Source organism: Camellia sinensis, chromosome 3 (genome assembly GCF_055761805.1).
Source record: "Camellia sinensis isolate YWXY chromosome 3, ASM5576180v1, whole genome shotgun sequence".
In the NCBI taxonomy this organism is placed as follows: domain Eukaryota; kingdom Viridiplantae; phylum Streptophyta; class Magnoliopsida; order Ericales; family Theaceae; genus Camellia; species Camellia sinensis.
Window position 1 is genome coordinate 77,789,848 of NC_138963.1, and position 72,089 is coordinate 77,861,936.

The window sequence follows — 72,089 nt, forward strand, 5'->3', positions numbered from 1 at the left end:
TGAAGAATATTTCAGCCTTCCACACCCACATAGAAAAAAAAGGAAAGTGCGTGAACATAACTTAGCAAACTCATTTATTATACAATCAAAACGACAAAATCATCTTTTATAACACAACAAGAAATGAAAATTATATACAACATTTATTTTATTTCAATAATAAATGCCAATGCTTTTTTTTTTTTTTTTTTTTTTGAACAGTAATAAATGCCAATGCTCAATGCTAGTTTATTAAGCACTCTCTAAGATTGTGCTTATTATTATAGTCTATTATGAAAAAAATGTAAACCGTAATATAATTTGCTTATTTGATGCATCTTATCTAAGTTGTTTACAATTTTTTGAAATTTGAAAACTTATTCTAAAATATTTGATATAAGTTTTATTTACAATGGATGAAATAAAAATCACTTAAAATAAAATGAAAAACTAATTATTAGAAGCGCTAAAGGAATACTTTTATCACTATTTTTTTATTATCAAATTTTAATTTAAATAAAAAAGTACTCTTATAATTTAGCTAGAATCATATACATATATACACATTTGCATTTGGTTTATGTACTCCGATTTCTGCTTCACAGCATTTTAAAGATCAATGTTTTAGCTTTCTAGGGTTTGAGATTTGATAATTTTTGCATAAGTAGGCTGTACAAATGTTGTATTTAACTCAGCTTTCTCTCCCTTCCTTTCATGTATGATCTTTTAATACATTATCTGATTCCTACTCTTAGGTAGTGCTTAGTTCATTTTAATGGAGTGGAATGGAATGGAATGATCATCAAAATATTCATTCTCATGTTTAGTTAATTAAAAAAAAAAAAAATGCATTACAAATGGATTTATCATTCATCATTGTAAGGAATGATCAGTTTGGGCACATTGATAAATGGAAAAAATCATATAATAGTTTTCGAATGAGGAAAATGCTCAATAGTTTTGAACAGTTTGATAAATGAGAAAAAAATCAGTTATTGAATATGGTAGTTACAAATGGAGGGTATTTTTGGAGGGGAAAAAAAGCGTGATAGTGTTCCCCCTAAATGACGTGTACACTTTATATAATCGAATACATAACAATCACATTAACCATGTTTGTGTACAGTGGCGGAGTCGGAAATTGAGCTAGAGGGGCATTATTAATTATAACTTTTTATTTAAAAAAAAAAATCATGATGAACATTAAGATAATAATAATTTTATGAGCTAAATTTAAGCATAAAAAATTACATATTAATTATTAATAGGAACAAATTAAAATTCTATAATAGTGTAGAATAGCTCAGTGCGGAATGGTGATTTAAGTTTGTAATTTTAGCACAAAAAATTATGGATCAAAATTCTTAATTTTAGAAAATAAAAACACATCGTTTATAGCACAAATTATTATAAAATCTATTTAATTTATTTTTTATAGAAAAATATTAAAGAGATGACATTGCTTATAAACGATGTGTTTTGAATGAAAATTATTAAACAGTCTTAGAATACCATATAGCATTGCCTATGTGATGCTCAAAGCATGAGAAATCATAAATCACACTAAGTAGTCTGTCAACTGTTTGAAAATAATGAGTTCATTATATCCAATCTATAAGATTTTTTGCTATACTATTAGTTTAAACTATTATATAATATCACATAGTACTCTTAAAGTATCAAATAATTACTTATTATGAACAATACAATAAATTCCTAACCAAAAAACATGTTAAGAAAAAAAAAATACATTTTATATATAACAAAAGACAAAAAAAAAAAAAAAAAAAATCTTAAAACTGAGGGGGGCACGTGACCCCCTCGTCCTCCCTTGCCTCCGCCAATGTTTGTGTACCTTAATAATATGCATGTGCTGACAAGTATTGTTGAAAGTACGTTTATACGTTAAATAGACCCTTATTTGCTCTTCTAATTTTCTAGGGTCATCCTTCTACCAAGAGAATTAATTACGAATCAAATTTCGTTTTTTTACTTGTATAATCACTTGGCTTATCAACCCAATTGATGCATAATTCCAAACTTGTTTGTTACCTTACCACTTCCTATTTACAATTTTCAATTTTTACATATTGTTGGACACTAGTGGATTATTTCTAGCCACAAATGTTGTAAAGTTGCTTAAATTAGATGGTATAAATATTTTTTAGCTTTATTTTCATCTTCTTCAACTAAGTTGTTTATTGATTTCTATTATTGCTCTTGTGGAGCCGAAGATTTCGACTTTCTATTGTATTTGAATCATGAATTTGAATAAAAATTTAGAAATAGAGAGAGAAAAGGTGGTTGAAATGTCACTATATTTCATTCACAGTTCACTTATTTTTTTTCTTTTCCTTTTTTAATTTTTTTTTTCCAAATTCATGATTTAACCATAATCTTAGGGAGTGAATGAACTCAACGCAAAGACTAATTCTAGCCTATATATTTTTTCTTTGGTTTTTTTCTTTAGTATTCCTCTCTTATCTAATTATCATCCTAGAGTTGGTGGTTCTTAGGTTAGCATCTCCTTCGTGATTCAACAAATAGAGTTGCACAAACTGTTAGGTTAAAAACTTATTTTGAATTCTTAACTAATCCTGCTATTCTTTAGTATCAACAAGAGAATGCAAGATAAGATGCTAATAGACTTGCCAAAACCCTCCATGGTTCTAAAATGAACTAATATCCAAGATTAAAGAAGACTAAATCAGAGTCCAGATGATTTACAATGTTTTGAAAAATATCCTTGAAAATTAGAAACTGTATGGGAACAGTTTAAAAAGGTCACATTTTGTGTGTTTGGTTTGAGTTTTTTGGATTAAGTTTTTTGAAAATTGAGTTTTTTATTTTTCATGTTTTTTTGTTTTTAGTGAATATTTTTAAAATTTTAAGCATTTTTTAAACTTTTTTAGATGCACATTCCTTAGATGTATCTAAAAAATAAAAAAATTGTGAAAAAATATTTTAAAAAATTTATAAATACATAAAAATATGAAAAATATACTGAATTCTCATTTTTTTTAATATATTTTTGATTTTTAGTAAATTTTTAAAAGATTTTTTTCATAAAAATTATACTTTTATGTGTATTTATGTTAGGTGTGTCTAAAAATTTTAAAAAAAAAATTGCTTAAAATATTAAAAAAATTCAGTAAAACCAAAAAAACGGAAAATAAGAAAGTAGAATTTTCTGAAAAGTTTTTTTGGAAAACCAAAAACAAGTTTTTTTCCAGAATTTCTTTGTTCCTAGTGATTTTTTTTTTTTTAAAGATTTGTGTCAATTTTTTACTTTTCAAGTCTATCTAGTCTAAAAAGATCTAAAATGTAACTTTTTTGACTTTTTTTGTTTTTGTTTTTTGTCTTTAGTGGATCTTTTTCAAGTTTTTAAATTCTTTTAGAACTTTTCAGGTTCGTCTACTCAATGGAACCTGAAAGCGTAGAATTTTTCAAAAAATAAAAAATAAATAAAAAAGTTTACTAAAAGACAAAAAAGAAAACCCAACAAAAAAAACAGCTGAAAATCAGTTGCCAAACCTCATCTGACGGAGGCTTGTAGCTAGAGTGGGCAGAAAAAGTTGCCTCAGGCCCAGTAACTAGGAGGTTAAATCTAGTTTCATATTAGAAGTAAACACAAAAATTTTATTCAGATTTATATCCAGCATGTGTTTGCTTTTCATGTCAATTGAGACTTTCAATTATGATCTATGCCTATGCTGTCTCAAGTTTTGCACTTTTTTCTTCCTTCTTTTTTTTTTTTTTTAATAATTTAGAACATTACCTTTTCTTACCAAGGGTTTGGTATCCATGTTTGGTTAGATTGTGGCATATTTTGTGGGACAGAACAGAACTCACTTTTATTCTATTTATTAGATTGTAGATTCAGTTTCAGGCGCACAACCAAACCTTGATCTCCAGGCTTTACTGTGATATTCAATGTTGAATCTGCTTTCTTTTAGTAAATTCTAACTGTTGTGTTTCATGTTGTCTCTGTTTGAACTTGCATCTTGCTTACTTTCAACATTTGATGTTTCATGCATAAAATGGTTCCATTATTTCTATCTGAACAAACCTGGAGTCATGCTGGTGATGATGAATCTATTGCCTCCTTTGGAGCCATTGCTTGGCAAAATTGCAAATGCTCAGGTTGTCGAACAAAAGAATGGCAACCCTTTTTTAAGAGCTGGTTTTGATTTGGAACTACTTACTATTATTTAAGGGACTTGTGTACCAAGAGAAAGCAAATACATGAAGTAAGCACTGTGCATCAGGGAAGAACGTATAAAAGAGTACTAGCTGCGTGATATGCTTGAATTTTATGACTTCTTCTTTTGGATCAAAAAGTCTTTTTTGGTGTCCATGTTTATTAAATTTTTTTTCATTTATATATCAGAAACTTGGTGAATCACTTCATTCAAGTGGGTTTATACTACAAAACTGCACATTGGCTTTTGTAGAATTTGTATGTTTTCTGAATTAGCTAATACAAATAAAAGCTCTTATTAATTTGTGTGTCAAATGAGATTAATAATGAAATGGAACTTTGTTTACTTTGTAGGTGGACATTTTGAATTCACATGAAATTTATGATGTTTTGTAGGTGGTGGATTTACCAGAACACCTATCAAAGCATTGCTTTTCCACATGGATGAAGTTGATTTTTGCAAAGTGGGGAGGCGAGGCTTAATTCTTTTGTGGCATGGATTAATTTATTCAAATTCCTTCGGTCAGGACTCTGATTTTTTTCATTTTTGTTATTCTAATTCAAATCTTACAGGAAATCAAATACTTGCATTCATATTTATTCAAATTCCCTCTTCTTTAAAAAATGGTTATAGATGAACCAAATTGGATGATGAAAAGGAAATGTATATTTTATCTTGTTTATTTTTGTGTTTCCACACGATCTGCATTAATTCCATTCATATATCCTTATTAAAAGGGAAATTGGTGTATTATGTCAAAATTATAGAGCTTGTTATATTTTTTTCCAAACCTAGGAGAGTACAATGTAATTTAAACAATTATTTCTTTTATTATACTTGATGAGTTAAAGACACCTTGAGCAGTTAAAAGTTATTTTCATTATATTGATTGTAATCTGCAGGTTGATGCTGCTATGGTTTTAACCTCATCATTTGCATCTGGACTTTACCAGGTGCCATGCAGATCTTAGCTTCTTCAGATGCTGCTGCTGCTTCTGGTTTTTGATCGATCAATATTCTTTTGACAATACTTCATTGACTGTTTTCCAATCAAGGCAAAGCCAGCTGGAAACAGAAGCTGTTTTCTATATATATGAGGAAGAAGAATAATAAGAAGGAGAGTTGAAGACAGCAACTTCGTGCGCCTGCTGATTTATGTAGTTTATAGTACTTTATCTTTTGAATACAAGGGGCCTGCAAAGTGTACATTTATATAGTGAACGAACCAGAAACTGGAACGCTCTTGTTGGAATTTGCACCTTGTGTGGTGAAGCTGATGGAATCATCAAGGAAATATTACATCTTTCCTTCATGCACTTTGAAGATTGGATTTGAGATTTTTGTTGATGGCTCCATGCTTATGCTAATATCAGACCTGAATTCTAGTACTTTGGGTGCATGTTTGGGCCAAATAAGATTAAATGAGAGGGGTAGGTTCCAACAAGATAGGTGATGCTAATCCATGCTTCTGTGTTTTCTTTGGCTGATGGCTTACAGGAATTTTTTTCTGATGAAATGTCTGAGAACGCAGCCCTTTCAATGGTTTTGCATTTCAGTCAGACTAATAGTAGACTTGTTCAGTGCAACTTTTCATTAGCTAAAAGTTAATAATCAAATAACGGAAGTTAAAAGCATGTCTTCCATAACTTTATGATGATAAGTGTTTTTTTTTTTTCAACTTATTTTAACTCTATTTGTCGCATAAGACGTTATATTGTGCATATTTTCAAAATAAAAATAAAATGCAATCCTAAGTATCTTCACCGAACAGGTAATTTAACTCTAGTAACCCTTTTCCTCTTTAGTTGAATTGAATTCTTGACAGTCACTCAGAAACCATAACCAAGCAGACCTGGTGCAAGTTGTGTATGCTTTCAACATTCACATAGGGTCCATGATTTCCTTGCCCACCCAGTGCTCCTGTGTTTGTCCTGGATTGCCTAATGCACATCCATCAAATAATGGAACTGAATGATCAATTAGCATTTTCATCTTCATAACAAACCAAAATAAAGCTTGAGATACTAAAGCACAAATGATTTTTTTGATCCACACTAAAAAGACAGCTTTTTTCATTATTTCCTAATAAAATCATAAGTTACACATTGTTACAACAGAGCATTTGTCGATCTTGTTATTTCGCCTCATAGGGTCTCAACTGTTCATAGAATGGCGCACACTCTGCTAGGATTTTAAAGAGCTTCATTTTGAGGCAACGATAAGAATGCATCCTCACCATTTTCAAGCCCTGCAAGTGAGGAGAGATAAACAATAAGGAAATTGAACTTGTATCAGATATGGGCCTTCAAGAGAATGTTTTGATGATATGATTCACCAGCCTCATAATCAAACTTTCTAGTAAAACACAAATTGTAAACAATTTATTCATTATTTATGCTACTACTGTATTTGTATCATATTTTAGCATAATACTGAAATCATTTCCCATATTTATATATTGGAAAAGAAGTGCGAATGCAAAGTATTAAAATTTATTTTTAAAGATCTATCCCAAAACTATTTGAGGGGAACTATTTTCTTTTTTTTTTTTTGAACAATTTTTTGGCGGTTTAGGGACCAAAGTGGGAAAATTTCCTTTGACCTAAGTGGGAACCCATACTTTTTGGGGGGTAAAAGTGCAAGTTACTCTCAAGTATGGGTCAACCCGAGCCATGTGGCATTTTCCATTACAAATGTATAATGTTCGTTGGAAATTGGACCAAAGTGGGAAGAACAAGATAGTTCAGGGACCAAAATAAGAAATTTTTCCTAGGATTGGAGTGAGAAAGGGTCATAATTTAGGGGGTAAAAGTGTAATTTACCTAATTTTAAATAATAACAATTTGGTACCCATTATATGCGTTCATGTCCCTTTGATCAGGTAATCATTCGGATAAGAAAGAAACTTACCTAATGATACGAATGTAGGCAAGCTGACATATTTTGGGCAAGAGCTCTTAGAAGAAAGCATGTCAGATCCAATTACACAATCCCGAGGCTGAAATAACATAAACTTTCAAAAGGCATTAGAGTTCCGACATGGAATGGAAAACTCAGAAAGAAATGTATATTCCGATAAAGATCCTCTAAAAACAAATAAATAAATAAAACTACTCAATTCAAGGGTTTTCATTTGGTATGGCCCCTATTAATTTATCCTGTTACACGTGCTGTTTTCCTTTTTTATCTACTTTCCTGTTTTCTAGAGTTTTTCAGAACATATTTTCATTGGCAAATGTCTAAGATAGATTTTTGGCCAGGACCCCTAATGGGTGTCCTTTGGGCAAGAAATGCAGACGGTATCAGAGCATGTATTTTCATACACATACTCACCATGTGCACATGCATACACATTGCAGGTTTAGTTTCCAATATGGAACTAACAACAAGATTTTAAGCAGCAGAGAAGTCATACCTTAAAATCCTTATAGAAGCATAATCGGAGTTCCTCCACTGCACCATTAGAGCAAACAAGTAAAGGTGTTGCATGGAAGGCATTTTGGATTGCCGTAATAATGCCTCCAAGAGGATACTTTTCAGCGTTCGAAGGAATGTATCCAGCTTCATTAAGAACCTTCTGTTGTCATAAATTCAATATATAGTTAATGGTCAAATGAATAAACCAAAGAAAACCCAATATAAGATGAATGATTTGCCAATGTCAAGCACCTTAACAACAAAATGTCGTCGGTTTAATAAGAGAAATTACAGCATCAGATATCTCAAATTAAAGCAAAGAAAAGGGCATCGTGGCTGGAACATATATGAATTAGAATATCAACTACTGTAGTCAAAGCATAAATGCAATTCCAACGTGATCAAACCTCCCTATATTGAGGTGAAACCCCAGGCCTAGCTTAGACCACCACAAAGATTAATCAGGAACTTTGTTGCACATATTGCCTATACAATTTTGGATTTATTGGGGGAAAAAAAACGAAGGAAAACTCGAGGGACATAATGAAGAACTAAATGAATATTATTTAATGGTCTCCATTTCTTTTATGCCACAAGAAAAACTTGACAAAATCTAGTTTGAGTTGAAAATAGGGTGATACCATCTCATCCTTAAAAAGCCCCTAATCTACTCTCTTTTTCCTCCTCTTCTTTTCGAACCTTTAGGGTTGCAAAGTGTTACTAGAAAACACTAATACCCTAGTGAATTACATTTTGGAATGCACACTCCGAAACATGGTACACTTTCGTTCTAAAATGGTAAATTTAGCAATCCAAAGCAATCCTAAGAGTTTTTTCCAACACATTTACTAAATGTTTCCTTAGGAATTAAAAAAATAAATATAATAAATTAAAATCTAAGGTGAGTGAAAGTTTTGACATGATAAAACGTCAAAATGGGTCATAGTGCTCATAGAAACGTGTCGCTACATGATTAATTTGGTTTTAGGAAAAAAAAAAAAAAAACTCTAGAAGTCTACCCCTCTCGTACCAAAATTTAAATCTTGTGGCTTAACATGTTCCCTTCCCATTTCACATACCAAAATTATCCATGTTCCAAGTAACATTAACAAACCGAACTGTTCATGAAGTTATGAATAGGTTGAGCTCAGCTTGAATGAGCTCGAGCCTAATCCTTTGGCTCGTTTAAGAAACAAAAATGACCAAGCTTAGGTCATTAGGCTCGTGAACATGTGGCAGGGGCACATATGTATTTTCTTAAAAATTTCAGTAGCATTTTGTTAGCTTTCAACATCCCTATGGCGTTACATACTATAAATATATACATACATATATATATATATATAATAAATCAACTGTGTTAACCAAGCTAACGTTTGGCCAATGCCTGTGGTGTAATGTCATAGTACTTCTTTTATTGTAAGACTTGTCAGCATCTTACTTTTTATTGTATTGTATTAAATTTTAAACGTTTGGCTGATGATATTCTGACTAGTGTTGAACTAAAGAAGTCTTTTGCACTATTTACCACCCAAGACAATCAAGACTTTGACGAGTGTCCATATTAGTTGGATTTGGAACCCATTCTCTTGTCAACCAAGCTGGTTCACAAGCACAGCATGCTGCCACCAAGCCGAGCTCGGTCTATGGTCTCTAAGCTTGACTCAAGCTCAAGCAGCACTCATTTCAACTGAGCCAAGGTCGAGCAAGCTGATATTCGGCTTGGCTCAGTTCATTTGCAGCCCTTGACACAGTTTTGGAAGCTGCAAGTTTCACTTGCTTAAAGTTTGTGGCAGTACAACTCACCTTGGCAATAACAGAACATTGATGTCTGCAGCCAGCATGGGATGCAAAATTGACAAAAACATCAATTTTGATGCATACAAGGAACAAAAGGAAAAATGCATGTAACAGAAAGACAACATGATCATTTGCTATCTATATAATTTTGTAGTCGATTTAGTGAACAACCTAGTCTAAACATATTGAAAGAATAAGATAAATAACCCAAATCTTACCGTGACATTATATTTGAAATAGACATTAAGAGTTGTCAAGAAGTAGTCGTATTCATCTCGAATAACTGGAAATGAGCATGTCCCATGCTTTTCTGTGATTCAAAAGCAAAAAGTGAAGCACGAGATTAATATGGGGAAAAAAAAACGTACCTTATGATCTTAACATCACTTACTTTCCTAGGAAAAAATGTTATACACACAACTCACAACTGCCGTTTGGACTCATCATTTTGATGGGCCACATAACAAAACAACTCGAATATCAATGTTCAGCAAGACTGTTGATAGATATATTCAAATCACTAAAGACGGTGCAACAGGCGAATGCACTCAAACTGAGTGATCTCTAGGCAGCAAATCATCCTAAGCTCATTATCACAATTTCTAATTATTTGTCTAAAAAGAAAAGAGAATCTATAACAATTAATGTATTCCTTCTAGAATTGGGAAGCTAGAATTCAGATGACTCTGGGATCTGTTTCCCTATAAGTGCTGTTGCGGGTGTATTGTACGTATAGCTTCAACAACTTTTTCATGCATCGAAGTAGCTTCTAATTTGAGAACAATATAATTCTACATAATAAACATTCTATTCGTCATACAATGTAATGTAGTACAGGATGAAGATGATTACCCCACTGGCCATGGATGTCGCCCAATTCAGCCATGATAGAAACACAAGATTGTTAGTTCCATATTATAAGATCAGAAAATTTAGTAAGAAAGCCCACAATTAATAAAGACCTCATGAGCCCAAAATAATCCTTTCCCACCATGACAGGTCGACGCTAAACTACAACTTAAAGATGGCCAATAAGTCTCTAGGGCACTGAGCAATGTTGAGATCTACAAAAGAAATGAAGCAAACATGGTTAATATTCAACTCAGAAAGCCAAACCACTTTTAGAATGTATGTTAGACATAAATATCAAGCTTCATAAAACTAAAAAAAAGTTGAAAAGAAAAAGAAAAAGAAAGTAAAAGCCACTTGTATATGAGCTTAAAATCTTTGCTTAACCATATCATAGATTTTTTGAACCAGTACTTTTCTAGAATGGATATATGTCGGCTGCCATTGCTTTCTACGTTCCTATTTGAACCCATATACCCAAGTTTCTCAAGATTTTCAAGTACTTCTTCCATAATTTATATTACAACTACACATGCACTTTATCTTGTATAAACACATCTTTACCAAAGCAGAATAGTTAATTTTATGTTTAATGTGTCTTGAAGTTGCAGTTATTTCCACATACTCTAGCAAAATAATGGAATTTTTTGGCCAAGTTCTCTTCTCCATAATTTATATTACCATTTTTAGGATGCGATTTTGCAAGTTTGGATGCAATCATTTAAATATATTGAATCTCCAATAAAACTTCTACAAAATATGAAGACAAAATACAAATCTTGGAGATATAATTCAATAGCACAACTTTAGAATATATTACAAATGAAATAATCAATTTCCATCTACTAGTTACCAAATTTTCTCTCAATTAAAGATGAAACAAATCTACAGTTAACTACCAAGCAGTAAAACAGAGTTCTTACTCTTCTAAAGAAGACATCCATGCATCTATAACAAAGTGCCCACATCCTACATATGGTTTCTATATTAAATGGTGCAACAATGCACCATAACCCATAAGCACATACCGAAAAAATTAGTTTCAAGATGTTCCCTATGCATCTAGAGCACCATCTCATGTTCCCCCAAACAGCATTATTAACTAGACAGGCATGGGAGGTAAGGGAAATGAAAATCAAACAACAGCAGCACATAAGTACCTCCTTTATATCAAAATTAGAACCGGTGCAACATGAGGGCCAGGTGCCATCATTGTAGTCAGGCCACAATCCATCTGCGATGCAAAAGACATTAAATAAGAGAAACCAGATAAATATAATGGCAAATTATAAGTTCTTTAGGCATGCTTTATTATGCTAAAAGACTTGAGTATATGGCTGATTTAGTTCTACCACCATAAACAACAATCAAGAAGCCAATAAATTTGATTCCACTAGTCTAGATTCTCAATTTAAAAGAACAATCCCAAATTTATACTTACGGATAGTAAACTCGATTGGAGCATTTGTGCTGGGTAAAAATCATAAGCAAAGTGTGGTAAGTCCCAATATGTAGAGTTTAATGCATATTTAAAAGATTCAACATAACTATATTCGTGAAGGAAAACAAATCTGACAACACAAAAAAGGCAACATCAGTAAAAGAAGAGACAAAATTCAACATGATGGTAACTGAAGCACATAAAATAAGTTAATTTTCATTATCAATGCTTTGCATTCATTTGTTTATACATTTATCTATCTTACATGTAATTCCAATTTAAATTCCACATTTATCTATCGGTTAACACAGGCTTTTGGCCATGTACATATAAGCCTCTTGGGCACCTTCCCTGTGCAAGTCAGTTTTCAAGGGTGAGTTCTACCCAAGGAGTTCGTATTATTTCATATCAAAGCCAGCCATCACATTGAGTATGGAATCGGACACACCTATGCGAATATGGGATTGAATGGATGCTGCTTTGCGATTCGAGCTATGGAGGGCCACCTATAGAATGCTAGATCAAGACACCTAAAAATGGATGTTGCTTTGCAGTTCGAGCTGCGAAGGGGGCCACCTATAGACTACTAGATTAAGACACCTAAAAAAAGGTGTCAACTACTAATAGTTTAGTGAAGTCACCAGAAGGGAAAGGGCTACCACCATTACAGTGTCGATAGAGTGGGCCGTCGTGGACATCAGCTATGAAGCATAGTGATATGTTACAATCTCATATCGGTTAATAGGCCTTGGCCATGTACATATAAGCCTCTCGAGCACCCTCCCCTTATAAGCCAATTTTCAAGGGTAAGTTCTACCCAAGGGGTTCACATCATTCTAATTAAGTTAAAATGGTAGGAAAAGAAAAACCTTACTTGCAAGGTCCAACCCTTTGTTTGGCACTTGTTGGGTTAGTAGGGCCCACTAAGAGCCCAAACAATCACATTTGAGTCCATTTTGAGGATTATAATGTAAGTGTATACATTTTTAAGTTAGTTTTGCTATTGATTCAATTATACATCTGTATTACAGTATTACTTTGTTTTCAGAGTGGAGGTTATTTTAATTAAGATTCGGGGGACATGCTGTATAGATATCACCCATAGGTAGCAACTTTGATCAAGTTATCTCATTTGCTAAACATTTATAATTTTTAGTTGTTTAGATAGACTTAGATGTCATAATTAAACTTTCAAATTTTAGAGTCCTATTCAAAAAAGCACAAACACGAACACGGACACGGACACAGACACGGACACGTGACGCGACATGGACACACTAACACGCAAATTTTCAAAAAATGCAAAACACGACATATGGGAGACACACAACACGACATATGGGAGACACACATGAAATATATAATTTTATATATTTACTATATGTTATATATATGAGTATATCATTCAAAGATAATAAAAAATGCAATATGACACTAATTTCTACAAATTTATATGTTTTTTATTTTATTATTATATCTTAAGTTATTTTGCTCAAAGTTATAATTAGTTTCACATGTGTCTAATCAACAGACACGTGTGTTTAAGAGATACACACTTGTGTCTTCTAAGTGTTCAAAGAGTGTCTGGGTCTTTAAAAAATAAGACACGTTTTAAAGAGTGTCGGACACATGTCAGGGAAGTGTCCAAAGAGTGTTGGTATTCGACACGGACACGACATGGATACGTTACCTTCTTAGAAGTGTCCGTACTTCTTAAGTCCTATTTAAAAAAGAAGGCATAGGGTGCCTGGGCTAGGTCGAGCCAAGTTTGAATTTCCCAACCTCTTCCCTAGCAATATTGTGAAAAAACGCCTTTTCACCTTTAGATTAGAACCTGACTTGCTAGGATTGAGTATTAGTCAGGTCTTCATATTCATGATTTATAGTAGTTCCAAGCCGGTGAGATAAAATGTGGAAATTGCGTAATGCAATTCTAACCCTATTTGTAATAACTAAAGAATCTTCGGAATGATTTCTAGGCTCTTACACTTCTTTCTTCTTCTTCTTCCTTTTAACTTTTAGCACATCTAATTTAAGCCTTTAAAAGCTCACAACCAAATGTGCTTCAGCTCTTTTCTAAGATCAAATCCTATTTGGCAATTCCTAACATTCCATTTGCTGGACAAATTTAAATTTTCTTCCAACAATTACTCAAATGCTTCCCTATTCATTTGAATATATATATATATGGCATGTAATTCCCACTTTATATTGCTTATGCTTAGTATTGATTTTAACAAAGGTAAATTGGTAAATAAGGAGGACATATACAGACAAGGGACATGGATATGACACAAAACGAACACGCCAACTTGATAATTTATTGGAAAATTTATTAGAAAATCCTTTTTCAAGTGTTTGTATCCTAATTAGTCCATAAGATATTCTTATATTCTAATAAGTCCTATTATTTAGACATTTGATCTACCAAATCCCAATTCTCATATTTAAGGTATTTTATAGACATTTCTCCCCCTTACAAATATTTTTTGAACGGTTAGCAATTTGGTGATGTGAACATTCACAATGTAAATATGAATATTATCAGGGGTATTTTGGTAACTATGCCACTCATAGTACTTATTGGAACATAAGAAAATAATGTGGACTAAATGGAATATAAGTAGGTGAAAAGGGATTTATGAAAAAGTGCCCCTAACTTATTAGTCTCCCATCCCTTTTTTTTTTTTTTTTTGTCCACCTTTCCATTTTGGTCCGTCCCAAAATATTTGTCTACTTTCTATTTTGGATGTTGAATTTTTTTAGATTTCCAAAATTACCCATTATACACAAGTAGAAACATATTTTAAAATTCAAAATCAAAGAGTATTATGGTAAAAGTATTTTAAATTTTGAATTGAAGTGTAATAATTGCTTGTCTCCTTAATGAGTTGGATTCCCCAAAATAGACAAATAAATTGGGACGGAGGGAGTAAAAAATAAATTAAGTAATCACATGATAGGACGCGATAAAAAATAAATACATATAATAATTTGTATACATGCAAATAAAAAATATTTCTCGATTTTTGACATTACAAATGTGGTTGTATTTTATTAATTCAAAATAGTTATAAATCATTTTTCACATTCTACAAACTAAACAGGAAGTGTGTATAAAAAAATGCTAATATCTATTTTAGAAAGCTCTAATAAAATGGAAGTTTTGGATTTTAGAATTCCTAAAACTAAATGAGGAGAGATTAATATGTATAAATCCATATTGTTTTTAATTTATCAATAGATTTTAAGTTACTTTCTTCAAACTTGCAATGTGTTCATGTGCTTCCCAAAGTGTCTGGTTATAAAATATTGAAAAAGATGATAAAACATATTTGGACATGTATCTGACACTTGTCGATTTGAGTGTTCGATTTGGTTACAACACCTTCTTAGAAGGGTTTGTCCTTAAACTGATTATAAAGAAAGGAGGAAAAAAAAAAAAAAACAGTATTAGCAATTTATCAATGGAACATAAAAGATGCCTCCAAGGCCCAAGCCTTGATTTGGCACGTGTGGTGATGCAAGGCCCACTAGGGAACTCAAACAATCATGTTTAAGTCCATTTGAAGCTTATTATTTATATATATATATATATATACTTACACACACACACATATATAATAAGTACAGTATATATATTTTTTAGAGGTTTTTTGTTTTTTTGCAACTGATTCAATTATACATATATTTTTCACTATGTTTTACAAGTCAAGGCTATCTTGGTAATTTGAATATTTGTGGGACATGACCTATAGTTGTTTCCATGAGTTTCCATGAGTTTTAACTTGGGTCAAGTTAAGTTATTGAATTTTCATTATAGTTTATAGCTGGTTCAGATGTGTGTAGAAGTCATAATTTAAGCATCTAATTTTGGAGTAAATGTACAAGTTAAAAACGGAAATGTTCAAATTCTACAAAAGAAAAAGCTTAAAAAACATCCAACTATTATACACTTCTAAGAATTGTGTGATGCAATACTAAACCTAGATGTCATGCCAAAGGAACTCCATGAGTGATTTCTAGATTCTTTTTCTTCCTTCTTCTTCTTCTTCTCTTTTGACTTTTATCATATTTAAACCTTTAAAAGCCCACAACCAAGTAGGCTTCACCTCTTTTCCTAGATCAAAATCCTACTGTCTTCTACCAAACAACTCTAGCACACAACAGGAAACACAAGATAGCTCTTGAGTTCTGTTCACCAGCACCATTTACAGCAGATCCCAAACTTAAAGTCTCTCCTTGTTTTGTTAAAACTCCAAATCTTTAGCCCTTTGCTACCCCCATTCCAAATCCTAAAACCCTATTTCACCACTGATATATCTACTTATTATATATTCAGCACACCTATTTGGTGTGAATGTAAATTTGAAGCTGGTTCACAAATGATTTAAGTCTGCCTTCGATAATTCTCAGGCCAAAAAGGCAAAAACCAACCCTACATCACCACTCTGTGCCCAATATATTTAGATATCTACCCCTAAAAGTCCTCACCGTTCAGTTTCCTTCACCACCGCGATTAGGCAGTTCGATGAAAATGCATCACACCCATGCTCCGTCTATTTTCTTTGTTTCTTCGGCAACAATCTCCGCCTCTCATTGTCTATGTTTCTTTCTCCTCTAATTTCCCTGAATTTAGTGGTGTTCTATCCCAAAAAGGTAGTGAAAATATGAATTGAGTTCATATGGAATTAAGGAGTACCCACAAAAAAATTTACTATATCATCTTACCTACAAAAATTTTCTGAATTAAATCTCAGATCAGCCATCTCAAACTGAATGGACCACGAGTTTTACCTCATGAAAGTGGGACATTAGGTCCCATTTTGTTTGTGGTGGCCAATTATAAATAAATAGAACCAAAAATAACATAGTGGTTTGGGACTTTCTCCCTGTCATTAGGCTAAATATCAACATATAATATCAGGATCTCATTGATGCATCAATTGGATTAGTATAAGGTGTTCTTTGAGCACCGCACATGGGTCTTGCTCCAAGAGCACTGAATAAAGCCCTTTGCAAAAAACTCCTATATTGAGGAGACAATAACCATCTCCAACCCCTTCATCACCAAATTTTTCATCTAATTTGATTCCAAATTTGAGTAAGAAATTTGATTTGATATGAACTACTATAATCATTTCATCAAATTTTCATCGAAATCTTTCTAAAAATTACCCTTTTATCCCAAATTTTCCTTTTCATCAAATTTGAAGAAAAAAAAAAAAAATCATCTTCAACACTTTATCTTTTAAAAATTTTATCAAATTCAAATTTGATGAGTTCTCAATTTGATTAAAAAAAATGACTCTCCCTTGATTTGATAAACATTTGATGAAAGAATTTGAGATGCTCAAGTTAGCAAAGATTGGCACTAAAATAGTGACCAAATTAGAAGCAACAACTAGGCCCTTACACAAATTTACCTCAATCATGCTAGCTCATATTTTGTTTCCCTTTTTCCCCTTTTGCTGATAAACAACATCATGCTAGGAAATTGACTCTTCTTAATTAGGACCAGTGAGACATAAAATAACATTAAGAAAAGATAAAACAAATAAAAAAAATCACGCATACACAGAAACACAAGAATTTATGTGGTTCACACCATAATACGGTTACACGTCCATGGCTACTGCGATTTTCAAAATAACAATTAAGAAAAGATCAAACAAATCAAAAAAAATCACACACAAATTTACATGGTTCACCCCATAATAGGATTACGTCTATCTACAGCTACTGTGGTTTTCATAATGATTAGAAAACAATCCAACTCTCCCTACGGACGAAGAGGCAACTCCCTCATTTCATTTATATTTATAAGTATAGAATTAGGCAACTTCCACTTGAAAACAACAAGAAATTATCAAAGTACCAAAGCCCCATTGGGCGTGGGGCCCAGTGAACAGTAACACCCAAAGTATCAATTAGGTATGAATTCACCAACTTAAGTAAAAACAGAATTAAGCATCAATTAGGGTCCCAATCTAAAGTCCTCAAAACATTCATAAAAATCGAAGCTTCCACAAGAACACACCCCCATTATAAAAATTAATTGCAAATATACACAAACAAATATATATATATATATATAAAAACCCAGCTCAGGTATAAATCAATTGAATACGAAATAAAAGAAAATAAGTGGAAAGATTGGCAATACGAAGTACCCTCTGCAACAAGCGTTGGAGGAACAACAATGGCTAGTATATCTCTGACAAACAGTGCCAGGCCATTGAAGAGCCAAAGCGAAGTAATCGAACTCTCTCTGTTTTTTGGCTTCTACAAACCCACCACTGATATATGCGATTAACAACACCAAGATTTGTAGAGAGAGAATGGTTTGGGTGGGGAGAGAAGCCATTGCTCTCTCTTTCTCTTTCTCTCTCTCTCTCTGATCGAGTTATTGATTGATTGCTCCTTTACGCTGTATTTGGCTTGGTCCAGTAATTTACGCTAGCATCCCCACCCTTTTACCAAAATTTTACCTAAAAATATTATTAAAAAATTTATTTTTTATTTTAAAAATTACTTTTTCATTTATTTTCTATTCATTCTCTATTCTATTAACAAATTTTCTAATTTTTTTATTTTATTAAAATATAATTTTTACTTATAAATTTTAATAAAAATAAAAATCATAAATATGTATTGCAGTTCTTAAATAAAATAAAATAAAATATAGGAAAAATCGGTCTAGGGTCCCTCTTCCACTTTTCGTAATGGAAGAGATCCACAAAATTATTTTTTGATGTCTAAGGTCCCTAAACATATATCAGATGAAAATTTCACTGGCTCATCTCTTTCCACTCACTGAAAGACCTCTCGATCGTCTTCAACACTGGACAATTCGATTTACACAAACTCAATTTGACCGATTCAATGATCGGAAACTCCGAAACCAAACTTCAATTAGAAACCCTAGGTTTGTCCGGGATTCAACACTGCGATTACGGCCTCAGTTGGCTCTGGAGGAGTTGTAAACAGCTCAAGAAACTCCAATTGCGAAGCTGCTATGCAATCGGCGATGAATCATCACTCTCATCGTTCGTCGAATGCTTAATTGGTCTCCAAGAAGTGGAATTGTGGACATGTAGGGCGATAATCAACGAGGTTCCTCTTCCTCCTCCTCTTTCATACACTTTCTCATTCTAGGGTTTCAAGTTCTTGAACCCCTTCAATTTCATTTTAATTCGTCATCCCCTGTTTTCCCTACTATTCCGTCAAGCTTTTACAGTCTATTTCATACACTTTCCCTACTCTTCTGTCCCTAATGCTTTAGATTTGCACCTTACAATGAACAAGTGTGATGATCAATCTGGGAAGCAAGATGCAAAAGAACAAGAAATGGAAGAGGAATTTCTCTGTGATGTCCAGAGAAAATTCGACCAGAGAAATTCTCTGTGAAATGTGAAGTTCAGAGAAAATTGGACCAGAGAAATTCTCTGTGAAATGTGAAGTTCAGAGAAAATTGGACCAGAGAAAATCTCTGTAAACTAGAATTTCTCTGTGAAGTCCAGAGAAAATTCGTCTAGAGTCTCTAGATCGAATTTTCTCTGACTAGTTGAGTCTAACTGATTCAATTTCCCCTTCTACAGCTTGTATTATATCTGTCAACTACACAAATGATGTGTTCTTGTATATGTATGCTTTTGGTATTGTTGTTGTTTCTTGGTAATAAAGTTTGTGCAGCATTTGTGCTGTTTAGTTACTGATATAGAGGTTGATGAAGATGTCGAACAAGAAGATAAACCTGGAGTTCAAAACCTCAGCATCTCTGTGTTCTACAAGAGGCAAAGTAGTCAAGTAAAAGTCCTTTTCATCTCATTATTGCTCCGAGCCTTCACTTCCAACTCGGCCGAATCCAGTGACCGTGACGATAATTCGGGCTTAAGCATTAGCGATTGTATGGAAAAGTGCTGGAACAATTGCAGTTGTGTTGGGTTCACCACAAGCAATAGCAATGCTAGTCCAGAGAAATTCTCTGGGTTTCAAATTAAGCATTCCAGGTTCCAAATTGTGAATTGAATTTTTTTTTTTTCATTTGAAGTTGAAACCAGAGAAATTCTCTGGTTTTTGAATTGAATTTTCTCTAGGTTGAAACCAGAGAAATTCTTTGATTTTTGAACTAAATTTTATTAGGGTTGGTCCAGAGAAATTCTTCCCAGAATTTCTCTGGACCAATTTTCTCTGTGACGTGAGATGATGACAATGGTCATGATTCGGCGCTGAAGAAGTTGCAGAACTCTCCCATTAATGGAAGATTGAAGCGGAAATATAAAGGCCACGAATTGTATACGAAACACAATGGTAGAAAGAATTTTGAATTTACAGCCAATACATTGTTTTTTCGTAGGAATTGGGAAGAACTTGCATCAAGTGATAAAAGGGAAGGGGAAACAAAAAAAAATCATTCGTAAACTTCTTCAAGATAAAAAAGACATTTCTTGATTATCAGTGCACAAACATTCACCAAAAATATGCATGGTGTATGTGTGGCTCCCTCTGCATAAAATTCTGAGAATAATTAGATTTTCCAGAGAAATTTGGACTGAAATTTCTCTGGACCAATTTTCTCTGGACTGAAATTTCTCTGGATCAAGGTTGAGGGACCTTAGACATTATGAAAATATTGTTGATGGACCTTAGACATCATAAAAATATTTGATGTCCTTTATGCTATAAAATCATAAGATCAAGGACCTTAAAAAAAAAACCCCTAAAATATATATATATATATATAAGGAAGTTACAGTGACTCCTTAAAAATAAAGAGACACCGTAACAAAAAGTAATTTAGAGAATTATTTAGAGCATCTCCAACGGTGTACCAAATGTTTCACCAAATCTGAGTAAAAAAGGAGTCATTTCCTTAATTTGATACTTCGCGCTCCAACGGTTCAACATCAAATTTGCGCTGGGCAACCGGTTGGTTGACCGGCCGGTCAACCGGTAACGGCAAAATTTTTTTTTTTTTTTTTACCGGTTTGAACCTTTTTTTTTTGAACTTTTTGAACTTTTGGTGGTCGACCGGGTGGTCAACCGGCCGGTCGACCGGGTGGTCGACCACCTAGGCAAAATTTTTTTTTTTTTTTTTTTTTTGACTGGTTTCAACCTTTTTGTGAACTGTCTGAACTTTCTCCGGGGCGACCGGTTGGTTAACCGGTTGGTCAACCGGATGGTCGACCCGTTCGTCTCATCCCAACGGTTAGGAACAGTGATTTGGTGAAATGCTTCGTCTGTACTCAGTTTGGTACCATTTTTGCTGAATTCTGGATTTGATATCGATTTGGTGAAAACGTTGGAGCTTAAAAAAGTGGCTTTTTCACCAAATTTTAAATTTGATGCCAGGTTTGGTTCACCGTTGGAGATGGTCTTAGAAGAGTTGATAGAGTGTATATGGAGCCACTTACCTCTTAAAATAGGTAAGGAGGAGCTTTAGGGGATTTGGTGGGAATGCTCTTAGGCATAAATTCTTTAACTAAACTAGTTACAAAATAAAGGGTGTGTTTTGTTTGCTTTTGGAGATAAATTTTTTAAAAAAATCTTGAGAAAAGAGTTTAGAATTTTTTTTGATTTATTTAGTTATATATTTTGAAAATAGTTTTGGAATGTGGAAGTTTGGAATGAGTTGATATTTTGTTGTATGTATGTGAGAGAAAAAGTGATTGAGAATGAGAGAGGAGAGATAAAAGTGATTGATTGATGTGTAGGAGATACAAAGTAATTTTGAAATTTTTTTTTTCAAAATCACTAAACCAAACAAAATTTTAGAAATTTTTTTCCAAAATTTGTTTCTCAAAAGCAAACCAAATAAGGCCAAAATAAATTAAAAACTTAATTAGATAAAATATAATATTTAAATTTAAATTATTTTATTTTTTTTATAAAATTTTAAAAAGTTAAAAAATTCATTCATTTATTTTTAAATTTAAAATTAAAATAATTATAAAAAAATTTAAAAGTTAAAAAATCTAATTCTCGTCTCAAACAAAAGCTTAAAAAGAAATTTGAAAGGGATAAAAAAAATTATGAAATTATGTAAAATACAAATCACTTTGCTTGGTTCGATTTTTCTATAAACATGAGAGGGTGATTTGTGATCTGGAGTTGGGCCGAGGTCACGGCCGAGCAAGTTGAGGGCCCAACGATGCGTGGGTCCGAGATGATCGACTTTCTGCCCAGAGTTGGGCTGCCAGAACTTGGGCCGGGCAGAGTTCGGGCTGAGTGTGTGCCACCCCGGACCGGACAGAAGCTGCTCGGTAAGGCAGTGCTCGGTCGGACCAGGATGCACGGTCCGAGGATGGCCAAAGCCAGATAGGCCGAGTGACCGGCGCCCGGGAAGGCGTGGACAGCCGAGGAAGTTGACTGACCGGCAGAAAGGCCGACCCTAGGAGGTGCCTTGGGCTAGGCTTAGCCGAGATGCCTCCTAGCCCGGTTTTCCTTGGTCTTGGCCAGTGAAGTGCTAGGGTATGGAGCGCGGCACTTCAACGGATATGGAAGCTCGGCTGCCGAGCTCCAGCTGTGATGACAGGCAGTTGAGATTAGGTGATGATTGGCATGGTTTATGCTGACAGATGGGATAGCGGAGCCACGCGTCAGGAGTTGACTGGGAGTGGATATGGGGCGCAGAGGGTATATAAGCAGGTCTGCGCCCCCCATACGACGGACGAACATCTCTGTAAGGAATTCTTACACTTAAACACTCTTTCCCTTCTCTCTATCCATCCTAAGGTGTGTGCTAACTTGATCGTCGGAGGGTTTTTCTGGCCACACACCGCCGGGTAGCTCACCGTTACTTGCTCGCAGGTGATCGGACATCGACGGAGCTCGGAAGAAAGGAGTACGGGCTTGCCGGAATATTTGCTCCCCGTACAATTGGCGCCGTCTGTGGAAAGGATTTTCAGACAAAACCTTGTCTTCCAGGTTCGTCTGATCGCCGTCCATGGCGAACAACGACGAGTTTCCGTTGTCCGCTATCGACGGAGCCACCCCGGAGTATACCCGAAGGAGAGAGGGACCTCCTGTCGTCCATCCAATGGCTGACTTGGGGACGCCCACTGGAGGACAGTCAGGAGACGCGCGGGATAAGCGCGGAAGGAGTCATGGTCATTCACGGAGTCCAGACGGTTACCGGCGGAGGAGAGACTCGTACGCCAGGCGACTGGAAAACAAGTTGAGGGACCAAGACGCTGTCATCAGGCGGATGGCGGCGGAGATGGAGGATCTTAAGCGGCATGTCAAAGGGAAAGGTGTAGCTGGAGTGGGAGACCACAGTGAGCGCACCCCATCCCGCCGGTCAGGCGATCAGAGTCAGCGACGTACTCAGTCCATTTCCATCACCAGAAGCTACCAGGTTGGTGATTCCGACGTGCATGCAGAAAAGTCTAGCGCGCAAGACAGCACCTACAAACCCTCACGTCCGGCGACGACGTCGAGGTACTCATACTCCGCTCAGTCAGAGGATTTACGGGCGGTCTTAAAGGAGCGGGCCCGCCGGCGCGAAACACAGAGAATACCGGCGCTCCAGCGGTTATCTTATGGGGTACACGCCAGTGAGGAGGTCGGAATGCCTCCACCCCGCCAAGCAGTGCCGCTCTTTGAAGATACGGACTTGGCCAGGCTGAGCGCCACCCCATTTTCCCTGGATATAGAAACAACACCGCTTCTGGCAGGCTTCCACCAACCTAAGTTCACACTCTATGACGGAAAAACCGACCCTTACATGCATGTGAGTCACTTCCGACAGGTTATGGCCGGACATAGGCAGAATGACGGACTTATGTGCCTAATCTTCCCGTCAAGTTTGGGCGAGCTGGGCTTAAAGTGGTTCGAGAGGTTGCCGGAAGGGAGCATACACAGGTGGCATCAGTTGGCCGAGGCGTTTGTTACGCGCTTCAAAACCAACACAAAAACACCAAAAGAAGTCGATCACTTGCTGAGTGTCAAGATGGAACCGTGCGACACACTGAAGACGTACAATTCAAGGTATTGGGAAACCTTCAACGAAATCTTAGACTGCCCGGTCAACCTTGCAATCACGCAGTATAAGCGCGTTCTCCCGGTCGGACATAGATTGCGGGACTCGTTTACCATGCACCAGCCGACCTCCATGGGCCAGCTCATGCAGCGCATCAATGAGCACATCCGTGTAGAGGATGACGCGTCGGCTTCTACCGTGAAAGCCAGTCCGATCGTAACAGACAAGAAGACAGCAAGCAAAGTGCACGCAGTTGGGCAAGAGTCCAGCCGCTCAAGTGACCGAGCAGAGGAACCAGACCGGGGTTCAAATCGTAAAAACCGGGGTAGAGGACGTCGGAATGACCGGGATGACTACCCCCGAGATGACGTTGAGGACGCAAACAGAAGAATAAAGGCGAGGACTGGCATAACCACGGTCTTCAAGATCCCAATCTATCGCATACTTAGTGAAATCCGAGACGAGGAGTATGTCCGGTTTCCTGCTAAGTTGGGCGATGGACAAAAGGGCTACAATCCGCGGTATCGTTGTACGTTCCACTGGGAGAGAGGCCACCGGACTGAGGATTGTTTGCCTTTGCGACAACACTTGGAAGAACTGGTTGCAGTCGGGCATCTGGACCTTTACATTGATGGCGGCGTGAAACCGAATCAGGCTCCGGTCGATCCCAGGGGACAGGATGACCGAGATGCACCACCACAAGGAGTTATTAATGTCATCCACGGCATCGTGGAACCGGAGCGTGTTTGCGAACTCCGGGGCATGATCAAGAAGGCAGAGCATATGAGGGAAGTCTTGTCGGTACAGCCTGCCATCAAAAGGGGGAAGACAGAAGAGAAAGACGTGATTAGTTTCACCTCAAGGGATTTAGAGCGTATCCAGACGCCGCATAACGATGCTCTTGTAGTAACACTACGCATCAAAGAATTTGATGTTAGACGGATCTTGATCGATCAGGGAAGCTCGGTCGAGATCATGTACTATGATGCGTTCAAACAGCTCAAACTCCGTGAGACAGACTTGGCTCCGGCTACATCGCCATTGGTTGGATTCAACTCGCAACCGGAGTGACCTTTGGGAAAGATAATCCTGCCGGTCAAAGCGGGATCCGTGGTCAAGCAAGTTGAGTTTTGGGTGCTGCAAGTGCCTTCGACGTACAACCTTATCCTCGGAAGGGGATGGCTACACGCCATGCAAGCCGTGGCATCAACTTTTCACCAAGTAATGAGATTCCCCTCGGCTATGGGGGCAATCGAGGAGATTTGGGGCGATCAAGTCATGTCCAAACAGTGCTTCGTGGCGGTCAACGGCAGCTGGGCTGCCAAAGGATTCGTTCAAATGATTGAGGGACCGGAGGACCAGGGTGTCTTGGATGATGTGGGCACCAAGGCCGAAGATAAGGCTGTTGAGGAATTGGTTGAAGTGCGGATTCATACCGAGCAGCCGGACAAGTTCTTCTTGCTGGGCTCAAGTCTCACGGCCATAGAGAGGACCGAGATGATTGAGTTTTTGATAGCAAATATCGAAGTCTTTGCATGGTCGCCTTACGACATGCCTGGCCTCGACCCGAATTTTATCTGCCATCACCTCAATGTCTACCCTGGAGCGAAGCCAGTCATCCAGCGAACAAGGAGATCGGCGTTGCATCACACCGAGGTAGTTGCTGAGGAGGTAAAGAACCTACTTGAAGCACGAGCAATTCAGGAAGTGCACTATCCTCGGTGGATTTCCAACACAGTAGTGGTGCCTAAGAAGAATGGGAAGTGGCGAGTTTGTGTCGACTACAAGACAGTCAACCGAGCTTGTCCCAAAGACAGCTTCCCTTTGCCGCGCATTGACCAGCTAGTGGACTTGACGGTTGGACACAATAGGCTCAGTTTCTTGGATGCGTACCGCGGCTATCACCAGATCACCATGCATGGGCCTGACCGAGAGATCACCTCTTTCACGACTCCGAGGGGACTCTTCTGCTACCGAGTCATGCCTTTTGGTTTGAAGAACGCTGGGGCAACCTTTCAGAGGATGGTGACAAAAATGTTTGCTCCTTTGCTTGGCCGGACAATGGAGGCTTACATCGATGATATGGTGGTAAAGAGCCGACATGAAGCGGACCATTTGTCCGACTTAGCCGAGATGTTTACCATTCTGAAGAAGCACAAGCTGCGCTTGAACGCCTCAAAGTGTGCCTTTGGCATGGGATCCGGAAAATTTTTGGGATTCTTAGTCACGAACCGAGGCATCGAAGCAGACCCTACTCAGATCAGAGCCGTGCAAGAGTTGAAGCAGCCCAGCTCGGCTAAGGACGTGTAGCATCTGGCCGGGATGGCCGCCGCGCTTAATCGATTTATAAGCCGGTCATCAGATCGCTGCCGCCCTTTCTTTCAAGCATTGAAGCCAAAGTTCTCATGGGATGCCGAGTGTGACTGAGCTTTGGCCGAGCTCAAGGCATATTTGTCTTCTCCGTCGCTGTTGGTTACACCAGAGCCGGGTGAGGAACTCTACCTTTACCTTGCCGTCTCCCAGCACGCAGTAAGTGCGGTGTTAGTCCGGGCTGAAGGAATCAAGCACCTCCCAATTTTTTATGTCAGCAAAACTTTGTTACCGGCAGAATCAAGGTACTTGCCGTTGGAGAAGCTTGCCCTGGCCTTGATGATGGCTTCAAGAAAATTGGCGCACTATTTTCACGCCCATACCATCATCGTATTGACCGAGTTTCCCCTCAAGGCTTTGTTTGAACGCGCGGACTTTTCAGGCCGAATTCTAAAGTGGGCGGTCGAGTTGGGACAATTTGATGTGAAGTTCCAGCCGCGCACCGCTATCAAAGCCCAGACCTTGGCAGATTTTGTCGTCGAGTTCTCACCTGGCACTCATCCGGTATGCCCGGTCGACATTACCGAGGTAGATGATGAGCTGCACGCAATGCCAACCGAGGTACAACCAGTTGAAGGAGGTAGCGCCGCGGAGTTAGCGCGCACCATCGAAGTTCCCTCAGTTTGCACGGTCACACCACTCGGTGATGCGATGACGGAGTTGTGTATCGCCAACCCATCCACTCTGTCCGGTCCCGCATCACCAAGGGGGGCAGAAATTGAACCACACCGCTCAGAACTTAATGATTCGCCTACGGACTTGGGCATTCCGAACCAACTTGCTGAGTCCGGTGCCGAATCATCAAAGGGGGAAGGAATGGTTCCACACAGCTCAGAAACTGCGGCCGGCTTCACACCGCAACCTGATGATTCGCCTACGGACTTGAGCATTACAGAACAACTTGCTGAGTCCGGTGTCGAATCCCCAATGGGCACTAAATTTGAACCGGTCGACACCGAACTTGACACCGCACAGCCCAGCAGTTGTGATCCCATTGCCCTTCGCAACTCTCAGGACCCATCTGACTGCTGGAAGCTTTTTGTGGGGGACATGTGGAAGCTTTTTGTTGATGGAGCGTCCAACCGCCATGGTGCCGGCCTAGGTATTGTTCTTATATCCCCGGATGGCCTAACTATTGAACATTCTATAACGCTTGGCTTCCCGGCGTCTAACAACGAGGCTGAGTACGAGGCACTTCTTGCCGGGCTCAAGAGCGCAATTCAAATGAAGGCTGCCGAGCTCCTGGTGTACAGTGATTCCCAGCTTGTGGTTAACCAAGTTTTTGGGATTTATGAAGCAAAGGACGAAAGGATGGCGAAGTACCAAGCTCTGGTCAGGGAGCATATCAAGCAGTTTGAGGCAATTAGAGTCCAACAAATTGGCCGGGAAGACAACAGCCGAGCTGATGAACTGGCCGGTCTCGCTTCTATGGTGGATAATACTTTTCCAAACCCTCTTTTGATTGACTTTCTTCCGCGGCCAAGCATTGAACTCGCCGGGCAGACAGACGTATTCTGCGCCGCGCTTGGTCCCTCTTGGATGGACCCGTTAATTTTGTTCCTCAGAGACCGGACTCTTCCAACTGACAAGAAAGAAGCATACAAAATCCGGGTGAAGTCAGCGCGATTTTGGCTCTCTTCATCTGGCGCGTTATATAAGAAGTCCTTCACTGGTCCTTATTTAAAGTGCGTGCACCCGAATTGTGTGGAGGCCTTCTTGTACGAAATTCATGAAGGCATTTGTGGCAGCCACATAGGAGGCAGGTCCTTGGCCTACCGCGCTATTTCACAGGGATACTGGTGGCCGTGCATGCAGGCCGACGCACAAAAGTATGTCTGCAAGTGCGAAAAATGCCAGAAATTCGCCCATCAGATCCACCAGCCTGCCAGGGAACTTCTTCCCCTCACCAGTCCTTGGCCTTTCGCCATGTGGGGGCTAGATATAGTGGGACCACTGCCAACAGCACTGGGCAACCGGAAATTCTTCATCGCGGCCACAGATTACTTCACAAAGTGGGTTGAAGCTGAGCCCTTGGCAACCATCAAAGAGAAAGACGTGAAGCGATTTGTCTGGCAGAACGTGGTCACGCGGTTTGGCGTCCCCAAAATTTTGATCTCTGACAACGGCACCCAGTTTGACGATCGCCTATTCAGAGGGTTTTGTGAAGATTTGAAGATAGAATTCTACAACTCCACCCCGGCCTACCCGCAGTCCAATGGTCAAGCCGAAGCATCAAACAAGACCATACTGGATGGGTTGAAGAAACGGCTGGAAAAGGCCAAGGGCAAATGGGCTGAGGAATTACCTAGCGTCCTTTGGGCATACCGAACAACCCCGCGACGTTCGACCGGGGAAACTCCATTTTCTTTGGCTTACGGCATGGAGGCGGTCATACCCTTGGAAGTTGAAATGCCCACCCTCAGAAGCGAGAGTTTTGAGCCCGAGCTAAATGCCGAGGCTATTGCCTTGGAGCTGGACCTAGCGGAAGAGCGCCGGGAGAAAGCCCTCATCCATGTGGCCGCCTACCAGCAAGAGCTCTCCAAGAAGTATAACAAGACAGTGCACCCCAGACCGTTCAAAGTTGGTGATTGGGTTTTGAGGAAGATTATGGGCAACACCCTGGTGCCAGGAGAAGGCAAACTAGGGGCAAATTGGGAAGGACCCTACAAGATCACTGGTCTGGCGGGCAAGGGGGCTTACCACTTGGAGGATTTAGAGGGAAGAGCAATACCCCGGCCATGGAATGCGGCCAACTTGAAACTGTATTATTTTTAAGCTTCTGCTTTCTTTTCTTGTGCAAAGAAATTTTTTGGCTTGCACCACAGCATGCAATTCTTTTTGTCAATTTATAGAAGTAATTTTGCTTTGGCACTTGGACTGTTGTTTTAATGTTACGGATCGAGATGATGTACTCCGGTTGGAAGAGTTGGTGTTTTGTCCAACTTCGGATTCCCAACCGAGATGATGTATTCCGGTTGGAAGAGTTGGTGTTTTGTCCAACTTAGGATTCCCAACCGAGATGGTGTACTCCGGTTGGATGAGTTGGTATTTTGTCCAACTTCGGATCCTCAACCGAGATGATGTACTCCAGTTGGAAGAGTTGGTGTTTTGTCCAACTTCGGATTCCCAACCGAGATGATGTATTCCGGTTAGAAGAGTTGGTGTTTTGTCCAACTTAGGATTCCCAACTGAGATGGTGTACTCCGGTTGGACGAGTTGGTGTTTTGTCCAACTTCGGATCCTCAACCGAGATGATGTACTCTGGTTGGAAGAGTTGGTGTCTTGTCCAACTTTGGATTCCCAACCGAGATGATGTACTCCGGTTGGAAGAGTTGGTGTTTTGTCCAACTTTGGGTTCCCAACCGAGATGACCCAATCCGGTTGGAAGCGTTGATGATTTGTTCAAACTATGTTACAACCGAGATGGTTATTTCGGTTTATGAATTTGTTTTGTTCTGCTTAAGTGCTTCAACCGAGGTAGTAATCCCGGTTGGCGAGGCGTTTCGGTCAAACAATGATTTATGCCGAGATGTTTTGTTGAATATAGATTGGATGACGACCATGCAAACACTTGGCAAAATTTGGCTTTGTCATTGATAAGAAGATGAATACAAAAGGTGGGGACATAGCCCAGTTACATCAAAAAGCGTTGAAGGCAAAAATACAAAAAAGAAAACTAAACTAAGGGGGATAGGTTGGTGAATTCATCCTCGCCGGCATCCAGGTTGATGGCTGGACTTGCTTCTTGGGCGCCGGGCTCCTCATTGCCGGGTTGCTCCTGCACCTCGGCCTCCTCCGCCTCGGAATCTGTCTCGCCGCCTCCCTCTTCAAGTCCTTCCTCGGCCTCAGCTTGCAAAGCGCTGAAGACGTCGTTTGCATAAGGCACGAGGTAGACCGGTAGCGAAGCTGGAGGAGGGTTGGCAAATACGTCGGTGTCAGAGCCCTGGCCGAGGTGCTCGCAGGCTGACTTCCAACCGGCCTTGAAGTAGATGTCTTGTGTTGCAAAGACCTGCTTCTTGTAACTCTGCTCGGCCTCGTTAAAGCCGGCGTTGTTGGCAGCCCGGCAAGCCCTCTTCTTCGACTTCTTCAAGGCGTCCACCTCGGTCTGGAGCTCGTTTTGTTTTTTGTCGGCCGCCTCCAGCTGACCGAGCAGTCTGTTATTGTCGGCGTTGGCCATCTCAAGGAATGACTTAGCCCGGCCTAGCTCGGCCTGAAGGCTCTCCACCTGGCTGGCTGTGTCGTTGGCCTTCTGCCGGAATCTATGGATGCGCTCCATGACCAAGTGCTGCTTTTGGATGGCCTGCAAAATTAGAATTTGATCAGAGAAGAAACCGTGCAAACACTTGCGAAAATTGAAACAGATTGAACTTCTTACCCTGGTCATGGACTTCACGGCGGATTTGACCAGCCGGGTGTCAGGGACATGGTCACTTCCAACCACATCGCTGGGAAGCAACAAAGCCTTGGAGAGATCGAAGGCGAGTAAGTGCTCCTTGTCTCCCTTGATCGAAGCATTTGCCGGGATCTTTTATCCCCGGTGCTTCAGCTGTGGCCGCCATGCCGAGATGGAGCTGACCCTGTCGACCGGTTGCTCGGTTGCCAGCTCGGTGATGAGCTCGGCAGAAGGATCGGCCCTTGGTCTTTTGCCCGCCCGGCGTGTTTCTTGGCCAGATTGCCCGGCAGCTGGAGAAGCAAGAGCAACCACGGCGGCGCTCGATTGACCGGCAGCCGGGGAGCGAGCGACGACACTTGGTATCTCGGCTGAGGTCGCAGTTAGAAGGTTTTTGATCCGAGATCTTTTGGCCATTTCTTGCTCGTCTGTTAACCGGATTAACGGGACGTCGGGTAGGGTTGGATCTGGAGGTGGCGAAGGAGCTCTAAGGAAGTCAGTTACTCTACTCCGGCGCGCAGCAGAATATCTGTAAGTCGGGGTGTAGCCAAGTAAGTCGTTGCAATCTCGATGGGGATACCGAAGCACGGTCCGAATTGCCTCAACGTTTGGAAATTGGTAGTTGGCTTGTAAGGCTTGGATTGCTGCAAAGGAAACAGGAAAACCGGTTAGTGGCAAAGTAAAGAGTTAGACTAACCGAGCAAGTTTGAGCGGCTTACATGAAGAACCGATGCCTTTGTTTATAAACCAGCCCGGCACCTCGGCTGTTTCGTAATTGCCGGACACCCAGAAAAAATCGTCGTCGTGCATATCTTTATCCGGGGTACCGGTTACGATTTTTTCCTTGCCCGGTCATATTTTCAAGTAGTAAGCTAGGCCGTCACCGGTGTGGCCCATTGTGTATTGCCTCAATATTTCGGCTAGACCTAAGTTGATGCCTAGCCGATTGTTCAATTCGTGAACGCCGTTGATTATTCTATAAGTGTTAGTGGACACCTGTGTGGGTGCCAGCTCGGTGCGGCGGAGGAACTCGGTTATAAGAGGGTTGAGCGGGAAACGGAGGCCCCCCTCGACAATGGACAGCACGGTGAAGGGGCACTCCTCCCTACCCCAAGGTGTGGTCTCCTCTTCTGCGAGATCCAGATGGACATCGGCCGGGACGCCGTACTCTTCCCTGAACGCAGCCAGCGCAGCCGGAGTATCCACTAGGAAGTGGAATTTCCCCATTTCTGGCCGGCTTGGTATAGCCCGGTTGAGTGGTTTGGCACTGTGATAATTGGTTGCTGCTCGGTTCTGAGAGACTCAGGAACGACAGTGGTCCCCTTGGACTCTGCAGGAAAAGGATGGCAAGTTTAAGTGTGAGCGCGGTCGCGCAAAAGGAGCTGGATTTTAGCTCGGTCATTAAGAGTGCCAAACCACCCCGGTTGTCTACTCTGCCTAAGGAGCCCGGTCACCCAAGCAGACCAGATGTTAGCCCGGATGAGCAACCAAGTCCTTTTGTTATCTCGGTTTTTGCTAGGGTTGAGACAAAGTTGTTATTTGCTCGGTTTCGTTGGTTTTTTTGGATCAAAGGAAGACCAGGAGCCCGGTTCGCCCCAGTTCTTCAATGTTCTTCAGGAAGACGAAGAACACCAAGAACAGTGGGAGGTTTGGGACAGATTCTATGGCCTTTGCCCTAAATGCTACGTTTTTGTACCCTAATGTGTGTAAAATGAAAGAAAATAGCAACGTAAGAGGGATTGAGTATCTTACCTGTGAAGGGCTGAAGGTGTTCTTTCTGAACACGAAGAATGGCAGAATGGCAGAAGAGGTGAGGTCGAGAATGCTGGAGCTCTGAGGTCGAATATCGCAGTGGCAGTAGGAGTTGGGGTTTGGGGGAGGTCTTGTATGTATAGGCAGAAGGGAGTCCGCCCAAATTCAAAATTCTGGCAAAAACGGCGGGTTGGTTGCCCGATGACCAATGACAGGCCGCCACGTGTCCCCATTTATGGCTACGTCAGGACTGAAGCGACGGGTTGAAAAGACGAAGAGCCAACCGAGCTACTTTCGACGAAGAGGAGGTCAGCCGAGGAATATAACCGGTCAAGTCTGCAGACAATTATGTCGACTAGCTCGGTCGAGGCTTGGCGTCTTAAAGACCGGAGAAATGTTATCTCGGTCGAAGTGAGTAATCCCAGTCACGCTTCCGCGGACGGAATTAAGGGGCAATTGAGAGGGTGATTTGTGATCTGGAGTTGGGCCGAGGTCACGGCCGAGCAAGTTGAGGGCCCAACGATGCGTGGGTCCGAGATGATCGACTTTCTGCCCAGAGTTGAGCTGCCAGAACTTGGGCCGGGCAGAGTTCGGGCTGAGTGTGTGCCACCCCGGACCGGACAGAAACTGCTCGGTAAGGCAGTGCTCGGTCAGACCAGGATGCACGGTCCGAGGATGGCCAAAGCCAGATAGGCCGAGTGACCGGCGCCCGGGAAGGCGTGGACAGCCGAGGAAGTTGACTGACCGGCAGAAAGGCCGACCCCAGGAGGTGCCTCGGGCTAGGCTTAGCCGAGATGCCTCCTAGCCCGGTTTTCCTTGGTCTTGGCCAGTGAAGTGCTAGGGTATGGAGCGCGGCACTTCAACGGATATGGCAGCTCGGCTGCCGAGCTCCAGCTGTGATGACAGGCAGTTGAGATTAGGTGATGATTGGCATGGTTTATGCTGACAGATGGGATAGCGGAGCCACGCGTCAGGAGTTGATTGGGAGTGGATATGGGGCGCAGAGGGTATATAAGCAGGTCTGCGCCCCCCATACGACGGACGAACATCTCTGTAAGGAATTCTTACACTCAAACACTCTCTCCCTTCTCTCTATCCATCCTAAGGTGTATGCTAACTTGATTGTCAGAGGGTTTTTCCGGCCACACACCGCCGGGTAGCTCACCGTTACTTGCTCGCAGGTGATCGGACATCGACGGAGCTCGGAAGAAAGGAGTACGGGCTTGTCGGAATATTTGCTCCCCGTACAAAACACTTTTCAGAAAATTTTACTTTTTTATTTTTTGTGTTTTTTTTTGTTTTTACTAAATATTTTTAATATTTTAAGTTTTTTTTTTTACTTTTAGACATACCTAACATAAATATACCTAAAAAGTAAAAAAATTGTGAAAAAAATCTTTTAAAAATTCACTAAATACCAAAAATATAAAAAAATACTAGAATTTAGTACACTTTTTATATTTTTTTGTATTCATTAATTTTTTAAAATATTTTTTCACAAATTTTTTATTTTTTAGATACATCTAAGTAATGTGCATCTAAAAAAGAAAAAAAAAATTTAAAATTTAAAAAATATTCACTAAAAACAAAAAAAATATGAAAATCAAAAAAATTAATTTTCAAAAAAATTAATCCAAAAAGCTCAAACCGAACACACTGAATATATTTTATTTATTTTTTTTGCATTTCTTTTTAAATTTTTCAACCGAAGAAGAAGAGTGCGAATGGAGAGATTGGTGGGTATACTTGTAACTTTACAGCTAACGAAAAACAATCATTAGCTGGGTTGTGGGAAGTGCATCTTGGCTTGAGGGATCTATTTTGAGATTCATATATTATTTTTTGGGTTAATTAACAAGTCTTATTAAGGGGTTGTTTGGATTATTTAAATAAGTATATTTTTTGACTTTTTATGAAATGTGCGTTGAGTTTGAAGTGATGTGATAGAGAGGTAATGTGACTTAAATAGGATAATAACTTTTTAACTTTTTTAGAGGATGTCAAACTTGCGCAAGAATCCTCTAGAGTAATCCTCTAGAGTGATCTCCTAAAGTATTTAATCCGACGGCTAAAAATAAAACTCACCAAAACGACGTTGTTTTGGTGAGTATTTTGAAAAAAAAAAAAAAAAAAAAATCAGATTCAGGGATTTGAAAATTTTCCCCATATGGCTGAAGAACTATACAGACAGCGAGAGTGCGAAGGAGTTTGAAGGATGACAAGACGAGGGACGAAGGACGACGAGACGGTGGACGAACGGTGGCGGAGATAGACGAACCACGACAGAGGACGGAGGACGACGAACCATGACGGAGGACGAACGGGAGCCTGCGACAGCGAATCTGAAGTAAACCTGAAATCGCAAAGTTAGGGTTTACGTTTGGCTTCAATTTCTATAGAAATTAGTCGATTGAGAGTGTTTGGGGTTGGATTTTGTTTGCTATTTGTGTTAGGGTTTGGGATTTGGCTTTAATTTGTGATATGTTAGGCTTTGGGATTTGCCTTTATACCTGTGATCAAGAATGAACTCCGTGTTCACATTCTGCACACTGTGTATGTTGAAAAATTGAAATTTAAATGACTTCTCAATTTATACCTGGGATTTGCCTTTATACCTGGGATTTGGCTTCAATTTCATTACAAGGACATCAGAGTTCCTTTTTTTTTTTTTTGTCCTTAATTTTGGACCAATTTTATTTCCCCAAGGTGGTTTTCAACTTATTTTCCCAAAACCCAGATGGTTTCTTGAAGTCGTGTTTTGGATTTGAAGTTGTGCTTTCAAAAACGATTTCATTGAGTTCTATAATTAGTTAATTGAAGTTGTATTTTGAAAGCTCATGTTTTGAAAAAAAACCAAAACACCCCCTTAGATTTGAGAAAATAAGTTATTAAAAGATATGTTCTTAGAAAATAAGATGCCAAACCACTCAAGTTTGTTAAAAAAGAACATGTATTTTGATGACAAGATGATGAATTTCATAGAGATGATTGGCATATTCATTGGAAAAGCAGTGTTCAATTGGTATTACCAAAACCAAACTAATACCACCAAAGTTATTTGTTTTTTAATCTTAAATTTGTGAAAGAAAAAAATAAAGAAAATATATATAAATAATTGAAGAAGGTTTTTTTTCTTTTTTCTTTTTTCAATTTTCTTTTCCTTCCCCCCCTCTCTACAAACCCAATATCCTAAGTATTGTTCCACACCCAAACATAAAATAAAATTAAAGATGAAAACAAGTAAAGGTAATGGACAGATTAAACATTGCAAAAGCCTATTGCTTTCTACACTAACAAAGGTAGATTGATAGTTACAAAATTACACTTAGGAAGAATAATTGTCAGAAGCACAGATCCTGAAGAGAACAATTACAAAGACATCTCTGTAGGACTCTTTAGAAAAGATAAACACTTCCAATGAAACCTGCACTGGGAGGACAATGAAGATTGCTTAATGAGAAGTTGAATAGGGGCTGCAATCAAAAGCTCAAACCCCAAAACACAAAATCATGATGTTTTCATTAAACTTCACAGCCCTTCTTCAAGCAACCTTGGCATCATAATCTGATTCTTATTTACAGGATTCCTAGTGTTTGTTTCCTTTCTTTCTTATTTACAGTAGAGTATAGTTGAAAAATCATGATGTCTTCTACTAATAGGTAAAACAACTTGAGAGATAAAAAAATAGGAAGAACATCATTTTCTACTAATCGGTAGTTGAATCTGTTGGTATTTTTTATGCAGATAAACAAATGGCTTCATCTTCTACTAATAATACGAACTTAAGATTAAAGCCAAGGTTTTGTAATTGTGGAAGAACAGCTTCCATGCGTATTGTACGAACCAATGCGAATGGAAATGAAGGACATGTCTATTTTGTTTGCCCAAGAAAATATGTAAGTACCTGTTATATAAATGAATCTGTTACTTTTTACAAATTTCATTTGTCCTTTATTGATTAACTGATTCTTGTCCATTGTAGACTACGAACGACCACTGCAATTACTTCAGGTGGTTCGCAGATGATGACGACGACGATGACGACATTACCTCATCAACTTCAACCAATGCTGGACCTTGGACAGATTCAAGAACAGAAAAAATTAATGATCTAAGGAAAAGGCTTGGTAAGCATGATAGAAGGCTTCAAAGGATGGAGAAGATTTTCAAGGCAATGACTTATGTCATTGTATTTTGTGTATTTTTGTACTTTATCATGTAAATGACTCAGTTGTTAGGTTTTCGAACATACTATGAATGTAATCTACTTTTCTACTTATTTTGTAATTTTTTTTGGTGCTTAAAAATCTGATGGCTTGCAAAAACAAGTGTATAACAGGTTTGTTTGAGATGAAATGTGTTGAATGAACAGTTTGTGAAATCTATTGAATTATGTTGTACCAGTTTACAAGTCTGGGCATCAGGCCAGAGGGCATCAGTGTTTCGAGAATCAGTTGTATCCGCGGGTATCAGATTCAGATTTGGGACAGTAATTTGGGGAACAGTGATTAGTGCTTGAGAACGGTTCATTCAACATACGTTTGCCAACTATGTGTTGTCTTTATTTAACCTGTTGTGTTGTCCGTTTTTCTGTTTCCTTATCATGCTTTATTTATCTTTTGCTAGGTAGTTTAACACAATTGCTTCCGACCCAGCAGATATTCCCCAAGCACTCTGGACTAGAGGTCGCAGACTCCAACGATCTGAGGATCTGATAGACGGACAACCAATGTTCTACTCTTTACCCCCGGTTGCTAAACGGAGGTCAGTAAGGCACAACGTATCGGTACCGCAGTTCCCAGATCAGTGGTCCTTGAGCAGTCAGTTTGAGATTTCTGAGTCTACTGCAGAGGCAGATATACCGGCAATTCAGTTAGATCAGGGCAGTATAGCAGGGATGGAGGAAATGATGCGTCAACTCCAAGAAAGTATGAAAACTATGCAGCAGGACGCTGTTCGTCAAGCAGAATTTTCCAAACAACAGGCTGAGGTCATGGCTCAACAGGCAGAGTTAATTACCAGGCTACAACAACAAACCGGAGCATCTGCATCACACCAAGCTCCTCCCCCACCAAGAGTCCCAATACTTGGGAAGACGGCGAATGTCCAGAATGTCCAGGAGGATACAGACATCCCAACGGGGCCACCTCTACCCCCGATTCTACCTCAACTATCCAAGGCACCCACGCCTATCAATCTACCGGATTCCTCCTTTGAGTTCAAGGTAGACCGCACGACATTAAAAGTGAGCAAGCTTGAAAAGCTGTTCAAGAAATCTCAAGGTGTGAAGTCCATTCCGGATATTGAGGATGGGTACACCGACTCAGCCGTAACGCTGCCAGATCAGTTTAAAATGCCACACATCGACCGCTTTGATGGGTCTGGGGATCCTATGGTGCATCTACGGTTGTTTTCGGACATACTGAGGCCGATGGGCCTATCCAGATTGCAGAAGCTTTCCTTGTTTGGCCGGACCTTGTCAGGTGTAGCGGCCATTTGGTATGCAAAACTGGAAGATTTCATCAAGAGAAATTGGGAGGAGATGGCCGAGGCCTTTATAGCTCAATACTCTTACAATACACAGATTGAGGTCACAACTCGTGATCTCGAGATCACCAAGCAAGAACCAAAGGAGAGCTTCTTCGATTTTGTGACCCGATGGAGGGCCAAGGCCTCGATGATGACCATCAGGCCTATTAACAAAGATCGAATTCGGATGGTTTTGCGTAACCTTCAACCCAAGCTTATGTAGAAGATGATCGTTCTCCCCCTCCCCACCTTTGCAGATTTATATGAGATTGGGGTGCAGATCGAAGACACTATAAAGTAGGGCCTTATTGATAATGAGAGAGAACAGCCCAAGAGAACATTCAACTGCAGTGCGAATGCAGGCATGAGCAGTACTGTAGCTGCTAGATCTTCATATGTGAGTATGGTTACCACTACCAATACCCCAAGAGCCCTTGCAGCTACACCATTCACCAGTGCGTCCAGTAGTAGCTTGTAAACAGCCAGATACACGCCCAAAGGCCAAAGAACCTTCACTTCACTATATATGCCCCTGTCCAAAACTTTGGGGGTTTTAATCAGAAAAGGGCACCTGAAGCCCCTAGAGCCGCGGCCATTGCCAGAAAAACTTCCCCCCTCCCATAACCCAGCGAAGTACTGTGCGTTTCACCAACAGCATGGTCATGACACCGACCAGTGCTATAGATTGCGTCACGAGATTCAGGATCTCGTCGACAATAGGGTGATCGTACCTCCGGAGAAACCGAATGTCACAACCAACCCTCTCCCACCACATAACCAAGCTCCACCCCCCAAACACATTAATATGATCCAAACGCGGTTTGAACCATACAACCCTAGTATATATATCACATCTTCTCACCTACCCAAGCCGGCGGTGTTCATTCCTGACAGCACTGACTTGTGCGTGTTGGACATCTCCCAAACCCAACCTGGAATGGTGGTGGTAGCTGTCGAAGATGGAAGTGGGTTGACTGCGGAGGTAGATGGGAATGCAAATACAGAGCCTGAGAGGTCTCCAAGCTTCATGTACAACCTGAGCGGTTACATTACATCAGCAGGCCAGGTTAGGCCGAATGTGGAATTGCCAGTAGGGGCAGAGATTTGTGTAGCCCGGGAAGATGGACTCAATCAGGGCCTAGACGACTTAGCAGATCTGGAGGAGGACATCGCGAACCTTCAATTCTTCAATGAACAAGACTTAGGGGATGTGACAGTCAATTGGTTTGATGAGTCAACGGAGTCTACTGGATGGCTTGACAACCAGCCGGATGTTTTCGAACAACCTCAGCTAGAACAAGGTCCGCCAAGGACGGGGACATCAACTGTGGCCAGAAGGGCTGGGAATCTGGATGCATCATCGGAGAGCGTCGGTATTAAGAATTTTGCTCGGGATTTGGGCAATTTGAAAATAAGAGATGATGAACAGCAAGCTGCACTGAAGTAATATGAGCGGGAAAGGATCGAGGACTTTGAGAGAGTCAGGAAAGCCAAAGCCCCTGCGGGAACAGAACGTGCTATGTGCACAAGAACAGAGCATGCTGCGAACACAGGAACAGAGGGCGTTGTGGGCATAGGAATAGTTATAACGAAGCCAGACAGGTGTCTGTCGGCTGCCGATGGCATGTGGTGGGAAGATGATGATCTATGTCTGGTCCACACAGATAAGGACTGGGGGAGTAACCAGCCAGATGATACTTGGAACATTGGCGAAGTAGATCACATGACTAGGAGCAGGCGGTATTTCAAGCCCCCGCACTTAGATCAGCCAGAAGCGTCTGGAAAGGATAGAGACGCAGACAAACAGAAAGATAAGTTGCTCGAAGAGGAGGCTATGCTAAAACAGCTGAAGAAGATACAGGCAGACATCTCCATTTGGGACTGCTTATGGCTTCACGAGTCCATAGACAAGCCGTCCTATCTGCAATGGACAAAGCCGAACTCTCAATAGATACCACGCCTGAGCAGCTGGTCGAGGAGAGCTTCCCCGACCTTGATCTTTCCTGACAAGGAACTACCGCCTGAGGGCGCAAATCATAACAAACCGCTCTATATCTCTGTGGAGTGCAGAGACAAGTGGGTACCGGTGGTTCTTGTCGATACAGGGTTCGCCATTAACGTGTGTCCGTCGAGGACGACATATGTAATCGGGTTGAAGCCGCAGACTTTGAGCCAACTGCCCAGGTGATACGGGCATATGACAATACAAGCAGAGAAGTGATGGGGACTGTGCAGATTCAGACCAAGGTTGGTCCAGGACAACATGAGATTGACTTTCATGTCTTGGACGTTCCCACAACCTTTAACCTATTTTTGGGGCGACCGTGGCTGCACTAAGTGAAGGCAGTCTCTTCCACCTTGCACCAGATGTTGAAATACCCCCACGGGAAGGGGGTGGCTATTGTTTTCTAGAATTAGTCAATCCATCCGCCGCCAGAAGTGTCTACACCGGTTTTGGAAATCGAACATGGCACAGAGGATGTATTCTTATCAGGATTCACCCTAGCCGAGGCCCGGTTTGTACAGAACATCCTAGCTGTTAATGAAGGGGTGTATGTCAGCGCTCAGTTGGTATACCTCATGAACAAACTCCAGTACATCCCTGGGATGGGACTAGGAAGAAGTGGCCAGAAGGGCATTGCAGTATCGGCCGAAGTGCCGCACTACCCACATACCTTTGGTTTGGGTTATCTGCCCACCAAAGAGGACTGGGTGAGAAAAGGCAAGGAGATGGCTGGGAGAGCCAGAGCAAAGCAGGCAGGGAAGCCTTATGAATTAATGCACCGACCCGTCCAGGGTACCTTAAACGGACGCTTTGTCCGGAAGGGGGAAGATTTTCCATTCTACGGCTTCCCAGAGCCATGGTTGAACGCAGAGAAGCGCCGCTTGCCAGGATTTGAGATCTTTTTTGATCTACAGTTATCCGGGGATGATGTTGCCGAGGAGCAGACAGACCCATCGGCCGAAGTTGAGCAGTGTGATAAAGTGGATTCTGAGAACACCGAGATCGAAATGGGGGTAGCACTGGCTTGTCTACTTTCAGATCCTCCGATTGTACAGAAGTGCTAGGGGGATAACTTCTCGGTATCCATGATCGGGAGTGAAACGGCTGCGAGCCCACCTTCAAGCATTTTAGATGTATCCATTGCACCTTTCCTCGTCTGGCAGTACGAGGAAGGCTTCTTATCGAGCAGCACCGGGTTAGGTAGTGATCCAAAATCTGATTCTACCGAGTCTATAGGGTCGGAATCAGGTTCCAACTTGTTTGAGTTTGAGTCCGGTATTCCTGGGAGTGATAACCCGGATGCCACAGTCCTGTCTAGGTTGTCTTTTTTTTTTTTCTCTTTTGAGTCTGTTGTAACAGAAGAATCAGATGGACTGGATGGAACGATTAATGAGAATGAAGCGGCTGTGGCCTTCGAGTATTTTTTTGTGCCTTTGGTTTATTGTATTAATCAGGACTTTCAAAATTTTGATGAAAACGACGAGGAAGAAATTCCTCCGGTTTTACAACGTTTAATTGATCAAGAGCAGGAGAGATTTGTTAAACCCTTGGTTGATGAAATCATCCAAATTAATGTTGGTACTGAGAAAGACCCGCGGCTGGTCCAGATCGGGTCTACGTTGTCTTTGGAGGAACGCGAGCGCTTAGTCAATTTATTAAAAGATTTCAAAGATGTTTTCGCGTGGTTCTACGAAGACATACCTGGAATCGATCCTGAGATTGTATAGCACCGGATCCCTCTTAACCCTGAGGCCTGACCTGTCAAACAGAAGCTTAGAAAGATCCGCCCCGACTGAGCCATCAAGATCAAAGAAGAAATGACCAAGCAAATCGACGTAGGGTTCCAGCTGGTATCTAAGTACCCAACTTGGCTGGCCAACATAGTTCCGGTGTCGAAGAAGGATGGCAGGATACGGGTATGTGTGGATTTCAGGGATTTGAACAAAGCCAGTTCGAAGGACGACTTTCCTCTACCACATATCAATGAGTTAGTAGACTTCACAGCGGGACATGCATTGCTCTCATTAATGGATGGCTTTTCAGGCTACAACCAGATTATAATGACACCCGAAGACCGGGAGAAGACTGCTTTTACCACCAGTAACACGTCCGCGAGGGACCCCGCTACAGTTCGGACTCGATTTGTGTCACGGTTCTTAATCTGAACCAAAGAGTCCAAATCTGGCAAATCGTTTTGAGAAACAGATTTTTGAAAAGAAGTGCCAAACATGGACTGCTTTGCCAGATACAGAGTCGCCACCTAAATATTTTATTTTTGGGAAATTTAGGAAACCCTGACTCATTGCCTAAGGCCACGTGTCCGTCATCACCAAAGTTGCCTCGGCTCGGGAACTTGGGTACGATTGGGGAAGGTCACTTCGTGAGCACCCCCGCTCGCTCGATCAAAGATCGGCCTCTACTAACCATGATATCCGTTTTTGAAAACGTTATGTGTTCTTATCCCGATTATTAGCCTAGAATTACTATGTTATGCGCACAGCACAAAAGTATAGACTAGATTGCCTAATTTGGGAATAAGCATTGTATATCCGTTTGTTTTGGAAAAATATTTTGGAATTTGCTACTCGCAAGTAGGCTAAAACACGGATTTCAATGAGCTATTCCAACTCAGACAATCCAACCTTCACCCACAGGCATTCAAGCAGTTATATCACATAAGCAGTTAGCTTCATGGTAATCATGCTATCATGGCAACACTCACACGCATGCAAGGATGCTAAAGCATAAATACTTGCATCGTACTCCGTGCCAAAACAAAGAACTCGTTAGCAATCAATGCATGATCCAAGTCCATGTTTAAATGTCTAATGCAACGCATACGGAATGTCACTAGAGTAGGCTCGGCTAGTCTATGAATGACATGTGAAAATGCACAAGTAGCATGTATTCAAGTTAGATTTGAAATACTAATGCAGTTAGCATGATGCGCCGAGCCCGGTGCATGCAAGACAAATGTGTGGATGCACGCATGCATAGCATAAGGTATGCTAAATTAAACATGTCCTAATACTAACAATCAAAAGCAGGTAAGTAAAAGGGAGAAAGAAGGGGGGATTGGAAAACATGCACACACTCACCCACACTTATTACAGATTCGCCCTCGCTCGGAGGGACCAAAAGAATAATACAATTCGAATAATGAATTAACTATCCTAGCTAATTAATTATTACAGACCAACTAAATTAATTAAACAAATTAATTAATTTAAGAAAGCAAGAAAAAGGGCCTCGGGAAGAGGGCTCAATGCACGCGTGCTCGAGTCTTGCTCGGAAGTCCACTGCCATGCGTAGGCTGCCTCTGTTTTCCCTGCTCTGCCCCTCTGAAAACTTCCAAAGTCTTAGAATTGCTTCCCTGGACATTGGGAGACACCACCGGCTGAGGAGAATGGCCACCGGCAGTAAGATGTGATCATCGGCTGTTGATAAAGCTATCGGCCACGGATTTATGGTCGGTCGGCACTGAACACAGTCGGTCGGCCAAGAATGTCTGCAGAACCTGCAATTGACAGCAACAGAGGGCAAGGCACAGCATGGCAATGCATTTCAAGCAATGTATGCACCGACCATATCCCTTATCATGTTTATGACTCAAAGGGACATGGTCCTTGGTTCTCGGACCATCAAGCGCGCATTTCAATGCGTGATAGCCCAAGAGACCAAGTTGTGCATTTTTCATTTCAAATGTAATGCAATACACATAGTCAAACCAAGGGGCTTCTACTTCTATCATGACTTACTTCAAGAGGTGAGGCAATGCATGCACAATGCAATGCAACCTAGGCATGCGAGCCATGCAATGTGTACATGCAAGTATGCAAGCAACCATGCGAGGTGAGCATGCAAACAAGCAAAGAGATGGACTTAAACATGATTAGGCAATTCTCAAACAAGCCTAAATCAGTGGCCAAAGTGCTCAAACATGGAAGCCAACACACGCACACACATGCACATGCTAAAGGGCTAATACTTAAGCACAAAAGGGCAACTCTCAAGCACACTTGAAAAAGGCATAACATGGACAATTAGCATGTAAATTAAGCTTTGAAAATCATGCAAGAACATGGTGCCAAATCAATTAAACATGACAAGCCAAGGCATGCAACCAAAGTCCAAGATTCAAAGCAAGCTAAAGGGGTATTGGACCACACTTAACAAGACCAAACATGGCATGAATTCAATGACCCAAAACAGAGTTTTAGCACATAAAACAAAGCCCAAAAGATTACTTAGATGGCATCTAAATGACTTGAATTCAAAAGCATGCACAATGACCAAAACATGGAGCATGCAACACAAGCCTTTGACACATTAAAGGGACCATGAAATGCAAGCATACAAGCATACTAAGTGGACTGAAATGACATGGAAAATGGTCCCAACCCACTAAATCAAAGCAAGTAATGCATGCTATACGCTCACACCTTTAAGGCCAACAAGCCAAAAATGCAAAGGGGCTATACAATGCATGCCGAAGTCGACCCAAACAACTAAGGACAGACCTTAATCATGGCAAACTAAACATGAAAGCTTCACAAAGCCAAGCCTAAAACATGCTAGAACAATGGTTTACAACCTACGGCAGGTTAACGCAACAAAATGGCATTACAAGGCATGTATGCTAGGAAAGCATGGTGTACCAAAACCAACTTAAAACAATGCTATTTCATGGCAAAATAAGCATAAATAACAGCTAAGGCATGGTCAACAAGAGCCTAAGCTAGGTGCTCCCTCAAGAGGCAAAAATGGTCCTTTTCAAGGACAACAAGAAGAGGGGGTGGCCCTCTCCTTCTTGGGACCTCAAGGTACCATCCTTACCACTGAAATCCCTCAAGATTTCAGTGGTGAGGAGGTCCAAACACCAAAGTCCTGGAGCTCACACAAAATAGCACAAAACAAGGGCCAAACAAGGCTTAAGAGGGGTCAAACAACCCCAAAGGTTAAAACACTCTTAACAAACTATTTAGAGGCCTTAAAAACAGAACTTTTATGTATTATATGCAAAGCCAAAAAACAGTTGCAAGATAGGTAAAAGTAGTGTGCAAAAATGGGGTAAAAAGGGACTAGTTTCTTACCCTTGAAGTCCTCCATCACAAATGATGATCTTGTTGCCTCCTTGAGCTCAAATCCAGTCAAGAACACCAAGAACAACCCTCTGGTCCCTCAACAACCAAGAGAAGGTGTAACACTATGTGTTTGTGTGCAATAGTATGGACAAACACACACTAGACACACACAAGAGAGAGATATAGAGATAGGAAATATGTATCAACCCTAACCCTAGTCCAGAGCTCCCTATGAAATTTTTGTAACCCTAATGCCAAGAGAGGAAGCCTCTTCTTATAGGAAATTCCCTCTTGTAAGGTTTCCAAAACAAGCCATCCAAGAGGGAAATCCCTCTATACACGTGTATGGAGGGGAATAGAGTGGGTGCCAGCTATCACAACTGGCACAAAATATCTACTAAAAGTAGATGAACAGTGATCGGCCATTCAAAATTGCCATTTTGGCAAAATAAATGGCCGACCGGCAACAAAGAGTGCCGACCGGCAATATACATTGCCGATGGCATAAAATCACTGGCCGGTGGCCTCAAGCCATGGCCGGTGATGTGTGGGGATGCCTCACAAGGCATTCCCTGCCCCTCCAAGGCAAAACACAAGTGTTTGGTGCAAAACCAAACACAAAACAGTCGAGTCGAGAGATCCTGAGGCAAGGCGCACAACCGAGACCTCCGGGAACTCAAGATGAACACAAACCAGGGTAATCACCAAGTGTTCCAATGGTGACGTCCAAGTCTTGAGGACGGTCAAAAATGGGGTGTCTACAGTTGCCCCTCTTTGACAGAACTCGAAAATCATAACAATGACGGGAGTGAATGTCAAAGCCCAGAGACGACCCATTTTTGACAAGGCCGAAGACTCAGACAAACATGCAAGACAAACAAGATATGCGCCCGAAGGCGGGGGCAAGATGCAAGACAATGCACAGAGCCAGACATAACTTATGATCATGCAAAGAAAGCTGTAATGAAGCACACATGCGACAGTTTTAAGCTAGCATACACCAATGCCACTACATTTACAAATGCAGAAAGGATGTAAGAGAATTATGCAATTCTCGATACGTCTCACTTGGAGGATGCAATACCTATGCGGCTCGTCTGGTTGCACCAGCTTCAAACGAACCGTACATACAATATCGTGCCTGCAAAGAAAGCAAACTTAACAGGTACAATGTTATTAGCAACATGCATGACAATGCACAAATGAATGCAAAATGATATGCAATATATACAAAACTATGTATGAACAATGCAAATGAAAATGCAATGCAATTGAATCATGATCCAATCATGAGCGGTTCGAAACCACACCTATGTCAAATAGATTGATGGAGGTAACAAGTCCGTCTACCATAGAACGGTCAACAGAACTATGAGTAATGCAGACGGACATAAGAACAAGTATTGGGGGGAATGACAATGGTGGGGAAACGACCCGCTGGGGAAAGGACAATGATCCTAATGCTGGATGCAACAATTACACTACAATGTAATATATAATGAAAATGCTAGGGAAATGGCAATGGATATGGCACGCGGGCCAAACCAAATCTTGCCTAGGCAAAGCATGTACGCATACAAGCCACGTCTAACATAGAACGGTCCACTGAACTATGCTTCGACACGAGAAGTATGGGCACATACCGGACCAAGCTCAACATGGGAAGGCGCAAGCCATAGGCGGAGGTGATGCAGTGAATGCATGAAAGCTACAATGCAATATCTACAAATATGCAATGGAATGGAAATGGATACAATGGATATGGCCTGCGGGCCAAACCAAATCTTGCCTAGGAAAGGCATGGACACGAACAAATCACGTCTAACATAGCACGGTCATACAGAACTATGAGTGTATAGACGTGAAAAATATGAGCACATACCAGACCAAGCTCAACAAGGAAAGGCGCAGACCCTAGATGGAGGTGATGCAGTCGATGCATGCAAACTACAATGCACTATTTACAAATATGCAATGGATGGGCGTAAATGTAATATTTGCAGTAAGATGCATGACAATGCAACTATTTACGATAGTGCATGACAATGCAACTATTTACGATGATGCATGACAATGCAATTATATATTTTTTGTTTGTTTTTTGAAATGCAAATGATGCATGAAATGCATGTTGTATGGAATGCGCGACAACACGCGGCTTTTGAGATGCACGTGAACTTGAATATGCGACGACGCGAGTCGCTTGAAATGCATGTATAATGCAACTTATCAAAAGTCATTCGGGCACGACAAACACCGAAGGACTTGCACCTTCAGAGGATTTAGGGTCTCCTAGACCGTGAAAATTCTCGATATGTCTCACTCGGAGTATACCATACCTGTTCGGTTCGTCGAGTTGCACCAGCCTTAAATGAACCGTACATACAATATCGTGCCTGCAAAGAAAACAAACTTAACAGGTACAATGTGATTAACAACATGCATATTAATGTACTTGAAAATGCGTGACAACGCAAAGCAAGTGGGAAGCATAACAATGCTGTGAAGGCACGAACATGTAAATGGAGCACGCGGTCTACGCAGGCAACGAAATTGATCATAAGCATGCGGTCTACGCAAGCAATGAAATTGGTTTCAAACGTGCGGTCTACGCAAGTAGAACATGCGGTCTACGCAAGTAATGAAATTGATTATAAGAATGCGGTCCATGCAAGCAAAACATGCGGTCTATGCAAGTAATGAAATTGATTACAAACATGCGGTCTGCGCAAGCAAAACATGCGGTCTACGCAAGTAATGAAATTGATTACAAACATGCGGTCTACACAAGCAAAACATGCGGTCTACGCAAGTAATGAAATTGATTACAAACATGCGGTCTACGCAAGTAGCGTAATTAATTATAAACATGCGGTCTACGCAAGCAAAACATGCGGTCTATGCAAGTAATGAATTTGAACATAAGAATGCGGTCCACGCAAGCAGGACATGCGGTCTACGCAAGTAAAACATGCGGTCTACGCAAGCAAAACATGCGGTCTACGCAAGTAATGAAATTGATTACAAGCATGCGGTCTACGCAAGCAAAACATGTGGTCTACGCAAGTAATGAAATTGATTACAAACATGCGGTCTACGCAAGTAGCGTAATTAATTATAAACATGCAGTCTACGCAAGCAAAACATGCGGTCCATGCAAGTAATGAATTTGAACATAAGAATGTGGTCCACGCAAGCAGGACATGCGGTCTACGCAAGTAAAACATGCGGTCTACGCAAGCAAAACATGCGGTCTACGCAAGCAAAACATACGGTCTACGCAAGCAAAACATGCGGTCTACGCAAGTAATGAAATTGATTACAAGCATGCGGTCTACGCAAGCAAAACATGCGGTCTACGCAAGTAATGAATTGATTACAAACATGCGGTCTACGCAAGTAGCGTAATTAATTATAAACATGCAGTCTACGCAAGCAAAACATGCGGTCTACGCAAGTAGTGTGTATGAGAAGAGTTGAATGTACACATGTAAGCAAAAACATGTTATTCACGATGTTGGAATATAAAGTACTGTAACACAACATAATTGAAGCGATTTGTGGAATCCACAAGACATGAAAAGGATACGGGAAGGGACGTTCTTCGTACGTACTGAGCATCGCTCGTAGAAGTTGTGGCCTGAGGTCAACTCAAAGGTTTACGTTTCAAAAGTGTGCTTTCCCGCATTATCTCGAGTGATGAAGGTGCCCTGAACCACACATATAACCCAAAAAAGGATGTAGGAGGCTCCCAAACCATTGTAAGAGACCACCGGATACCCACCGGCCATCAAAATGCATCACCGACCGTCCATCGGCCATCATACAATTTTCATCGGCAAACTATTTTGCCGACCGGCAAAGAGTGTGGCCGACCGACAAAAAGTCCTTGTATCGGGGCAGTTCAGTCATTTGGCTACGGGTTTTTTAAAATAGGGCTTCTAGCCCTATTTTCTTCATTTCCTCTTGCTCAAAATTTCTCCCCTCTCTCTCTCTAGATCATTTTCCTCCTTTGATTTCCTCGTTTTCTTGCGTTCTAGCCTCCATTTCGTCGTCCGATTCGCGAATACCTTCACGTTTCGAACGTTTTGAACCGAACAAAACTTCGTTTCGGTGTCTCATTTTTGATTTCCGCCACTCGAGGCTTGTTTCTCTCGAGTTTTTCTCTATATCTGTGCCTTTTTCGCACTTCGGCTTTTTCGGCCTTTTTTGGCCCTCTCGGGGTTGACTTTTTGTTGACTCTTCACATTCTCGCCCGATTTTTCGTCTTCTGGCCATTTTCACATTCTCTTCGAGATGGCAGACGATCTTCCACAGGGCGGGACCCCTCCAGAGCTCGAGATGGATCCCGAGGCTGACCCCTTGCCACTTCATATCCGGCCGTTCAATCCGGAGACCTACAGGCCTGCGGTTCATGTGATGCTCCCCGATGGACTACGCCAGTTCCGGAGCTTCGAGAGGGGCGTGGCACCCGAGCTTCTCCTGCGAGCCCACCTCCCATCTGTCCTTCGGCGCTTCCGAGGTAACATTCTTTCTTCTGTTTTATTATTTTTCCGCAATGTAGAACATAACACCATTAGTTGATTTTGTTCTCTAACTGCTTAGCCCGGATGCACCGATACACTGTACACTGTAGTTGATTGCAAACGAACTTACAACCGATATCTGTTTGAAACTTACACGTGCACACACACTGCACTGACCCTGAATCACCCAAACACACGGCGTACACTGTATTTTACTGCATACACACTGGTACCCGGTATCTGCTTGAGTCTGAAAACATGCACACATGCTGTATTTGCCTTGAACCACTCAAACACGCTGACACATCACACGTTATAGTTCACTGTAAGTACACCGGCACCCGATGTCTGTTCGAATTTGAAAATATGCACACATGCTGTATACCTGTATGCTTCTTAAAACTGCGTTTTGAATATTGCCTCGCAATTGTTGTTTTTGATTACAGGGGGATTCCCATACCATCCGCGGGTATGGGAATGTCGTTGCTCGGGATTGGTACATAGAGCTGCCAGACGCGGTTCGTCATATCGTCGACAAGGCCGGTTTCGGCATCTTCTGCAGGGGGCTCTCCCGACTTACGACCTGCAGGCCCTTGCTTGCCGCTTTAGTGGAGAGGTGGTGGGATACCACCAACTCCTTCCACTTCTCCGTTGCGGGGGACATGACGATGACCCCTTATGATTTCTCTATGCTCACCGGCATCGGGGTGGGGGGTGATCTGATCCCCTTAGACACCAATATGGATGAGTGGGACGCCGCCCAGCTGTATCTGCTCGGCACTCAGCCACCCATTGCCCAGGCAGGGTTTGTCAGGTACTCTTGGTTCGAGAGCCATTTTCGGATTCAGCCAGCCTTGGCGGAGGAGGCGCAGATGACCCCAGGGGAGGTGGATCAGTATGTGCGGGGCTTCATCATGTTTCTGTTCGGGACGACCCTTTTCGCCGACCGGGCGAACACCGTGCCTCTATGCCTGTTGAGCGCACTGGTGGATGTCAGGCGGATCCGCCGCTATGATTGGGGTGGTGCCGGCTTGGCCACTTTGTATGGTTACATGAGCTCTTCTTCCCGCCTCAGCGGACAGCTTCTTGGCGGCTACTGGCGAGCTTGGGAGGTACATCTTCTTCCCCTTTTACATTTCTGCTTCACGTTTTCTGTATTCTGTACACTGCACACACCACGGTCTGCCTTTCACTGACTATATACTACACACGTGGCACACATATACTCTGCTTTACTTTGACTGTATACTGCACACACTGTATACTCTGTACAATACACTGCACAACACACGGCTCTGTCATTTCTGCTTTATTCTGTATTTTGCTTTATCTGATAGTCATACTTATATTTGTTCTACAGTTGTGGGTGTATGCCTACTTTCCCAGGCTTGCCCCAGTACCTGATGTGGAGACCCCACTCGGCGTCCCCTTTTCTCATCGCTTTGATGTGAGATGCGTGCGGAGACCACGGAAGTCTTTTATTTTCTTCCGCCGCTACTTCGACACCATCACCGCCGCGGAGGTATGTTCAACTTTAGAATTTGCTTAGGCTTCGCTTAGCACTGTATGTTTGATAACAGATAGATAACAAACTGCATATTTACCCACAGATCACCTGGTGGCCCTGGGCTCCGTTGCCGGCTGTGGTGAGGGATCACTACGAGGGCGCAGGGGAGACTGTCCGTTGCCGGATTCTATTGGAGGGCCTGGTCTGTCGGGCTTGGTACTTGGGCGAGCGTTTCTTGCGTCAGACCCTGGGTTTACCGGAGCAGATAGTTCCGGGTCCGCCTCCTACACATATGAGGCATACAGAGGGGTTCTCCTTTGAGCACATAAGGGACTACACCGTCGGCTGGGGTGCAGAGCATCACAGAGGCGAGGGCGACTATGCAGAGTACGTCCGGACCTACATTATGCGACCCTTGAGTGGTGGTCGCCGAGCTGAGAGAGGGGGACCTGCGGCGCCAGTAGCTGGAGCAGGAGCTGGGGCAGGGACGTCGAGGACGGCTCGTGTCCGTGGCAGGAGCGGAGCTTGGAGGGGTCGGGGGGTTAGCTAGCCTGCTCTGCCTACTATACTGATATGCCGAGGGCAGGGTGGGCCGATGTACCAGATTCCCTTTGCTCCTCCTCCGGCTGACCATGAGTTGGTTGGGTTCTATGACTTACCTCCGGTATGTACTACTTCATCTTGCATCTTGCATTGTCATTTTATTTCAGTTTATTTTGGTATTCCGCAGAATACTGATGCCTTTGATACTTTTGCAGGCGTCCTTCGAGTACACCCGGCAGTCCCTGGAGTTGAATGCCTCCATGATGGGGATGCTACAGCGGACCTTCGACCTCCTGGCCCTCTATAGTATTCCGGTATGTCCTCCTGACGACGGTCTCAAACCATTCATAAACTGATTCGCGTAATCTGATGCATGACACAACGCCTGACACACTGATCTCACAGCATCTGATACACTGCATACACTGCATTTATACACTGCATTCTGCACTTGATAAACTGCTCACGGCGTTCACACACTGTACCCATACACTGCATTCTGCACTGATAAACTGCTCACGGCATTCACACATTGTACTCATACACTGCATTCTGCACTGATACACTGCTCACAGTATTATGATGTATTTGCCTTTTGTGCTTTTCAGCCTCCCTTCCAGATTCCTCCGGTGGGTGGCGCTCCGGCTGGGCCCTCTATTCCTGCTCGAGGAAGGCGTGGAGACGCTGTACATCCCCGTACCAGGGCGGGGCGTGTTCATGTCGGGAGTAGCTCTCGGGTGCCGACCCCTGATGATGACGATGATGATGATGATGATGAGTCCGAGGTAGAGGCAGAGGCCGGGTCATCTGAGGAGGCTGGAGACGACTCAGACTCAAGCTCAGATGACGATGCTGATGACGATGCCCCTGGACCTTCGTCCAGGAAGAGGGTGAGGACAGATCCCCGGGCCCGAGACGACTGATGATGATCCAGATTGCTGTTTTTCTTCTTTTTTGTACTTTTTTTTTCTTTTTTCTTCCTTCTCTTTGCTGGTAGTTAGATTACCTTGTACTGTCGCAGACAGATTTTTGTTTTCAAAGCTATGTACTTGAAAAAGATAATGAAATGAACAAACTTTTTGTTTAAAAAGTGTTACATTTACATATCTCATGTATTGCATCGCATCAAATCATGTTACACCTCAATGTGAATGGAATTGACCTGTTATCTGAAAAATCGAGCATTTGTACTGTAATGATCAGATAACCAAACGACCTCATAGCAAAACAGCCCAAGCAACACACTGCTCAAACTGAACGCACAGCCCATACTCTGTTGGGGATTAGTTTGCATACAGCCCCTAACACCACACTCGGTTCATTCTGCACACGGCAAATCCTGAACAAACGGCCCAATCTGACAAGACGGAACACAAAGATGGAACTAGTTAAAGTTGAAGCACGCTCAGATGCCCCGAATTTTTTTTTTCTTCTTTTGCTTCGCACAGATGTAAAGAATGGCACAGCACTCTGAGCATAAATGATTTTCGAAATAAAAAAAGGATTTTCAACCGGGGTATCGAGCCTACAACTGAACACAGCGGGAAGGACTCAAACAAAAGGGTACACGACCTAAACACAACGAGACATGCTCGGAAAAGACCCAAAACAAAAGTTGAGGTGAACAAAATGAAAGGCACGACACGCGGACATGTTCAATGAAAGACCTCAAATCTCGAGGAGCCAGTTCCTCTAGGTATATTTCCCACCCTTTCTGATTTGTGATTCTCACATCACTCGGCCCTCAGGCTTGGTTTTTTCCTCTCAAAACCCTTTTTCTTACTTTTCACTCAACTTACACCTCTCTATTCTTTATTCTCTCATTTTTCGTCCCTCCCCAAGGTGATTGATGAATGAATAAGAAGTTGCGGGTTCATGCCCAACGCCGTTAGCTCACAGCTATTTCTTCTGGTGGGTAGAGTGCCCTCCTGGCAAGTATGTTGACGACGGGGGAAAGACAGAACGCCTGACTCAACTGTGCCCCTAGTTCATCATTTTGACCATTTTTTTGTTTTGGTTTTCTACTAAAACAGTTTTGATCAAGATGAGAGTCGGATTAACGTACTTGTTCGATTTTTGATTTGAAAATCACGCAAGCCAGGCTGTAAGCACTGAAAATTTTCCTTTTTGGGTCCAAGAAAATGGTCCAGTTTTGGAAAATGAAATAATTTTCAAGAAAATGGTCAACCTTAGAAAAAATTCTCAAAAACTATTTTTGTAAACGGCCGCCGCCCAACGAGCGCGGAACTCATTCTCGAGATGCACAACCTCGGATCGGAGGCAATGGAAAATTGCCCCTTGCTTGAAGGGGCTGCATGGCAACGGAAAGTTGCCCCTGGTTTGAACGGCGACTCGCGACGACTTATGGCAACGGAAAGTTGCCCCTTGTTTGGATGATGCCGCAGCAGTCCGCAAACAGTCTTCATTGGTGGTGGTCGAACTCTTGGACACGGAGATGACGAAGACGATCATAATCAATATATGGACACAGTCACTTTGGAAGTGTTGGCGACTGGACTTTGGGATGAAATCGAAACCATTGTATGGACTGAGATGCTATGAAAGCGTTGGGGGCTGGACTTCAGAATGAAGTTGCCTACGTATCCCAAACATGGGAATCAAGCCTTACGTAGTTCCGGTTAAGGTACACTCGGGTATTTTAACCTTCACTTTTCAGGCTCTAACTTTTGCCAAGGCGCCCGATGCGGGTTTTCGACCTTGCGAGCTTTTCTTTCCTTTTTCTTTCTTCCCTTTCTTTTTTTTTCTCTTTTGTATATTTTTTCTTTTTTTTCTCTCTTTTGTATATTTTTTTCTTTCTTTTTTTTTTTGTATATTTTTTTTCTTTTTTTTTGTATTTTTCTCTTGCTCTAACTTTTGCCTGAGTCGCCCTTCCGGGTTTTCGACCCAGCGAGCCTCTCGAAGGGTAAAAGTGTAACAAGTCCATGCCAAATGGTTTTGAGATCCTGGAATCATCTGAATCCAGGAGAATGGCTGTTGCGTTGATTTGCAGAAGGATCCATCACGGTTGCTTCACACGCTTCTTCCGGTGAGATCTGATCTTCTTGATCTGATTTTGGTGCCTCTTGTTCGAGGGCTGCTTCTAATTTGGCCACACAGACCTTACATGGCGGTTGACCGTTGAACTTTCTAAACGGGTTCAAGGTTCGAAAACGAACGGGTTGAATCTTGAGGCTGAGAGCGATCCTAGGCTGCACAATCTCAAGAGTGATTCCACACAGGTCTTCACAGGGCCACGCAAAACATTTGTTTTTGAAAGTTTTTAAGAAAGCGACAAATCACTCGCGCCGAAGATAGTGTGGAACCAATCTGGATCAAGCCATGGTCCTTCTCAGTACTCATACTAACAAGCATGATTTCATTTATTAAGGGCTTAGCATGCCTCTCTTTCTCTCAATTGATCAAATTTTTGCAAAACCGGAGGAATTCCTTCCTCTTCGTTTTTATCACAATATTTCAAAAAAAGTTTTGAAGAACTTAGGTCAATGCAATAATTCTCAAGGCACAGAAGAGCAGGTAGAATGCAGGGCTGTTCCATTCAAAACCTCTGGCACAACTAGTCCAAAACAAACAATAAGCACGGAAACATGATAGCCGCAGCTGTTTCATTCAGGTTTCTCGGATGTAACTGGCTCCACAGCAGACACAGATTCAAAAAGAAAGCAAAAAGGTTAAATACAAAAATGGTGTTCGAGGCAACAACCCCAGAATCACTCGACATTCTATACAGGGGGATTGACTCGCTACAACAAGACAGACCCTTAATCAAAAGAACTGACTCAAGACAATGAGACAAACTCAAAAAGGAAAACAGAGAACTGACTCAAAACCCAAGCCAGAAGCTACAAAACTGTATTTACAAATGCTCAAAAAGTGCGTGCCAGACGCCACATCTGAAATACACCGAGCGCCGCCCGCAGGTGGTCCAACCCCTGATCACATACTCGCAGTATCCTCAAAGTCCAACAACTCGGTGGTAATAGACTTCGCCGAGGTAGGTGGAAGAATGACCTCATTATCGATCAGATCCTGCACTTCATGGCGAAGGCGGAAACAGTTGTCAGTGGCGTGACTGGTCTGTTGGTGGTACGCGCAGTACAAAGCAGCATCATGTGTGAGAGGGAGATTCTTCGGGAGAGGCCGAGGTTCAAGGGGTTTGAGGTGCCCCCTTTCGGCAAGAATCTGAAGTGCCTTAGACAGAGGCATGTAGAGAGCATGAAAGATCCTGCGTCCTCGGGGCAGGTACTTTAAAGTCTGAGTATTCTTACTAGATGCACTAGCAAACGGGTCAGCAGGCACTGCCTTTACTTTCTGATCTTTCCCAAGTACAGGGTTGGGAATGGAAGGAACTGTTCTGGCGTGACGGGGTCTGTCCCGATTTTCTGACTGACTTGAACTACCCTCAGGTGGAGTGGGGAAAGCATCCTCCACAGTTTTTGCCACAACTACGGATATCCGTTGCTTATTCATCCCCCCGGCTTTCAAAGCCTCGACTGCCCACAGCAGTTGTTCAATGGGATCGGCATCTGCCTTCATTTTGTTCTTGCCTCTGGCCTCGGCCTGATCAAGGGTTTGGGTTGCTACATCAGAGCGAAGTCCGGTTGTTGCTGACACGTCGTTGCTGTAGCTGGAGGCAACCTCTGGTTGGCTGAGCTCTATCACAATCCGCTCCAGTAGCAGGGGCTCCTGTGGCACAAAATTCCCGGCATATGGTGCTGCGGATGGCGAAGCTGACATTCTGTAGACGAGATCCGCCACGGACCTTTGGAGGTCACCTATCATTCCTATCAGCTCGAACGTGGTAGGCTCGCGAGCCTGATATAATTGGGGTGCCCAGATTGGGTGTGCAATGAGCGACCTGGGCGGGTGTGGTGCGTCACCATCGGTCTCGCCCTACAAACTGATTCCTTGACCTAATGCGGCTGTCATAACCACAGTCTCTTCTGAATTCTGCGTCATCATAAGTCCTGCCTCAGCAAGGGAGAACACTGGCTATTCTGTATCAACTCTCTGAACTGAAAGGAAAAAACAAGCAGCATTTCAGCCCAAACGGATCAAATACAAGTGTAGCCGAACAACTGCACTCTACTACTGATCACTGTTCCCCAGAATCACTGTTCTCAAAACTGAACTGATACCCACAGATATAACTGATTTCTCGACAACACTGATACTGGTGCCCTCGGGCCTAATACTCAAACTTGCAAACTGATATGTACGTTCCCTGCAGAGATACACTCCAAGGCACATAGCAGATAAGTGAGAGCCAAAACACCCCTATGTTGGGGTAGGATTTCCCTGTCCTATTTTGTCAGGAGCTAGGGTTTCACTATGCACGCAGCAGTTTTCAAACAACCTAACATCGGGTAAGCAACCTGTCCTAGTTTGGAATGGTCACTATGGATTCTGAATATGCACTAGGTCGAATGGTCAAAAAGAGTGCCCCAATAAAACCGGGGTTTGTGTTCCCATACTGTCAGAGCCCATAACCGGTCAGCCTTATGGTCATGCCTTGACAAGACAAGCCTCTGGCAAACCGTTCAGGAATGGCAGATGGCAAACACGGTGTCCTAGGCGCACCAATGCAAATGCAATGCAAAGAGACACATAAATGAAATCAAAACAGGATATCACGAGTTCGAGTAAAGCTCTCTAAATTCCCTAGCAGAGTCGCCAGAAATTGTAACACGTCCGCGAGGGACCCCGCTACAGTTCGGACTCGATTTGTGTCATGGTTCTTAATCTGAACCAAAGAGTCCAAATCCGACAAATCGTTTTGAGAAATAGATTTTTGAAAAGAAGTGCCAAACATGGACTACTTTGCCAGATACAGAGTCGCCACCTAAATATTTTATTTTTGGGAAATTTAAGAAACCCTAACTCGTTGCCTAAGGCCACGTGTCCGTCATCACCAAAGTTGCCTTGGCTCGGGAACTTGGGTACGATTGGGGAAGGTCACTTCGTGAACAGCCCCGCTCGCCCGATCAAAGATCGGCCTCTACTAACCATGATATCCGTTTTTGAAAACGTTATGTGTTCTTATCCCGATTATTAGCCTAGAATTACTATGTTATGCGCACAGTACAAAAGTATAGACTAGATTGCCTAATTTGGGAATAAGCATTGCATATCCGTTTGTTTTGGAAAAATGTTTTGGAATTTGCTACTCGCAAGTAGGCTAAAACACGGATTTCAATGAGCTATTCCAACTCAGACAATCCAACCTTCACCCACAGGCATTCAAGCAGTTATATCACATAAGCAGCTAGCCTCATGGTAATCATGCTATCATGGCAACACTCACACGCATGCAAGGATGCTAAAGCATAAATACTTGCATCGTACTCTGTGGCAAAACAAAGAACACGTTAGCAATCAATGCATGATCCAAGTCCATGTTTAAATGTCTAATGCAACGCATACGGAATGTCACTAGAGTAGGCTCGGCTAGTCTATGAATGACATGTGAAAATGCACAAGTAGCATGTATTCAAGTTAGATTTGAAATACTAATGTAGTTAGCATGATGCGCCGAGCCCGGTGCATGCAAGACAAATGTGTGGATGCACGCATGCATAGCATAAGGTATGCTAAATTAAACATGTCCTAATACTAACCATCAAAAGCAGGTAAGTAAAAGGGAGAAAGAAGGGGGGATTGGAAAACATGCACACACTCACCCACACTTATTACAGATTCGCCCTCTCTCGGAGGGACCAAAAGAATAATACAATTCGAATAATGAATTAACTATCCTAGCTAATTAATTATTATAGACCAACTAAATTAATTAAACAAATTAAGTAATTTAAGAAAGCAAGAAAAAGGGCCTCGGGAAGAGGGCTCAATGCACGCGTGCTCGGGTCTTGCTCGGAAGTCTACTGCCATGCGTAGGTTGCCTCTGTTTTCCCTGCTCTGCCCCTCTGAAAACTGCCAAAGTCTTAGAATTGCTTCCCTGGACATTGGGAGACACCACCGGCTGAGGAGAATGGCCACCGGCAGTAAGATGTGATCATCGGCTGTTGATGAAGCTATCGGCCACGGATTTATGGTCGGTCGGCACTGAACACTGCCGGTCGGCCAAGAATGTCTGCAGAACCTGCAATTGACAGCAACAGAGGGCAAGACACAGCATGGCAATGCATTTCAAGCAATGTATGCACCGACCATATCCCTTATCATGTTTATGACTCAAAGGGACATGGTCCTTGGTTCTCGGACCATCAAGCGCGCATTTCAATGCGTGATAGCCCAAGAGACCAAGTTGTGCATTTTTCATTTCAAATGTAATGCAATGCACATAGTCAAACCAAGGGGCTTCTACCTCTATCATGACTCACTTCAAGAGGTGAGGCAATGCATGCACAATGCAATGCAACCTAGGCATGCGAGCTAAGGATGTAACATGGCAATGCAATGTGTACATGCAAGTATGCAAGCAACCATGCGAGGTGAGCATGCAAACAAGCAAAGAGATGGACTTAAACATGATTAGGCAATTCTCAAACAAGCCTAAATCAGTGGCCAAAGTGCTCAAACATGGAGGCCAACACACGCACACACATGCACATGCTAAAGGGCTAATACTTAAGCACAAAAGGGCAACTCTCAAGCACACTTGAAAGAGGCATAACATGGACAATTAGCATGTAAATTAAGCTTTGAATCATGCAAGAACACGGTGCCAAATCAATTAAACATGACAAGCCAAGGCATGAAACCAAAGTCCAAGATTCAAAGCAAGCTAAAGGGGTATTGGACCACACTTAACAAGACCAAACATGGCATGAATTCAATGACCCAAAACAGAGTTTTAGCACATAAAACAAAGCCCAAAAGATTACTTAGATGTCATCTATATGACTTGAATTCAAAAGCATGCACAATGACCAAAACATGGAGCATGCAACACAAGCCTTTGACACATCAAAGGGACCATGAAATGCAAGCATACAAGCATACTAAGTGGACTGAAATGACATGGAAAATGGTCCCAACCCACTAAATCAAAGCAAGTAATGCATGCTATACGCTCACACCCTTAAGGCCAACAAGCCAAAAATGCAAAGGGGCTATACAATGCATGCCAAAATCGACCCAAACAACTAAGGACAGACCTTAATCATGGCAAACTAAACATGAAAGCTTCACAAAGCCAAGCCTAAAACATGCTAGAACAATGGTTTACAACCTAAGGCATGTTAAGGCAACAAAATGGCATTACAAGGCATGTATGCTAGGCAAGCATGGTGTACCAAAACCAACTTAAAACAATGCTATTTCATGGCAAAATAAGCATAAATAACAGCTAAGGCATGGTCAACAAGAGCCTAAGCTAGGTGCTCCCTCAAGAGGCAAAAATGGTCCTTTTCAAGGACAACAAGAAGAGGGGGTGGCCCTCTCCTTCTTGGGACCTCAAGGTACCATCCTTACCACTAAAATCCCTCAAGATTTCAGTGGTGAGAAGGTCCAAACACCAAAGTCCCGGAGCTCACACAAAATAGCACAAAACAAGGGCCAAACAAGGCTTAAGAGGGGTCAAACAACCCTAAAGCTTAAAACACTCTTCACAAACTATTTAGAGGCCTTAAAAATAGAACTTTTATGTATTATATGCAAAGCCAAAAAACAATTGCAAGATAGGTAAAAGTAGTGTGCAAAAATGGGGTAAAAAGAGACTAGTTTCTTACCCTTGAAGTCCTCCTTCACAAATGATGATCTTGTTGCCTCCTTGAGCTCAAATCCAGTCAAGAACACCAAGAAAAACCCTCTGGTCCCTCAACAACCAAGAGAAGGTGTAACACTATGTGTTTGTGTGCAATAGTATGGACAAACACACACTAGACACACACAAGAGAGAGATATAGAGATAGGAAATATGTATCAACCCTAACCCTACTCCAGAGCTCCCTATGAAATTTTTGTAACCCTAATGCCAAGAGAGGAAGCCTCTTCTTATAGGCAATTCCCTCTTGTAAGGCTTCCAAAACAAGCCATCCAAGAGGGAAATCCCTCCATACACGTGTATGGAGGGGAACAGAGTGGGTGCCAACTATCACAGCTGGCACAAAATATCTACTAAAAGTAGATGAACAGTGATTGGCCATTCAAAATTGCCATTTTGGCAAAATAAATGGCCGACCGGCAACAAAGAGTGCCGACCGGCAATATACATTGCCGATGGCATAAAATCACTGGCCGGTGGCCTCAAGCCATGGCCGGTGATGTGTGAGGATGCCTCACAAGGCATTCCCTGCCCCTCTAAGGCAAAACACAAGTGTTTGGTGCAAAACCAAACACAAAACAGTCGAGTCGAGAGATCTTGAGGCAAGGCGCGCAACCGAGACCTCCGGGAACTCAAGACGAACACAAACAAGGGTAATCACCAAGTGTTCCAATGGTGACGTCCAAGTCTTGAGGACGGTCAAAAATGGGGTGTCTACACCACCCCGTAGGGGACCTACTGTTATAGAGTGATGCCGTTTAGGCTGAAGAATGCTGAGCTACATATCAACGGGTTGGGACCACAATATTGCACGATATGATCCACAAGGAGGTTAAGGTGTACGTGGACAACATGATTATCAAGTCCAAAGAAAGAGAGGGCCACTACGCCGTCTTGCAAAAGTTTTTTCAAAGGATCAGGGAATTTTGATTGCGATTGAATCCTCAGAAATGTACGTTCGGTGTTACAGTTGGGAAAATGCTGGGGTTCTTGATTACACAGAGAGGTATCGAAGTCTACCCTTCCAAAATCAAGGCCATCTTAGAAATGCCACCACCAAGGACTGAAAAGGAGGTGCGAGGCTTTCTAGGTAAAGTGTAATTCATAAGACGGTTTATCGCTAAATTAATCTTGACTTGTGAACCACTCTTTGGTCTCCTAAAGAAAGGGACAAAGTTCTAATGGGACGGCCGATGTCAAGCTGCTTTTGAACAAATCAAGCTATACTTACAGAACCCACCCGTGTTGTCACCGCCTGAGCTGGGGAAACCGTTGATTTTGTACTTTTCAGTAACTGAGACTACAATGGGCTGTATGCTTGCTCAGGAGTCTGAGGACAGAGTGGAGAAAGCTATCTACTACCTGAGCAAGAAGATGCTGGATTACGAGACCCGTTACACTCCGCTGGAAAAGGCTTGCTTAGCCTTGGTATGGGCTACCAGGAAGCTGCGGCACTACCTGTTAGCTCACTCTGTAATGTTGGTTTCAAGGTTAGATCCCATCAAATATCCCTTCGAGAAACTGGCACTTACGGGTAGGCTAGCTCGCTGGTTGCTTCTGCTCTCCGAATTCGATCTAAAGTATGTGACGCGCAAGTCAGTAAAGGGGAGAGCAGTAGTGGAGTTCCTAGCCGATCACCCAGTAGAAGGGGATGAAGCAGTTAAGTACCTATTCCCAGATGAGGCCATTCTGTAGGTTGAAGAAGAATTTTGGACGATGTACTTTGATGGAGAATCAAGCCAGTACGGGTATGGGATAGGGTGTTGCTGATAGCACCCAACAATTCCCGTATCCCTCTAGCATTTAAACTCTGATTCAAAGTCTCAAACAATGAAGCAGAGTATGAAGCATGCATTGCTGGTTTAGAAGCCGCCCTAGAACTAGGGGCAAAACGGTTGGACGTCATCGGGGACTCGAACCTTGTTGTATCTCAAGCTAAAGGAGATTGGAAAGTCAAAGAAGAAAAAATGAGGATTTACCACCAGACCTTGGACTTGCTGATTCCTCAGTTTGAGAAACTGAGCTTCGCTTATCTGTTAAGAGAAAACAACAGGTTTCCAGATTCATTAGCAACTCTATCTTCTATGATAGACATCCCTTTTGGAGTCTGGATGCGTCCGATCATCATTGACCAGAAGTTTGTACCGACCTACGAGTTGATTGCTTCCATAGAAGAGGTTCAAGATGAAAACCCTGGTATTACAATGTCCAGAACTTCTTGGAGAAAGAAGCGTATCTGCCAGGGGCAAATGCCAAAGACAAGTGGGCAATCCGAAGAATGGCTGCTCAGTTCATCATTTGCGGAGGAAAACTGTACAAGAAAGGTCATTGGGAATGCATAAGCTGTGTGTTGAGGCTGAAGAGTCGAAGCGCCTAATGGAGGCCATCCATGGAAGAGAGTGCGGAGCGTACATGAACGGGGTGATATTGGCCCGAAAAATCCTCAGACAAGGTTACTACTGGTCCACCATGGAGGAGGATTGTATCGGCTTTGTTCGGCAATGCCACAAATGTTAGATCCATGCAAACCGCATGAACATCCCGCCTTTAAAGCTGTACAATATGACTTCGCCATGGCCATTTTCAGTTTGGGGAATTGATGTGATCGGGGCTGTCACTCCGAAGGGGTCCAATGGGCATGAGTTCATTCTGGTCGCGATAGACTATTTCACAAAGTGGGTTGAGGCCCAATCTTATGCGATGTTGAAGGCGTCGCACGTTGCAAAGTTTATCAGGAACAACATCATTTGTCGCTATGGGGTCCCGAACGAGATCATTTTAGATAATGGTTCCCACTTCAAGAAGGAAGTGATCGACTTGTTAGAAAAATACAATGTAGTTTTTCATAAGTCAGCCACATATCGGCCGCAGACCAACGGGGCAGTTGAGGCCGCCAATAAGAACATCAAACGTATTTTACAGAAGATGGTGGAAACCTACCGGGACTGGCCAGATAAGCTGCCATTTGCTCTGTGGGGCTACCGAACTTCAATTAGAACTTCTACTAGAGTGACTCCGTATTCATTAGTTTATGGGATGGAGGCCATTTTACCTATCGAAATTGAGGTTCCGTCTTTACGAGTACTGGCTGAGTGCCAGATAGCTGAGGTAGATTGGCAGAAGAGCAGATTCAAGGAACTCATGCTCTTCGACGAGAGAAGGCTAAAAGCACTGTACCATGTTCAAGGTTATCAACAACGAATTGCCAGGGTTTTCAACAAGAAGGTTAAGTCCAAAAAGTTGAAGGAAGGAGATTTGGTGCTCCAAGACAACCGAGCTCCCATCTATGACCCTAGGGGCAAGTTCAAACCTAATTGGATTAGTCCTTACATCATCAAGTCTATCTGGTTGGGTGGAGCTGTCGTTCTGATGGACCTAGATGGCCTAGAGTTCTCCCAATCGATTAACATGGACAAGTTGAAGAAATATTTTCTCTAAGACGCTTGCTAGGCCGAAAACCCAAAAAGGCGACCTAGGCAAAAGTTAGAGCACAGAAAATTTGAAATTATAAAAATTGAGCTCGCAAGGTTGAAAACCTGCAAAGGGCGGCCTTGGCAAAAGTTAGAGCGTAAAAGGAGAGTGTCAATACACAAGTGAACCCAAGCCGAACTACGTAAGGCTTGATTCCCATCTTTGGGATACTTAGGCAACTTCATCCTGAAGTCCAGCCATAAACATTCCCCCGATCAACTTTGTCCATGTGATCATGTTTGGTCATCTTTGTCTGATCCGCATTCAAGAACTTCGGTTGTGATCTCCGGTGCAGTGCCATTCAGACTAGGGGCAACTTTCCAGTTACTAGGATCCGGGGTTATACATCTCAGTGACAGATCTCAGGCGTGCCCAGTCCTGATCCATATCGAAAATGGTTTTGAAAAGTTTTAATAAAAGTTGATTTTGCTCAAATTAATCTTTTTACAACTTAGACTATTTTTGGACCAAGCGGGAAATTTTAGTACCCACAACTTTCAATTTTATTGATTTCAATACAGAGTTCTCCAACTCTTGCATACAAATTGAAGTTGCTTTTCATTACATTCATAAAGAAAAATTGAAAGTTCTAATTAAAGCAAAAAAATCCGGGGCATAGTTAGGTGTTCCCGCGTCCCCTCCCAGAGCTGGTCGAAGCCTCTGATGCCAAAGTGGGCTCTATCTGTGCCTCTTCATTGAGCCAATCTATGCACTCATCAGAAAGGGTATAACTGAAAGAAGGAGCGGGGGCCAGAAGCTCTCTCGTCCTCCATGTCGCGGCATGCTGAGCTAGTTGTGCGCCTCAGACCGAAAATGTAGCCGGATACTCTATCCCCTCCGCCGGGAAAATCTGATCATGGCCAAACTAACGCTGGAACCGGAAAGGAAATTAGAACACGCAGTATGTCAGGCCAATCAACTGAATCCCGGTCTGCCGGGACATGCTGTAGCTCATTGCCGGTAGATCGAGCCAAGGGCACCGCCAAGCAATGCGGTCTGTGAACAAATTGCACATCTAGTTGAACCACCATCTCTCATCAAGGGCATCGACTAGACGTCGTCGGAAGAAGGAGCCGCGAGTTGAGTATGCTGGGCAAGAGTCCACAACCTACAATTTGTCCATTAACTACACCTGGGGAGGGATGAAAAACGAGAGATTAAAGAATAGAGAGGTGCATGTTGAGAGAAAAAGTGAGAAAAGGGTTTTTGAGAGAAAAATCGAGCCCGAAGGCCGAGTGATGTGAGCAATATATATGTGAGACAGGGTGGGAAACATTACTTGCAGCAGTAGTGGACTCCCCGCGAATCTGGTTGTCTCCCGGCAATGGAAAGCATCCAAGCCCATCAATGTCTCGGCCAGTGTCATGGCAATGCAGCTCTTGCCCTTTTTTAAGCCTTGGGTAACTTCGATCAAACGAGTGTTAAACCCTCCTGAGCCTGGGGCAAGCAAGAAATGGGACAGCATGCACAAGCAAAGCGCATGTCACCGAAAGCCCTGCCAATGATGATCAACACGGTCACCGGCATCGGAGAACCGACGAATCAAACTCGGAATGTCCAGCACTCCGTCATAAATCAATGACCGAGCGTCGTGCATAGTGAGCCCACACATTCGTCCTAAAGCTTGGGCGTGGCCAAAGCGAAGTTGGGGCAAGACTTCTTCTCGGATTCCATCAAAGCTTGGAAGTCTTCAAAGGTAGGACACATCTCTTGCCCGCCAAAACTAAAGACATGCGTTACTGGATTCCAAAACCTTGCCGCGGCATGAAGAAATGGAAGGTGCAGCGGAGTGCAACTCAGCGTGAATAGTGCATTAATACCGAAGCCTCGGAAGTTCAACTTTTCCGAGCCATCTAAGGTAGCAATCCAAGTTGTGAGATTTTGGATGAGAAATGCCTCTATTTTGTTGTAAAACAGTGCTGAAATGAGGAAAACTACGAAGCTGAGGCTTTTGTAGAGGATAAGGTGGTGAGTGGAAGACAGGTGTCAACATTCTGGAGGTGCTTGCCATTTTTGGCCGATCGGCCAAAATTAGTGCCGACCGACCATCCCTTTTGGTTGATCGGCTAAAAGTTGTGGTTGATGGCCATAAGAAATGGCTGGTGGGCTTCCTTCTTGTTCCCTGAGTTGATCGTGTATGGAAAATGCTGAGAACTTGTAACTGATCCCACTTCCAATACCTTTTGGTGATGATTTTGCGAAGTCGCGCCTGTTACTGCAATTTGTTTATCGAGTTGTCGTACACTTGCTTATCGAGTTGTATTTCACATTCTTTAAGTCTTTGCTTTGCTTATCGGGTTGTATTTACACTTAGTTAGCTTATCGAGTCTTTGTTTTGATTATCGAGTTGTTTTTGTCATTACTCGGTTCACTACCTGATTATTACGGCACAAATGCTTAATTTTCAAAAGTTCAAATCTCATTTACATTGTTGTGTAATGCGATACGATGTGATGCGATGTATAAAATGTACAAATGTAACACTTTTTGAACAAAACAGTTGTTTCATTTCATCATGTCTTTTACAAAAAAGTACATAGTTTTGAGAAAGTAAAACCTGCTTGAGGCAGTACAATGCGCTCAAACTACCAGTAAAAAAGAAAAAATAAAGCAAAACAAAGGAGGAGAAAAGCAGCAATGTGTCTGAACAAAGCGAAAAGAAGAAAAACAACAAATGTCTAGATCAGTATTAGTCATCTCGAGCACGGGAGTTCGTCCTGGTCCTCTTCCTGACGAGGGTCCAAGATCACCGCTGCCAGCTCCATAGTCTGAATCTGAGCCGTTTCCAGCCTCACCCAAGGACGACGCTGCCCCTTCATCAGAATCATCGGGGGAAGGCTCTCGTGAACCGCTCTTAGCACGGGTGCGCCTATGTCTGCCTCGGCTGTGGATAGTCATCCTTCTCCTGGCTCCTCCTCCTCCTCGAGCAGGAACAGATGGTCCAGCTGGAGCACCTTCTGTGACCGAAATCTGGAAGGGGGCCTGAAAAGGACAAAAGGCAAATGCATCAGTTATGCTACGCAAAGTAGGGTATGAATGCCGAATACAGTGTATGAGTGCAGTATATGAATGTGTGAGCAGTATATCGATACAGAATGCAGTGTATGAGTACAGCGTATGAATATCGTGAGCAACGCTGTGAGCAGTATGTGGGTTACAGTGTATCAGTGACCGTGAGTGTTGTGAATCAAGTGCCGTATTGATAGTGCAGTAGACACCCCATTTTTGACCGTCCTCAAGACTTGGATGTCATCGTTTGAACACTCGATGATCATCCATGTTCGTGTTCGTCTAGAGTTCTCGGAGGTTTCGGTTGCGCGCCTTGCCTCAAGACCTCTCAACTTGTTTATTTTGTGCTCGGTTGTACACCAAACACTTCAATTTTTGCTTTTGAGGGCAGGGAATGGCTTGTTGGTCATCCCCACACCTCACCAGCCTTGGCTTGAGGCCACCGGCCTTATTTTCTTGCTACCGGCCAAATATTTTGGTCGATCGGCAATGTTTTTGGTTGGCCGGCCATTTTTGTTGGTCAATCGGCCATATTTCCCAGCCGACCCCTTTCCATCTGCTTTTGGTAGATATTTTACGCCAGCTGTGACAGCTGGCATTCACAATACACCCCCTCCATACACGTGTATGGAGGGATTTGCTCCCTTATGTTAGCTTCTCCAAGAAGCTTAGGAATTGAATTCCTATAAAAGGAGGGCCTCCCCTCCCTTTCCAGAGGTTGAACAACTCTGAGATATAACTTATATATCACTCTCTCTATATCTCCATCTTTCTCTATATTTGTGTGTGTAATAGTGTTGAAAAAAGGTTTTTGTTCTTAGTTTTGCACTAAAACACCTAGTGTTACACTATACTTTGGTTGCTGAGGTTTTAAGGGGTTGATTTCAGAGTTTTGAGTTGGGTTTTGATCAAAAAGAGGTGCTGGAGTTGGTGTTCTTGAAGTGTTCTTCAAGGGTGAGAACTTACCCTTTTATTCCCCATTTTTGCTTAAGGTTTTAGACCTATTTGCATATTTTTCTGAGCTTACTGTATAACTGATAAAAATTCTGTATTTTCATGCTTAAGATGTTTTATTAAGGTCACTTTTGTATTGGGGGTCGTCCACCCCCTCTTAGGCTTTGTTTGGTCTCTTTTTGTGCCTTCCTCTTTGGGCTTTGTAACCCTTTTGTTTCGGCCTTCTCACCACTAAAATCCAAAGGATTTTCAGTGGTAGAGAAGTGGTTTTGAGGTCTTGTATAGGGAAGGGACACCCCTCTCCCCTTATGGCTCATTTGCTTGCATTTAGGGCTTATAAAGGTAACATGTTTGCATAGCTTTATTTGGCTCCATTTCAGAGGGTATTTGGTGTTAGTTTATCATGTTAGACCTCTGTTTCATGTTGGTTCGATGGCCTATTGTATGCATCATGCACTTGCTTTGTAATCCCCTCTATTGTCATAACATGTATCATGCATTTAGACCATCATACTTGCATGTTTTAGCTTGACTTCATGAAGCTTTTGGCCATGTTGTGACATGTTTAAGCTCTATTTGATGTTGATTCAGTCATGTTTGCCATGTTTTGTATAGCCACCATGTATCTTAGCTTGTTAGCTTCGAGTGTATGAGTCATGAGCATGTTTATTTGGGTTATTTCAGTGATTTGGAATCATTTATCATGTTATTTCAGTCTACGCTTCGTGCTTGTATGCTTGCATTTACCATTCTTTCAAAGCTTTGAGGAGTTGTTCTTTTGTGCCTTAAAATAGGTCATTGTGCATGCCTCTTTGTTTAAGTCCTTGGGCTGCCATATCAGTGGGTTTTGGGGCTCCTTTTGGCATATTATAACTCTGTTCTTCTTTGAATAATCCATGCCATGTGTGGTTGAGGTAGTTGTAGTGGAGTGCCCTCTTTGTGGCTTTGAATGCCCCTCATTTTTGCACCCATTTCCTAGCATGTTTTGGCCTCATCCCATGCTTGTTCTAGCATTATTTTGGCCTGCCTTGGGACTGTTTTGGGTCACCTTGGTCCTTTGGGGCTTGGTTGATATGGCCATAGTTCAAGTCCTTTGGCTAGCTTTGAGCTTTAAGTCCATTAGCATGCCATGCTTGTCTTGCTTAGTTGATTTGGCATCATCCTTTATACATTTTCAGAGCTTGTCATGTGGCATCATCCTTTATACATTTTCAGAGCTTGTCATGCTTGTGATTTGTCCATATTTGTCTCTTCTTAATATGCTTGAGAGTCGACTCTTTTCATACCTAAGTGTTGGACCTTCATATGTGCACGTTTGGGTGTGTTTTGTCCATCATTCCTTGGCACTTTGGCCATTGTTTTGGACATGGCTGAGGCCTATGCATCCTTAGTGTAAGTCCATGGATTATGTATTTATGTATTGTTGTAGGCTTACCGCATTGCATGCTGTCGCATCCTTGTGGTTGGTATCATTGTTGCATGCCTATGACTTTGTGTATTCCCATATCTAGGTTGCATTATAGTATGGCATACTTGTTGCATTGCTATGATGTTTGCGTGTTAGGTTGCATCACATTGCATTTAGCAAACTCATGTTACATTGCCTTACATTCCCATGTTGCATTGCATTGGTTACGTGCTTTGCATTGTATATGGCATACATACATTGCATTATGTTTGGTTTGGGGTGTCAAACCACACATGAGGAATGAGGGACGTTCGTACTTGAAGTGACGAAACGTACCTCAATCCTCGGTCGCCGACACTCTTGATTCAACATGATAGAGTGTGTAGCATTCATTTGTTTTGTTACATTCATTCATATTGATTTGCACACTTGACATCTTTGGCCATCATGCATCGAAATGTGTGATTGGTGGCCCGAGGGTCGAAAGCCATACTCCCTTGAGTTTATAGCATGATAGGGAGGGTGGTCGTGCATACATTTGGCTTGCAAATTCCATGCCATGCATTGTCTGTCTTCTGTTGCAGTAAAACCAGTGTTCTGCAGGAAGAAATGGCCGGTCAGCAACTTTTAGTGCCGGCCGACTACCAACATCCAGCCGGTGATCCCATTTTTGGTCGATGACCATTCTTACATGGTCGGTGGTGTTTTTTATTGGCCGGTGGCATCCCAAAGTGCTCAGGGAGTGGTTTAGAAGCAACCTTACGATTTTCAAAAATTCTCAAAGGTGCAGAACAGTGCAAACAGAGGCAACAAAGGCATGGTAACCAGTTTTCGAGCAAGGCAAATCGAGCATGCATCATCCAATCATTTCGAGGCGGAGCTGCGACGGCCTTTTGAGTTTTATACTTAGTTTATTTTGTAAATTAATTTGTTAATTAATTAAGGGTCTGTAATAATTAATTAGCTAGAGTAGTTAATTATTTATTTGGTTTGTATTATTCTTTCGGACCCTCCGAGGAGGGCAATGTTGTAATAAGTGTGCGTGTGTGTGTGTGTGATGCATGCCTTCCAACCCCACGCCTTTCTCCCTTTTATTTACCAGCTTATGATGGTTAGTTTAGTGCACGTTTCAATTAGCATTCTTATGCTTGCATGTTTGCATCCATTTATCTGTCTTGCATACACTGGGCTCGGTGCATCATACTAACTACATTGTATTTCAATTCCGAGTTGAATACGTGCATCGAGTTGTCGCACTTCACAATGCCATTCTTAGATAGCCGAGCCTATTCTAGTTGCATTTTTCATGTGTTGCATTAGGCATCTTAACATAGCTAGGATCATGCATTGATTACTAATTAGCTATTGTTTTGGCTCGGAGTACTAGGTAAGTGTTTACGCTTTAGCATACTGCATGTATGTTAATGTTGCCATAACAACATGCTTGCCATAAGGCTATTTGCTTATGTGATTAACTGCCTGAATGCTTGTGGGTAAAGGTTGGATTACTTGAATTGGGACAATTCATAGAAATCCGCATTTTAGCCTACTCACGAGTAGCAAACTTCAAACCATTTTCAAACAAATGAAAATGCAATACTTTGTTCCAAATTAGGCGATCTAGTCTATACTTGTGTGTTGTGCGCATCACATAGTAAATTCTAGCTAATAACTGGAATAAGAACGCATATGTTTCAAAAACAAGATATCATGCTTAGTACAGGCCAATCGTTGATCGGGCGAGCGGGGGTGCTCATAGATGACCTCCCCCAATCGTACCCAAGTTTCTGAGCCGAGACAACTTTGGTGATGACGGACACGTGGCCTTAGGCACGAGTCAGGATTTCCTAAATTTCTCCAAAATAAAATATTTAGGTGGCGACTCTGTATCTGGCAAAGCAATCCATGTTTGGCACTTCTTTCTAAAAATTAGTTTTCAAAACGATTTGCTAGATTTGGACTCTTTGATGATTCATCGGTCTTGCATTGCACTCCGCGAGATTAGATACAGGATCATGACATTGAGTCCAAAATGTAGTAAGCCCCAATGAACAAAACGGGATTTTTCCCGGGACGTTCAGGGACGTCTACAGTTTCTGGCGACTCTGCTGGGGAGTTAGAGAACTTGACTCGAACTCATGATATCCTGTTTTGATTACACTTATGTGTTTTTTTGCATTGCATGTGCATTGGTGCGCCTAGGACACCGTGTTTGCCATCTGCTATTCCTGAATGGTTTACCGGAGGCTCGCTTTGAGAAGCGTGCCATAAGGTTGATCGGTTACGGGCTTTGCCACGATGGGAACGCAAACCCTGGTTTTTATCGAGGCACCCTTTTTGACCATTCGACCAAGTGCATGTTCGGAATCCATAGTGACCATTCCAAGCTAGGACAGGTTACTCACCCGATTGTAGGTTATTTGAAACCACCGCGTGCGTAGTGAAACCCTAGCTCCTGACAATAGGACAGGGAAACCCTACCCCAACGTAGGGGTATTTTGGCTCTCACTTGTTTGCTATGTGCTTTTAGAGTGTGTCTCTACAAGAATGCATATATCAGTTTGCAAGTCTGGGTATCAGGCCCCAGGGCACCAGTATCGGTATTTCGGGAATCAGTTATCTGCGAGTATCAAATTCAGATTTGGGGGCAGTAATTTGGGAACAATGATCAGTGTTGGAAAACAGTGTATTCAGCTTATCAATTGCTTGTTTTTATACCCAACTGTGTGTTGTGTTTATTTAAGTCGTTATGATGCCCGTTTTCTGGTTGTTTATTTCCTTATTATTACTTTATTTATCTTTTTGCTAGGTAGTTTAGCACAATTGCTTCCGACCAAGCAGATATTCCCCAAGTTCTCTGGACTAGAGGTTGTCGACTCTATCGATCTGAGGATCTGGTAGACGGACAACCAGTGTTTTATTCCTTACCCCCGGTTGTCAGGCGGGGGTCGAGAAAACGTAGTATATCGGTACCGAGATTGCCAGATCAGTGGTCTTTGAACAGTCAGGTTGGGATTTTTGAGTCTATTATAGGGATAAACATACCGATAGTTCAGATAGATCAGGGCAGTATGGCAGGAATGGAAGAAATGGTGCGTCAGCTCCAGGAGAGCATGAAAGCCATGCA

General features: G+C 42.1%; 1 protein-coding gene and 1 long non-coding RNA gene across 3 annotated transcripts; one reads left to right on the forward strand and one right to left on the reverse strand.

Annotated features, from left to right (window-relative positions):
* Positions 1–3,471: 3,471 nt before the first annotated feature.
* LOC145822625 (uncharacterized) lies at positions 3,472–6,416 on the forward strand. The gene is made up of 2 exons (XR_014364176.1): positions 3,472–4,702; positions 5,084–6,416. It is a non-coding gene; the product is annotated as an uncharacterized LOC145822625 (long non-coding RNA).
* LOC114296968 (ribonuclease 2) lies at positions 5,957–18,162 on the reverse strand. Of its 2 annotated transcripts, none has more exons than XM_082920114.1 (8): positions 17,862–18,162; positions 11,689–11,717; positions 11,408–11,481; positions 10,359–10,462; positions 9,617–9,710; positions 7,597–7,758; positions 7,092–7,179; positions 5,957–6,429 (listed from the first exon to the last, which is right to left on the reverse strand). In XM_082920114.1, the coding sequence occupies exons 1-8, from the start codon at positions 18,053–18,055 to the stop codon at positions 6,374–6,376; spliced, it is 801 nt and encodes a 266-aa protein (XP_082776240.1). In that variant the 5' UTR covers positions 18,056–18,162; the 3' UTR covers positions 5,957–6,373. The 2 variants fall into 2 exon arrangements, with proteins under 2 accessions (XP_082776240.1, XP_082776239.1); XM_082920113.1 differs by having other exon boundaries at positions 7,092–7,194.
* Positions 18,163–72,089: the final 53,927 nt, after the last annotated feature.

Bases quoted from the DNA above. Each gene is read 5' to 3' on its own strand.
- LOC114296968 (XM_082920113.1), bottom strand. From the start codon at position 18,055: ATGGCTTCTCTCCCCACCCAAACCATTCTCTCTCTACAAATCTTGGTG. The intron at 11,718-17,861 runs GTACTTCGTATT...ATTTTTACCCAG, and splicing joins TCCAACGCTTGTTGCAGAGG to CACAAATGCTCCAATCGAGT. The intron at 9,711-10,358 runs CTTTATTAATTG...CTTTTGAATCAC, and splicing joins TTATTTTGGGCTCATGAGGT to AGAAAAGCATGGGACATGCT.